Source organism: Engystomops pustulosus, chromosome 2 (genome assembly GCF_040894005.1).
Source record: "Engystomops pustulosus chromosome 2, aEngPut4.maternal, whole genome shotgun sequence".
NCBI lineage: Eukaryota > Metazoa > Chordata > Amphibia > Anura > Leptodactylidae > Engystomops > Engystomops pustulosus.
In genome coordinates this window covers 56,770,441-56,842,529 of record NC_092412.1, presented here as the reverse complement: position 1 = coordinate 56,842,529, position 72,089 = coordinate 56,770,441, and the positions used below count along the sequence as shown (strand labels likewise).

Below are 72,089 nucleotides of genomic sequence, written 5' to 3'. Positions count from 1 at the left end.
CCAACAAATGAAGTGGCCAAGTCCGGCGGCCTGCAGTGGGCAGACAGGGACAGAGGGACAGTATAGGGGTCTGTATTACTGTGCAAGGGTGGTCCCATCTTGGCTTTTCATCCCGGGCCTCTGTGCCGCCTGGGCCCCGTAGCAACCACTACAGCTGCTACGGCTATTGTTATGCCACTGTATACCAAAATTGAATATACACAGAGAACCCAAGAGCAATCCAATAGACAATAATATTTTATAGGGAGCAGACTTCTCTATTTTTTTTATATTTTTGAAGTCTATTCATAATCTCATTCATTTCACCTAATAGAATTGAGGCATTTGATTCTATTGTTACCACATTCTACTCCAACAATGTAACAATGTTACTCTGACAGATCACTGGCACATACAATGGTGGGGAAATAGGATGCAAGTTATTGGTACAGATCGCTGCTTTATTAAAAAAGAAATGGAAACATCTTTTCCAACTACTTTAATAAATTGGTGGCACCGGTTTGTTTACCTTGTTTAATATCATTGATAAACATTGAGAATAAACCATTGTTCAATGTTTATCAGTTGTATGTAGGAAAATATTGTACTAACCCATCCTCCTCCTGTCTATTATCCGACAAACACAAGAAACCAAGCTCCAGGCTTCTCTACAGTCCCACTGACCCTGTATATAAGGTGGCAGGTGAGGGCTGGTTCAAGCAGCCGTATATTCCATATATACAACCTCCAATGGTCGTCTGAATGTAGCCTTATCTAATGTATAATTTTTTTGCGGGGAAAGATGACGTTTTCATTGTTACCATTTTGGGGACTAAACAACCTTTTGATAACTTCCATGGCAAATCTCCGCTATTGGGGAATAACTATTTTTGTATTCTCATATATTGGTACTTTATGATTTTATTTATTTATTTTTATATCAGTTCTAGTGTAAGGGGGGGGGGGTGATTCGAATTTTTTAGTCTTTTTAACTTTTTTTTTAATTTTTCAAACTGTTTAAAAAAATATTTTTGCTGTTTTAATAGATAGGACTTTAATACAATACAGCTGGGGCTCTAGCAGGATTTATAGGCCTTTGCCAGAGACATTGAAATGATAAACATTGTGAACACTGCACTGATCACGGTGTTACTGCTGGGTGTTTGTTGCATAATGCGGCAAACACCTTATTTATATGTAGGGGGTCATCCTTAATTGCAAGAGCTTGCAATCTTTTAGAACTCCTTATACATTTTCTACATTTGTTTCTCTCTGTGAACTAGGCAAACATTTTTTTTACTATGTACAGGTACAGGTTAATGTAATAAATTATGGCATATTCCAATATAAATCATGGTAAATCATGGATTTGGGATGCCTAATTTTGCACAATTAATCCATTAACTTTTTGTAAATCAACTTCTCTAAACCTCCCATAAAAGCTCCTCTAAAAACAGCCATAATAGCTGCTAGGAAGTCACTTCCATTTCCCAGAATCTTTGCTATTGATTTAGAAATGCAGAACATGTCACCGTTCAGCTTAGCTCCAGTGTAGGTTAGATCCGTGATTCAGATGGGACCAGTCTGGAAGATCATCCTGTGGCTTGGCATTTGATAGTAACGGCAAGATCACCGTCCAAACGTCCTACTACTTATTGGATTAAACAGTGCTAAAGAGATTTTCTGGGAAAATACAAGTTGAGTTCTAGATCTGAAAGATTAATACAAAAAATCCTCAGAATATTCTCCTTCAGCTACTCTAAAACTTATGGCGGCAGGAAATTATTTGTATCATTTACAGTAAAATGTATGTGGGTTCCAGATGAAGGAATTACGACATTCCCAAATCCTATCTCCAGTAATTACATTTTTATCTGGGTATTTCCCAAGATTAGTGAGATGATTAATTATTGCTTCATTAATTTGACATATTTGTTTATATACAACACTACAGCTCTGATACAGATAAGGAGACATTCATGTAAAGGGATTTATTGTACAAAATGACGTAGCTAGACATTACTTCTTATATATAAATCGTGTTGTTTCTGCAATGTATGCATGGATTCTAAAAAGCCTATACAGGCGGTCCCCTACTTAAGAACACCTAACTTACAGACGACTCCTAGTTACAAACGGACCTCTGGATTTTGGTAATTTACTGTACTTTAGCACTAGGCATCAAAGGTGTCTGTAATGAAGCTTTGTTCTTAATTTTGTTTTTTTTTTTGTCTGGAGCTACAATTAGAAATTATACAGTTCCGACTTGCATACAAATTCAACTTAAGAACAAACCTGCAGAACCTATCTTGTACGTTACCCGGGGACCACCTGTATATATCTATATACAGGCAATCCCCGGGTTACGTACAAGATAGGTTCCGTAGGTTTGTTCTTAAGTTGAATTTGTATGTAAATCGGAAATGAATAGTTTCTAATTGTAATCTCAGCCAGAATTTTTTTTGGTCTTAATTTTTTGGTGACAATTGGATTTTAAAAATGTTGGGTTGTCATAAAAAACAGAATTTACAATAAAGCTTCATTACAGACACCTTATATAACTCCTACAGCTGATTTTTATAACCTAGGGCTAAAGTTCAGTAAATTACCCACATCCAGAGGGCCGTTTGTAACAAGGGGTCATCTGTAAGTCAGGTGTTCTTAAGTAGGGAACCGCCTGTATATAGATATATATACACACACAAAAAAGATCAACCATCAAAAACAATATGGTATGTGCACACACACAGAAATGGCTTCAGGTCCTCCTCAAATTCATTCAAATAAGTGACAGCACACCAAGAGTTGTGATGAAAAAAATGCTACTTTTTCAAGGGTGACATAGAAGAGCGGAAACGTTGCTATTAAGATGATGGAATAAAAGTTCACCTTTTTTCATCACAACTCTTGGTGTACTGCTGTTTCTTAGAAAAAAATATATATAATTTATTCAGGGACTAGCATATATACTATAATCTATTGAGTGGTAATAGTGTATTTTGTGTTAAATGCGGGAACACATGTGATGAGTTATGGGGGTTATATAATATTTAGGAGCACAGTGTGGTACCTGGTTGTTATCCAGGGGGCATTATACCATAAGGAACTGTAGTATTTTCTAGGGGTGCAATGTGAATATGTGCTACATGGAGCCCAAGACCTCCAGGGACAAATTCTGTAGTTATAAGTCAAAGCTTCTATGAGTGTGTTTCATATTTTCATGGGTGTAAATGGTTTATAGTATAAATGAAGAAAACAAATTTGCAGTTCCCAGTGATTTCCTAAGAATAATAAATTCATAGTACTTAATGGATTCATCTCTTAGGAGACTATCACTGTCTTTACTAGTGATACAGCAACAATCCCAGTGTTATATTATACATTACAAAGTCATCTGATTCATGCCTTAACATTTAACATTGCGCACATTTATAAAAGTCTGTTCCTCTCTTGTGGCTTTGCTCTCCTTTGAAGACCAGAAAATATTTGCTCTGCATGGGGAGAAATGGGCGGCTTGTAGGATTCCTGATAGAAAGTAAATGATTGGTTGTTAAGAGCTTCAATCCTTGAGGGGAGAAATTCTACATCCAAGTAACATCTTTATGGAAACCTTATGGGCAGATGAGGTTCTGCTCCGCAGGTGACGCCACAATCTCCTGTCCGTTATCATGAAAAGATAAAATGACATCACAAAACATAATTCAGTTCTTCACAGTTTATTGCCTGGAAATTCCAACTTCCAGGGAAAGATGGGATCTGGATTATATTAAGACAGTATAATGAAATTTCATTATTAAGATTTTATACAAATTTAACAACAATTCTGAAAAAAACGGAACTTCTACAAGTGAATAATAACATATTTGTAGTTATTGTAACCACTGCATGTTTTACTATTCCGAAACCCTAAAGGTTCTGCTACCTATAGAATAGAACACATATAGAACTTATATATACCTATATATAGAACACAAAACAGCTGACGTAGAAGGCTCTGTCCACTTGAATGGGAAGTCTGATGTAGCTCCCAGCTGCCGCGTTATAGGGGACAGGACCTTCTGCTTCCAGCTGTGATACCTAAATAGGTTCCTGTACTGGAGGAGTAATGGAACAGCTGATTTGTGCGGGGTCTGGGTGTAGGTGCAACCCCTTTTAAAGTGTCTGAAGTCAATTTATTTTGTTTTGGACTGTTTATGAAAAATTGGAAAACATTTTTAACCAGAATTATAAGATTTGAAATTGATTGAGAGAACTAAAAAAAAGTGTAAGGCCACACAGGACTGGAATGCTGTAAATGTTTTTTTGTTAATTTATTCACAGGGAAAATGCACCAAATAGTTTTTTTTTGGGATGTGGATATCATTCATGAAATGCTGTAGATTTTCTGCATATTTCCCTCTTCGTAGCGCAATGAAAATTTGGAACATAAATGGGCATACTGGCTCACATTTACTAAGGTGCTTGTGCCAGTATTCTGTCGGACTTTAAACGTTCATTATAGAGCGAATGTCTTGCACGTGTATGTAAGATTTGTCCGTGCCACATTTGTGCAATATTCTTCATGCAACACAAATTTCTGCAAAGAAATGGACGTTCCGATGCTCAGTGGGACCATTCGCCATATTTAACATGCAAAGTCCAACAGAAGTGTGTTGCATGTCCCATGTTAACCCCTTACCAACACACGCCATACTAGTACGGCTCTTGCCAGGTCCCGGTGCATGGACAGGGCTCATGGGCTGAGCCCTCTTCATAGCCGGTAAGACTTTGCTGCTTATTGCAGCACTGATCACGGGTATTTTCCCGCCAATAGCCACCCATGATCTCATCAGGGAGTGGCGATCTGTCGCCACGACAGACTCGGGTCTTCCGAAGACCCAAGGCTGACTCGTGTTAACCCCTTCATTACAATGTGCTATCAGCAGTATGGCAGTATATGATAGGATCGATCAGACAACCTAGGGTTAAGATACCCTAGGGAGTCTGAAAAATAGTAAAAATAAAAAAATATAATAAAAAACCCTAAAAATTCAAATCACCCCACCTTTCCCTAGAACTGATATAAATAAACAGTAAAAATCATAAACACATTAGATATCGTCATGTGCAAAAATGCCCCATCTATAATAACGGAAAATAGCGTTCAAAAAGTCGAAAATGGCACTTTTTTGCCATTTTAAAAAATATTTTAAGAATCAAGAAAAAGTGATCAAAAGGTCTTACAGCTCTAAACATGGTAGCAATGAAAACATAATTAAGAGTCGCAAAAAATGACACCACCCACAGCTCCGTGCACCAAAGTATGAAAAAGTTATTAGCGCCAGAAGATGGCAAAAGAAACAACATTTTTTGTAAATGTATGAAAACATTATAAAACCTATATAAATGTGTTATCCTCGTAATCGTACCAACCCAAAGAATAAAGTAGACATTTCATTTGGGATGCAAAGGGAAAGCTGTAAAAACCAAGCCCACAAGAAAACGGCACAAATGCGTTTTTTTCACCATTTTCACTGCATTTGGAATTTTTTCCTGCTTCTCAGTACACGGCTGGGAATATTAAATACCATCACTATGAAGTGCAATTTGTTACGCAGAAAACAAGCCATCACAGAGCTCTTTACGTGTAAAAATAAAAAAGTTATAGATTTTAGGAAGGGATTTTGGGGAATGAAAAATAGAAATGAAAAAACAAAAAAAGGCCAGGTCGTTATGGGGTTAAAGGTGCACCAAAAAAAAGTGGTGCGCTCTGCTGGAGCAGTGCAGGGGGCACCAGATTAATAAAGAACATTCGTCAGAAATACTCAATCTAGTGCCCCTGCACACTACACACTTCATTTTGTAGTACCGTATTTTTCAGCTGATTAGGCGCACCGGAGTATAGGGCGCATTAAGAATAAAGGGCAGCTAAGATGTGTTGGTCCATACATAAGGCCCACCGGATTATAAGGCGCAGGTGGCTGCTTGAGATAGAAGAGGGTCCGGGGGCGTAGTTTGGATGCCGAGCAGAGAGGCATAGAGCCAACTCAGCAGCGCCACAGCAGTGGCGGCTACTGTCAGAATGCCTACGACGGGGGACATGACGAAGATTGAACGCCCCAGGCCCCCGCAAACTCCCAAATTTGGCCACGATCACGCCAGGAGAGAGCAACCAGGAGAAGTGAGCGACCCCCATGGATAGCCGCAGCAAGGACACAGGGAGCACAGGTAAGCAGGTTAGGCGTCAGATGAAGAAACGCTGTGGCTATTTGGCCCGGAGCTCTTCCCAATTCATATATTAGGCGCATCGGACTATAAGGCACACTTTTGATTTCTAAGAAAATCATAGGCTTTTAGTGCGCCTTATAGTCTGAAAAATACGGTAATTGTGGGACACTGTTTTCTGCATGAAAGTAAACAAAATTGGCAAAAGAAAAAAGAAGACAACAAGAACAGAAGTGTTTATCAGGAGTTTTTATATTATACAACAAAGAAATATAAAGGAAAAATACAGAAAACGGGACTTTCACAGTTCTCATTTACTTATGGAAATACTAGAAGTAGAAAGGTTGAAAGTTCAATCCACAGGAGTTTGGAGAAAGGTCCATAGAGTCTGTCGGTAAAGAGTAGTGATGAGCAGGTTGTAGAAATTCGGGTTTGACGGGTTCAGTTGAACAAAGGGAAATAATTTGGTTTTGGACCTAGACGTGCTCCCGAACTGTAAAATGGGGGGTATAAAGGGCGAGAGGCTGAAAAATGGGGGTAATAACAGGGCAGTTGCCCTGACAAAAATTGGTATAGGTAGTGATGAGTGTGTGTGGGAGGCAGTTAGAATTACAGTGAGGGTCAGTTACAAATGTTAAATAATTGCCATTGGCAAGGCAGTGTGAAGTACTGCATGTGTACTCGCAGAATGGAGAAGCCAGATGAAGTGCAAAGAGTGCCTCAAGCATTGCTTTCAACCTGCTTCCACTCTTTTGTGCACTACCTTCCACCTCAAACCTGTTCAAAACAGCAGGGACGTCTAAACCACTAGTATAGGAACAGTCACTAATGCACTATAATAACTCTCCTAGCTGGGATTCCATGGGCCATCCACCTGCACCCAACCCAGTTGCAGACATAGAGTTGTCAGATGCCCAACAGCTGGTGTTGGAGGATGAGGATGTTTATAGCAGACCATTGCAGGACATCTACCATGATGGTGAAACCAAAGTACCCAATTCAGTGGCTTTCTGCAATTTGAAGACTGATAAGGGGTGAAGGTATGGTGGAAGAAGACATTAGGGATTATGACAATATCCTAGACCCAACATGGATCAAAGTCACTGGTAGCGCGGAGGAAGAGGTGGTGGTCACAAAGCCCTAGGTAGCCAGCAGAAGAAGCAAATGGATGAAACATCGGGCAACCCATAACCATGCCATCACCTACTACTGCCCACCGTGACATAAGCTTGAGCTCACAAGGCAGGCCAAGAGGATCTCCCTGGTGTGGAATTTTTTTCCAAAAATTTTAGAGGATAAAACACATGTCATTTGCATGCTGTGCTACCGTCCCTGAAATGAGCAGCACCACGTGTATGACCAGGCTCCTGGCAAACAAAACAGGAACTGCAGTGGATGACACACGAAAAAAAACATGGAGACACGTGAGGCTCCCTATTCTGCCCATATCATCCACAAGTCCACAAGTTGCAAAATTGCTAAACTTTGAAAAGCTACCATTCCAGACAGCTTTAAAAATCCAGCTTTTCTGGGAAGGTCATCCAAGTTCTGCACCAACAGGCTATGGAGAAAATAAGGTGTGCACTGTGCAATGCCATTAGTCGGAAGGTGCACATTACAACTGATATGTTGACAAGTAAGCATGAGCAGGGATGTTACATCTCTGTAATTGCCCACTGGGATAATGTAGTGTAGTGTAGCTGGACCCAAGGCAAGAGTCACCGGGTTGGCCACACCAGTTTCAGCACAGCCATGGGAAAATAGCAGCAGCCATGCTGAAACTCATTCTTTTAGACAAACAGAAGCTTTATAGAAAAACAGAAACTTTTTAGAAAAACTATTTAAAAGATGTATCAGGGCAGTCTACACATGGCTGGCATGGTGGATTGCCAGCCTAATAGTGACCAGGTACTTCACTTCCCAGCCAGGGGACAGTTTTGAGGATGAGGAGAAAGAGGAGTGTTACTCACATCATGGTGACATCCAGCACAGTGTCATAGTGCCAATCACTGGGTGGCCAACCTGCTTGATCTCTGCTATAAGGATAACATAGCATCCTTGATTCCACCACTAGAGTTTGAGATAAAATGAGCGAATACAAGTTTACTCTGGTGGAGGCACTAGTGGCATAGTTCCTATCCTACATTGAGAGCTCAGTAGTAGCATAAGACCATGAAGGTTGGGGAGAAAGTTGTCAAAGCACCAGGGGCAATAGCCCTCTTGGAAGGGAGGGTTAGCATGGTGACTTGTTCATTTCTCTGCCACATCCACCAGTGCCACCATCAGATATGGCCCATATTACCAGGAGGTAGACTTTCAGCACCTGTCAATAGCCATTCTAAGGTAAATTTTACTAACATGGTGGATGAGTATTTAATGACACATCTCCTGGTAATCAAAGAGGAGTTCACTTTCACTTCTGGGTTGGTAAACTGGACAACTGGCCAGAGCTTGCTCTCTATGCTTTGGAGGTTCTAGCCTACCCTCCGCACATCAGTGCGTGTGTTCAGCAGCGCCAGAGGTTTCATCACCAACAAGGGGCTATGCCCATACAAAGCCACCATGGACATTCTTACTTTAAGAAGGGAGGAAGGTATACTGGATCCATGCTATAAAGATAAAATAATATCCTTGATTCCACCACTGGAGGTCATGATAGAAAAATGAGAGAATGCACTAGTTCCCATCTGACATTGGCAGCATGATGCCAAGAAGCAGCAAGTTACCAATACAGCAGGGACCCATGGGGGACAATCAGTCAAGGAAGACCTATGCACCAAGGCTGCAGTTTGTAACTGATGTTGCAGTTAAATGAAGATTGATGACTTATCGGGCCCAGAAATTATATTGAAGACATTTTGCAGTGCGAACTTCCTGTGAGGCTTTGTATCACGGACAGGACCTTTTCCCATTGCTAAGGAATGCAGTTTTTAGATAAAATACAAATTAACCACAATTCAATTTTCATGCTATCTGAGACTGTTATCTCCGTAGCCATGTGCTAGCATCTATTCACGGGCATAACATAGATTAGGATTTTCAGCACAAGATGACATCTTTCCTAATATATTGAGATAACTGATGCAGTAGTTTTCGCCCCAGGTCACTATTACTACTGCTTTTTATCTGGATCTATATAATTTTAGGAACATCGATAACACAAATTACAAAATCAACATGAATTGCCCCCCCCCCTTATCCCAAACACAAATGTAAATAAACTCTTCAAATATTTTGGGGAAGTTAAAGGGAAGTAAGCAGCAAAAGTTATTAGAGGAGCTTATAGGTTTATACTTTCTTCCACAAACTTATTTCTATGGAAAAAATTCTTCATAACTCATTCTTCATAAAGTGTTGCAGGCAGGAATATTACATATTTCCCTCCCTACACATGATCTTGTCAATTCACAGACACAGCTACTTTGGGAACAGATGCAGCAGGGTGTATCCCAATAAAAATATTATTTTATATTTTGTATTTAACATACAAAATGTCAAGTTTGCTTAATCTGTATGTAGACAAAAGCTTTGTAGGTAGTGATCTTCTACTACATAAATTGCAAATAATCACTGCTCACCACTCCGAAGCTTGTTGGAACATCAATGGCTGCCTTTGGTGTGAACGGTGCCTGGAACAACTCAGAAGACCTTTGCCGATTCAGGTGAAAATCCAACACAATGGTAACGATAATTCAGCACTCTTTTGTCGTAATAAAAAAGTGTTGGTCTGTTGCTGTTTTTAAACTATGAGCATGCTCTGTGTTTTTTTGTTTTTTTGCGTCTATCCTTACTATTTTAAATGGAGTTAAATAAAAGTCTCCACACTTTTTATTATACCAAACGATTGCTGGATTATCATTTCTATTGTATTGGATCTTCTACTACATACATAGTAACTACCTATTGCAGGAGCAGTGGATTACATTGATGAGTGGATCTACACACATGACTCCGAACATTAACATTGACCATCCAACAAAAATGGAACAAATTGGGGCCAATGTATCATGTTCACGCAAGGCATGAAAAATTGCAATTTCTGCCAAATCCCATTGAGATTTTGACTTTTTAACTCTTTTGCACCACATGTGCTGAAAGTGGATTCGTAGAGACCACCAAAGCCACTGATTCTATAATATCTTTCTTCCATATATGAGCAGTACATGCTCAATTTTAGTTTTAACCATCATGCTCCACCTAACACGCAATCCTATTGACAGATATCTCAACTACTAAACATTGTCAATCTCCTTTTACAAGATCTAACATGACACTTGGCTGATCTAACTTTCTGGAGGAGATGCTGGATCTGTAGTAGATTTTTAATGCAGACAGAAATCTCTACAGAAGATCTGTGTACAGTGGACAGGGCTTCCTCTGCTACACTATAGCCCCAAACATCTACTACTTTACTAGTGGGAAGGGACAGTCTTGTTCCCATCCCTTCCAACTGCAAGGAGCCCCACAGCTGTTAATTTGCTTACTTTTAGTTATTCCAATGTGAGATAATTATACAAATTCAAATAAAGAAAAGACAGATGTAAAGGGAATTTATTCTTTATGATATTCTTTATTTTAGGACTATTAAAAACATTTAAAAACCCAAAACAAGGGGTTACACACCAAACAAAATCCCCCCAAGAAGTATGCAATTTTAAATTTGCAAAATTGAGCATGTGTGTAAAGAATATAGGCACATAAGTAATATAAGTAATACAAATGTAATAGTGGGTATACAAAAGATATAGTGGATAAATGACAGGTGATGGGCAAGTCCCCACTGTATGAACCCATCAAAATAAAGGAATAAACCAAGTGCCTACAGCTCCAAGCAAAGGTGAACACTTTAATAAGAGAGTACATTACCCAAATAGGGATCCAATGGGGGGGAGCGAGATTGAATGGGATTCATTCCCTGATGAAGCCCTTTTTAAATGTTTTTAATAGTTCTATCATGTACTTAATAAAGAATAAATTCCCTTTACATCTGTCTTTTCTTTATTTGAATTTGTATAATATCCTTTCAGATGTGGGATATTGAACATTTGTTGTCACCCCACCCATTAAGTGTATAAATGTGAGATAATTATTGTCACGATTTTAGTATTTCTATTGTCAACCATTGAGAAAGCAAGAGCAATAACATGCACATTCAATGTCACTGTGTCTTACCCAGTATTGGGATTTCGTTTAGTTTTACGTACATTTGGGAAATGTTTAGCAGTATAATAACATTTGGAGATTTTAAACATAGGGTACATACCACAAGTGTAGTGGACGGAATGTATAACTAGAGTTTGCTATTCTGTTCTTTAAAAAAAATGAAAGGTGAACACTTAGCGCTTAACACCTGCTGAACAGAATGGCTCTGATTTACCAATAGTGAGGCAAAATCACGAATTTGCAGGGTGCAGCAGGTTATTAAATACTGGTGCGGGGTCTTCAATTATCTGGAGCCCCCTGCACTGGAAGTGTGCACCATTTTTTTAGGTGCACCTTTAACATACAGGGGCTTATTTACTAAGGGTCGTGGATCGACTTTTGTCGGACTGTTCATGGTTTTCGGGATTTGTGCAGCTTTGACAGGTATTTAACAGGTGTCTGCGCTGGGATTGTCTCACACACAATCGAATTGTGGTGCAGCTGCGCTGGCTTTCATGCGACAGAAATGGGGGGCGTGCTGTTGGACGATCCGACTAATTCGAACTGAGCTCAGGATTTAACTTTCAAATTGTGTCACAAGACAATGCACTTACATACACCAAGAAGTAGAAGGTGAACTCCGACGGACCTGGGTGGGGAAGCGGCACATGCAGAATATCCTGTGGATGCAATTGTTTAATTGTCTCTGAGGTAAAACAGTTCTCGTTGTTCATGACAACCAATCTTCTGATAAATCTCCGGATATTGTATTTGTGTTTTTTGTTATGGTGATGTCCGCATCCAGTGTCGGACTGGCCCACCAGAGGACCAGAGGATCCTCCGGTGGGCCCTGGCTCAATTCAATACTGAACCCCGGAGGTCCATCAGAAAACACCACAATTTGGAGGCTGCTAGAGTATATTTCCTGGGGGATAATGAAGAGTGGGCCCCCAAATTGATTTTCTCTGGTGGACCTAAGGAAACCCAGTCCGAGACTGTCCGCATCCATAGGATAGATCTAGTGCTTAAGTAGATGTAGCAGATGTATTGCTCAAATTAACTGTTCTATATTAGCCATAATATTGTCATCACTGTATTTGCTAACCTCAGTTCTTAGCGCCAAATTTTTTAATTTTCGCATTTAGGGACTACATTTTGTTGTTCAAAACCAGCTATGAATTGCTATGAGGAACCTTCTACACATAAGATGTTTCTCATGGTCACGGGACACCCCAAGAAAAAAAATGTGACCAAAATTTTATTTTATAGTCAATTGAGGCAAAATTTTCTATTCTTCATGTAATTAATGTATTTACAATTGACTGGCAAATGGTCAGGTACGTTGGGGTCTTCTAGTGGATAGCCCTTACCCTTTGAATAGTATTATTATTATTATAGCTATTTTTGGCTTGACCCTACTTACTTGTTCTTACCACCCGATGCATCATTTATTTCAGCTATTCATTCTTTGACCTAACAACTCTCATTCTCTTTTGCACTGTGTATTTCTGTATTTAAATTATAATATTCTTTTGGTATTTTTTTGCATACTTTTAAAGATATATAGAAAGATTTATAGATATAAATGTAATTGATTCCCAGAGGAAACAGCAATCATAGATAACACGTCCATTTCACCCCCTATCCCAGTGATGGCAAACCTTTTAGAGACCGGGTGCCCAAACTTCAACCAAAACCTACTTACTTATTGAGTGCCAACTTGACAATTTAAACAATAATTTATTGCTCTCTTTTGTTCCACAACAGTTAATCGTATCGGCCCCCTGAGGACACCAATACAGTTGAAAGCAGGAAGGCAAATTCAGACATCATTGTAGCTTCTCTCCAGGGTCTCTCTGAACAGGAAGAATAATGGGACCTCCAAAAATAATAAGTAGGACCTCCAAAAATATTTTGGCCCTGTTCACACCTTCTTACTCCTCTTGCAGTTCCAATCAGTCAAAGATACGTCACTTTAAAAGAGTGCCAAGAGCTGCATTATAATTGTCTAAGACTGCAGGAAGATTTAAGCCCTGTCTGTCGAACTTTGTCCTGGGGCGACAGCCTGGGTGCCCACAGAAAGGTCCCTGAGTGCCGCCTCTGGCACCTGTGCCATAGGTTCGCCATCACTGCCCTATCCTATACCCTAACCTGCAAGTGCCTTGTTGTAAAGTCCTATTGCAAATGGAATAAACATACAAAAAATGCTAGTGCACATACCAAGTGAGAAATAAAAACTTTCCTCTTTATTCAAAAATTCATAAAACTTCCCAAGTATTCATTCCAGCATAGTGAGTGAAGTGGATAAAACCTACGCGTTTCTGCTCCACTGAGCCTTACTCATGCTATTGCAAATGGGACAAAAGATCTCCTTTAATGTTCTTTAAGGAGTTTCACCTGCACCAACCAATAACTAAAAGTTTTTACTTTTCCTTGCATTTAACATTTTAGACAAGGAAAGAGCCAGGTTACTTATTTCTCCTCTAAACTTGGCTATAACCCTCCTTTCTGCCACACTAGTGAAGCCTTCAGGTTTATAGCCAACTAACCTGCCCCCTTTTTATCATTTTATCAATATCTCTGGAGCACATTTTGACCCTGAAACCGACTACACAAAAAAACAGCTATCACCGTGTCATTTGAAGTATTTTTTTTACATACATCATATGACTAACAAGGCCCAAACAGAAGTCACCTGTGCTCAGCATCTAACCGGTCCCAGCAGGTCCCATCCACAGACTGAATATCAAACTGACGATCATTTCTTGTCTTCTTTTTCTTGTCGTTTCAGCCCTTTTTTCTTTTTGTTCATTTATCCCTAAAATTATTGTTTTGTCATTGTTTGTACTGTACTCTCTGTACTCTCTCTGCTGCTATAACACTGTGAATTTCCCCAATGTGGGACTAATAAAGAAATATCTTATCTTATCTTTTGACCTTAATTTACCAAAAAAAAGGCTCTTGGTGTTTTTCGTATTTCATTCTTTGCCCACAGGAGTTGTATACATGGATAGTCTATAGGTCACCATAAGTCTAAGGAGATGGCCTGAAGATTAGAGTCTGGTCAGGAGCAGAGTAAGACATGGGCCCTGGGCTGTACGAATATTACAGCCTCTACTAGTATATATGGGAAAAGAATACATACAGCTTTGTGGGGAAAGGAGGATGTCTCCCTTCTGCCTGACCATTGGAGGACAAAATCCATCATGATAAACCAGGGACACTTACTCATAGATCCAGGCACCGTGACTGTGGTGATCTTCTTGTATTTGTTACCCATGGCCTCTTTCTTTGTCAAATAAACTCTTGAAATTATGCTAATGATTTGCTAATGAATCTTTTTACAGGTTGTTACAATGAGCAGATCAGGTCTCGCCTCCCCCTGCACTTCCTGCTTCTGCTAGATTACACAGGAAGAGGGAGGAGGGAGAGACCACCCACCAGAGCCCCTCAGACTCATTAGCATAATTGCAAAATGTTTATTTTACAAGGTAAAAAGCCATGGATAACAAATATAAGAATATTACCACAGCCACAGTGCCTGGATCTATGAGTAAGTGGCTCTGGATTATCATAATAGATTTTGATGGTAGATTTCCTTTAAAGGTCCTGAAACGGCTCCAGTGTACATGTCTATTGCGAGCAGGAACAGATGTGTGAGGATTTCATGAGTGAAGATCCTTCTCAGTAACAAATTTGGTGGTTGGTCCTAGGCCCCCCTAGAAGGCATGGGCCCCAAAATACCACCCAAACTACCCATATTATAATACACTACTGGGTCTGGTACTCACTGAGCAGGGAACTTAAATGTTTTTAAACATGTGTTTTTTCTGTGGGTTTTCTACATTAAAGACTTGCATTTTCCTATTTATACTCCTGGTGTGTGCTACTTTAGTGTGTTCCATCTTTTGTCTTTTATTAGAGAGTATGAGTTTATGACTCCAGGTTATTTAGTTGCATTTGATAGATGATCTCCTGAGAAAGGATCTGAGAAATGAAACGTTAGGGACTTCATGGACTATGGAAGTTAAACTTCTCTACATATGAAACCTGTTGGACCTGAATCCCTCTAACTCCTTACATCTGAAGAGTTGACCTATACACATTAGTTAATTGTTACATCTAGGAAGTGATTACCTTTAGAAGTATGGTGTATTTTGTACTTCTCAAAGTCATGGTTCTGGAGTAGTCAGTCCATTGCTCAAAAAACACCAGCTGCTACTTTTCCATAAGTACCTATTTATCTACACAGCACATAACTTCAGGTCATTTTCTTGCTTTTGAATTAATTTTATACCCATCAATACATTTTTATGGATCACCTTTCATGATATCTTTAGTCATAAACTAAACACCAGCTCCAGATGTTGTTATACATATCCAAACCAACACTAACTCTCTACCTAGATGACTGATGGTTGTAGACTTGCTTCAAAGAGTCTTCCATTGCTTTGTTGGCAAATATAAAGCCTTGTGTTACTTCCTTAAATTTAGACTCATCAGTCCATAACACCATTATCTACATCTCCAGATGTCCCATTTTCTGTGTTCTACCATAATCATTTCACTGTCTACTTATTATTCTTCCTATTGGCTTCTTGACAACTAAACATCATTCAGCCTTATAATGTTGAGTTGCCTTCTTATAGTTGGAGGAAGAATGGAAATTTTTCTTTTTTACATTCAAAGCAATAGTGAAGAATAATGTTTGCTTGTCTTTTTTATCTGATAGTGACAGGTTTCTAAACAAGCCTATACATTTTAGACAAAAATGTACAATTTCAATCATAACTTATGTTCATCCTGTGAAATTTAACTACAAACAATTGTTTTAGTCAATCGATGATGTAGGGAAGTCAGCTATAAATATAAAACAGATAAAGAACTAGAGATCTGTCTTCCGCAAATTAGTTTTCCTTAAAAAACATTCTCGAAATGTTTCTAAAAAATGTTTTCACCCTTTTCCCAATGTCTTTGATAATGTCAATATGGACGACAGCCCTTCAACATGGATGAACAGTAGTTGTCCAATAACTGGTCAAGCTTTGTTTTAGAAGTTTCATCATCTTTAATTAAAAAAAAAAAAATTAAAAATTGAGTTCCAGTTTTGGAGATTTTTGTGTAATGGTATCACAAAATGGACATATATATCTTTATATGTTCATTTTGTGATATTTACATGTCATTTCCATCTGTAAAACAATTCTGCACATATATAAAAACAGGGGACGACAAATGCAAACATCCTAAACATAACAAGGGAAACATCCATTTTCATTATGACATAACAAACAAAACTGTGATGACAAACTTGAATGCGGAATCTCAGAGCATCTGTATTGAAGCACCGAAATCTGTTTCTGTTTTAGTTGTATATTCTTAGTTCATACATATTGTAGCAGATGTATAAAACTGGCTAAAATAAAAACTCACCCAATCACAACACAGGTTGATTTTTTTTAATTGTACTTTTCAAAAATGAAAGCTGTGCTGTCATAGGTTGTTATGAGCAAAAACATAATTTTTTCTGTTGAAGACTGTTTTATAAATCTGCTGTGTCGTGTTTTAAGGCAGATAAGTTGGTTAAATTAATTTAGATCAATGTGTAAGAGGACGATTAAAATTCCGAGTTGTTAAAATAGTTCACAGTTAGACTGGTTGAAAAGCAGAAAATTAACAAATATACTAAAAAAATTATTATACATCGTGTTAAATTTGACATCATATGACAATTCATCTTTCATCACTACAAACCATAAAAATCCCAATGCCAAATTAATACTTAATATCAATATGTTTGACAGTCAATTGGATTATTTAGCAGTTAACTTTAGCATGTTAATTTCTAACTAATTAAGATTCATTTAAAAGGAAAAAAAATCCAATTTTTGGTCCCGTTTAACCTAAAAATGACCATTTCTGATCTATTCAAGTTATATATTGCTCAATAACAGTGCAGTCAATGCAAAAATCATTGATTAACAAGTAGTAATAGTTTAGTAAGTAGACGGACATGGCACCAATAATAATGTAAAAATGTCCATTATTCTTCCTCTGCAATGTTTTTGTTTCTCTACACTGATATTGTATATGGGATTATTAGGATTATGTTAATATGATTACCTTTATATCTTTATATTGTTATATTTAATAGGAAAAAAAACAGATCTTTGGTTTCTTTTAATATGAAATTAAAACACAACAATAAATACATTTTCTATAAAAATTACTATGAAATGAATTAGTGCACTCAATGCTAGGAAGATTAGGGGTTCATTCACACAGTCTTGTCCTTTGTGTGTTTGAATTGAATTGACTGACGTTCTTTTGACATCCATATGGCATCTTCTGATCCGCTTTTTTCACGAACCACATATAGATGTCATCCGTGAGCTGTCCGTTTTTTTTTTTTGCTAATTTATTAGCTTCCATTGAGGTCTATGAAATAAATAGTGCATGCTCCAATTTTTTCCCAGCAGATTTTTGGAGACATGCTGATTGGCACATACACAATCAGGGTCAGTTCGCTATTCTTAGACAAAACAGATAGTATGATAAAGAAAAAAAAACAATGTGTGAATAAGTCCTAACTTGTAATAATAGTAAGTAAATGGACAATTGTGTCAACAATTTTTGTAACTAGGATGGTGTTAATGGTTATTTAGTGAAAACTAATTTTTTTTGTCTGTGACATAGAAAAAAGTCATGTTGGCGTATATATGATATACAGACTTTGGTGATCATATACTAGTGCAATGTTTGGTTATAAGCCAGTATTAGTAAATACGCCACATTGTGTTCCTAATAAAGAAGTTCTTGTCGAGAAGCGTAGAGTGACGGAGAAGACACATCTGCGGCTTGTGACACTACTCTTATAAATTGTGTCCCACTGTGAGGTCAGAGGCACCCAACATACTGTAGTGTTCAGTTCTAATGCCGGTTCAAGGCTACACTTACTTTCCAACATGTCTGTTGCTTTTGAGGTCAGTGTATATAGATACTGTATATATATATATATATATATATATATATATACTACCATTGTAATGGCTGAATCTAAACTGAATCAAAATAGAAGATACTGAGAAATGATACAACAAGGATTATTTTAGTGTCCCCCGATTGATTGTCATCTAGGAAGTGCACAGATTAATGGAAGTATACCTTTAGGAATGATGGGGTTAAAGCACATGGCAGACCACAGGACATCAAAGATAATGTGCTGGTCATGACACATCTGTATCTTATTTAGTAAGAATATGGTGCTAATTGTTCACATATGATGGTGCTGAACCCTGTTCAGAGCAGTTTGTTGGATTAACCCCTTCATAGTTTGGCTCTGCCGGTCCCTTCTTAACTCTTTCAATGCCGAGCTAGCTCAAGTTATAGATTTGGCAAAGTATTGAGAAGTCAATTTGCATAGATTATTTTGCTTCTTTAGATGCAACAGTTACGCTTTGCCATGTTGATTCAGAGAAAGAATGTCAATTGTAGGGGAAAATGGAAATTAAAAGACTCTGCTTGTAAAAAAGAGCAAGGAGATATCACAATGAACTAGTTAAATCAAGATCGACGGCGGCTGGTGAAATGCACCGGTCAACCGGTCTGAAGTAAATGCAAATGAGACCTTGTATGTCTGTGGGTCTATGGACACGCTGATACACCGCACTTAAAATAAGGGAAACTTATACATATCATTTTAGCTGTATAGCCACTTATGTACTGAGATGATACAGGCAGTCCCCGGGTTACATACAAGATAGGGACTGTAGGTTTGTTCTTAAGTTGAATTTGTATGTAAGTCGAAACTGTATATTTTATCATTGTAGTTCCCGACAATTTTTTTTTTTGCCCCAGTGACAATTGGAGTTTCAAATTTTTTTGCTGTAATAGGACCAAGAATTATCAATAAAGCTTCATTGCAGACAATTTTAAGCTGATTGTTGCAATCTGGGACTATTTTAAAGCATCCAGAGAGCTTCACCAGAGGTCACAGTGGGCAGAGGGGTCCGTCTGTAACTATGGGTTGTCTGTAAGTCGGGTGTCCTTAAGTAGGGGACCGCCTGTATTTTAAAGAAAATTTAAAGTCTGGGGATACTTAGACTGTTTGTATCTTTAGTTGTAAGACATTAGAACATGATTTATACTATAATTAATTTTTATTTTAGCATAATGTTGTCAATTCCATTTTCCTGCTATGCACCATAATAACGAATGCTATAAATGTATCCCATAAAAGTGTTGTAAATTTAGAGAGTCTGGTAAAACCAGATTAGACAGGCATAGGATGTAACCATTTTATCAATAAGGCTCATTCTGTTTAATAGTTTTGGCGCCTCTTGCTTGATGAATTTGATTTTATTCTCATCCTTCTTGGTTTTCTTAATTTTAATCAATATTGTTCTATAAAAAATGTTGTTCCATTTTTAGATGCTTATATGTATATTACAAATATGGTGCAAGTCATGTATGCCACATTTTTGGCACAATCCAGAACTGTGATGCAAATACAGTATCTTAGTAACTACAACCCCCAGTATGTATCTGCACTTTTTAGTTATATGGCTGCTGTCATCTGCTTGTTTCTGATGCCTATAATGTTGCAGTTCTGTCGCAAAGGTTGATTTGAGCACCACAACTCACATCAGAAAGTGACAGGTCCTTTATTTGATATGGATGAAAAAAGAAAATCAGCATTGTGTGTATTAGATTGTCATTCATCCAATTTTACAGAATTACACTGAGGTTTTACTGCATGGAAATTCTGTAAATCCACAATAGTAGTAGTATTGCTTCTAGGAGAAAAAAAAACCTAAAACATAAAATAGAGATATCACTTGGAGGCACTATAAGTGCAGAAAAAAATTATCTACAGTTTGCATACAGTGCTTAGGTTTTTGACATTTTTATTATCTGAAGCCCAATGGCAATTTGTATGGAGGCAACATACTCAAAGTATGACCAATAGTCAATATCAAAAAGTAAAAAGATAGCACAAAAAGATGAGAGAAGTCACTATTGACTGTCTATAGTAAGAGCATTCACCAAAGCATGGCAGCGGATTTTAGAGCTAGTGTGAACTAAGTGCAATAATTTTATTCCTTCAACGTGAATACATTTCATATAAAAAGATTGTACTGAATCTCTATACCAGATGCTGACAAGTGCACAGCAAGTGTAAGCGATACACATCTGCTCGCCACTGGACGGTATAATATGACAGCCTTTATGTAAAAGATAGATAACATTGATCAATCTAATAATACCAAATTATTGCTATGAAAGGAGACCTTAGTTGTTTGAAAAAATTAGTATTTTTAATCTACTTAGTATATAAGGTGTGACTTCTAGGCTGTATACAGGGGTGTAACTTGAGGGGGCGTAGAGTGTGTTGTCATACTTGGGCCCAAGAGGCTTAGGGGGCCCATAAGGTGCATTTCCTCATTTGCTTAGACGACTAATGCTATATACAATATTCTTTACTTCTTTACTCGGGAGGGCATGGCACTGATTTTGTATCAGGCCCAATAGCTTTATGTCTCTCTCTCTATATAATATATATATATATATATAAATATATATATATATATATATATATTCATTTTACTATCACTTCGGATATTATATATATATATATATATATATATATATATTGGGATTCATGTAGCAAAATAAATTAACAATGGAAAAAATAAACTCCATTGCCTGTTTTTCTTGGAGCAATAACCATATTCCTTTAATCCTGTTTATACAAGAAGATTCATCATGATCCATGTAGATGGCTCTGTAGCCTGTGTGTATGTGTATAGTTCTGTATATTTTACAATTGGCAGCTGCGATGCAGTGCATCTATTTCACATGATGTATCTGCCTAGTCCAATACAATTTCCAAACATAACTGGCTGCTTGTCCCGTTCAGGGGATTTGGGGACACAAACAGAGCGCACGTCTATGAATCTCTTCGGAAAGCAAAGGGTCTTCTTTTCATCATCTGGTTAGGATTTGCACTAGCAGACTCTTTCATAACTAGGCATGTTTACCACGCTGCTCTCCTACAGAGCGCACTGTCATCATGAGACAATGTCACTCTATAGGGTCGTCCTTTGCCCTGCAGTTCCATTTGTTCAAAGAGAAATTATAAATTCTACATAAATAGGCAGCATGTGAAACTTTTTGGACTAAATGATGAGGTGTCCGAAAGATTTAAGGGGTAGCACTGATTCTTTGGTAAAGGCCCCTGTACCCCCTCAGTGGCGCCTAAGGGGTCTGATGCCGCCTCTTTGTTACTTTTTTCTTGATGGGCAGTCTGCTTCAGCCTTCCGTTCACTGTGCATCTGTGCCTGCAGGGCTAAAATCTGGAACCCATAATGTCCAGCAACGTTTATACTACCTTTCCATGATGGATTGGTTTTGACTGAAGGAAAGGAGAGAGAGAGGGGGGCCAAGGAGCTATTTAAAATCAAGGAAGAAGAGAGAAGTCAAGGATCCCTCCTCCCAAGTTATTCAGTTTGGACGATCCAATCAGAAGAAGAACTAGGCCAATTTCTTGTGAAATCCCTCCTTAACATACAAAAATGAGGAGTGAAAGAAAAGAGGGAAGGATTGGAGCATTATTCGGGAAGCCTGCTAAGTTCAGGAGCACACACTCTGTGTGAGGCAGCTGGGAGGTATAACTGACTACCAATTGAGCTGGCACTGCCACCTAGCCTTTCACATTTTTAACATATTGAATACAGACTGTTTCTTCTACCACTTTAAAAGGTCCTGGCAACGATAAGACAACATCCCCTTGTTGGCTCCTGGGGGAGGATCACGAGTAGGGTAGAGGCAGCAGGGACCAGTGTATACAAGATGAAAGAAGAAGGAACATGCCCTGAATCCCCCGAAGGCAGCCTAGTAACCAGTGAAGAAGAGGCTGAGCGCCAACAGAGGAAGGCCATACGTAAACGCACAGTGTTGGTAGGCAAAGGTGGTGATGGGAGGGTACCTGTTTCACCTCCGTGCAAGCGTAACAAAAGGAGCCCCCAAATTGATACGTTCGAGGATGTACACACACAGAGAATCATTGCCAACGTGAGAGAGCGTCAGCGCACACAATCCCTAAATGATGCTTTTGCAGAGCTCCGAAAGATCATCCCTACCTTGCCATCTGATAAACTAAGCAAAATACAGACCCTGAAGCTGGCTTCACGCTATATTGATTTCCTGTACCAGGTCTTGCAGAGTGATGAGCTGGACCACAAGATTGCCAGTTGTAACTACCTTGCCCATGAAAGACTTAGCTACGCCTTCTCTGTGTGGAGAATGGAAGGTGCCTGGTCCATGTCTACATCCCACTGAACACCCCAATGATGCCTCTCTTGCCTGCTGTTTGAGAAGGTACGTGGATACCAGAAAGCATATCACACTTATATTCATTCCTTCAGATTGCTTTATCTTGAGGGGGGGAATTATCTGGATGTTAGGGTCTGCCTTGGATCTTTTTTTGATTTGCAGATAATGTGTAGTGAATTCCATAATGTACGTAGTGCATGTGCCAAGAACAACAGACGTACACATGGTTTTCTTGTGAGTCTAAATAATCCAGATTCCAAACAATATAACCAAATTTTTGGAATATTGCAGTTAATAGGCATAAACTATATCATTGCTGGCATCCACACTCTCCGGCAAGCCCACCTAGCATCTGTGATATACGACCTTCCGAGCAGCACTTTCAGTCTTGCAGAAGCACATGTCACTTATACCTTTGCCATATGAACTTGCAGCTAAACAGAATGGGACGTCACGCACTTCTGTTGTAAATTAGACAATACCAGGGTCGGGGCTGACCTAGGCCACATTATCACTTTTCATGGCTAATCATGTCTCTTGTGCGGAAACTAGGAACAAACACTTCCTTCTTTACATTAAACAGGCTGATTGAATTGTACAACCACTAACACTTTCAGTCCACTTAGCTATAGGCAAGGTGCACAGTACATCGTCTACGATTCACAGCCCAGTATTGGATGCGACACTTGGGAATGTTCACCAAACAATATAGCATAAAATAATATAGACTAAATATGTCATATTTATCATCCCATATTCATAATGATAACACATATATTCAATATAAGCATTTTCTACCGTCTACACCTTCACCTGCAAATTATTTCTCTGATATTCTGCATATAAAATAATATAGACTACATTAGGTCTGAGGTTCAATAAGAAATGAAAATTACCTTTTGCACTTAACATGAATAAATAAAACACAAACATGACACTTTTAAAATCAAACTATATTAACAAGACATCATCCACCTATAGGATATGTACAAGACATCAGCCACCTATAGGATATGTACAAGACATCAGCCACCTATAGAATATGTACAAGATATTAACCATCTATAGGACATGTATCAGACATCAGCCACCTATAGGATTTGTACCAGAAATCAGTCACCTATATAGAATGTACAATACATTAACCACCTATAGGATGTGTACAAGATTTCAGCCAATCAAAAGCTACATTTATTTGTTTTGCAATTTTGTAACTTTTTGAACCTCCCCCTTTCAGATTTTGGACTGGTATTTTTTAAAACTGTAGCATTTTCAACTTCTTTTACTATGGTATGAGTTCCCACTTTCTAAATTACAGCAGAAATGTGTATTTTGTTTCTTAAGATTCACTTGCCTCTCATAGAAGTCTTTGCAGAAACTTAGCAGAGCTTTCACAGCTCACGTCAAGGGGAGCAGATATCTTTTCAGCTCCGTTTGCTTCTCACATTGTATGTTTAGTATAGAATTATTATAGATTATTTATCTTGTGTTGACAAGACCAATATCAAAGCTCAAAGTCGCCATCCTTCCAAAATCTATTCGGCTCATATATTTTGTAGCAAAGTGCTTGTTTCCAGTTTCTGCAATGAGGATTTTGTAATATAAACATGGCCTTTCGTCTCTGAACACATGGGAGGCTGTGCAGCACAATGATGTTGGATTCTGTTGTACTAACAACCTTGTCACAGAATACCCAATCTGACTGGGCTTACATCATGGCCTCATATGTTAAAGCAATCACTTTACTATCCTATTATATACACTCAGTGAGTAATAAAGTGTTTATATTCCCTGAAGTCATATCATAAACTGTTAGAAATCGGAGGCAGTCAAACTCTAGTTATATTGTTCCAAGGCAAAATAGACATGGATTGTCATTACCTACGAGTCTACCACATGCCACAAGCAGGGCAGGTGTTATGGACAACGTTTTGGTAGCAATTTGACACATGTTATTCTAGCACCTGAATGTACATACAGCAGATTTACAACTGCTGATTGACAACTGTCAATAAAATACTAAAGTCAGAATAGTCTTCATGTGATATTTTGTGTTATGTAGACATTAAAGTACAAACACTTGCAGAAAATATTATATTATATAAAGCAAAACACCTGTCGCCAACATTACTTTTATTAAACTAAATACTAAAAGTAATAAAAATCATAGTAATTTCTGCACCTTCAATGCTGCTGCCACTAATATTTCTGCAAATATTCATAACAATCAGTAATAAGAATGATTTAATACTGCTACTACTTAATATTTACTACTGGTACTTCGAAAAACGTATATTCCTAATACTAGTAGTTAAAATCATCTAATTAAGAAAAACTACTACTATGTAATATATATACTGTATATATTAATGATTATTTTTGCATAATATAACACATTCTAATAACAATAGAATATTTTAAAGTAATATAAGTGCCCAAATCTTATTGCTGCTACTACATTCACAACAATTGCATTAATACTATTAATTTAATAATAGTATCTTTACTCGAATTATGGCCAATCCCTACATATTAGTAATTCTACTATTATCACGCCTTTCCCTACTTCTCCTATTTACATTGTAATAGGAATTAAAATGTAAAATATATATATAGCACATCAAGCTCTTATAAAATTAATACTGACACAACTACCCATAGTATTTATACCATTAATATTGCTGCTCTACCAAGAGATGTCTAATACTTCTATAACTGATAATATCAATAAAACAGCTAAACATAATAATAATAATAATAATTGTGTGCTAGTAATGGTACCATCCCTAAGAATAATTTTACTGTTAATACCACAACTCCTATTGATACTAAAAGCATTATGATAATGTACCCATCATTAATACTTTTACTACTATCAATTATACTTTTACTACTAATAAATCTATGCTACTACCAGCACAATTGTTAATGATTGATAATACTTATGTAACACTATTACTACACTATACTACCTAGATAATACTTATACTACACTATTACTAAACTATATCAAACACTTACTACTAATAATGAAAAATAATTGACTTCTACCTAATTGCATTACATTTCACAGTTTTGCATTCTCTTCTCTATAAGACCAGATGAGTTCCTATTCTACTTTTACAGGTACATTACCAAATTTGTCAGCTGTAAAGCAAATCATGTTACCACTGGTCTAAACCTGTAATTTAGGTGATATATTATTTGGAGTTCACCATGGGGAAGGGGTTTTATTAGACACATCCATCTACAGAGACAAATGTCTGAATCATGTTTGTTTCATTAACACTTGACCTGTCTGCTCCTGTTGGGACCTTTAGCAAATCAAGGAGCAAATGAGCTACAGGCTGTTTTTTTTTTTTGCTTGGTTCCAGGAAGAAGGGAATAGCACCCTGTGTATAAGATGTCAGGCGGTGTCAATCTTAAGTAATCCAGGAAGATAAATAAACTTCATTTACACAAAATACACTAATATAGGGGAATTTCTTTTTCTTAATTTCCAAGTGTATTTTCCCTTTTTAATTTAATGAAAAAGACTAAAAAGTAAAAGATTGGATATTAAAATACACAAACCAGAAATGTTGCAAAATGCTAATTTCCACAATGCTAATTTTCCATTACTATTAAATCTATTATTCAATAAATCTAGGGTTAGAGGTCACCTCTCATCACCTGAAGCCCGGCTAGCCAACCCCCAATGTAAATCCATTACAATCATATATGGGTGTATTCTAAAAATTAATCAGTGTTGTTATCTCCAACTACTACTCTCAACATTAGTTCCTTATAACAAAATGGAAATAATATTTATCCTGTGATCGTTAATTTTATCATGAAACATTCTATAATTACTTGCAGCCATAGTTACGAAGCGTATTTGCAGGCGGCAAAGTGATCTACTCTATCTACAGAACTACTACACAGTGGCAGGTCATAGAGCCTTATCAGCTGTCAAGGCAAGTCAGACTATTTCTATAGGAATCCTGCCTAGTCTTCCGCACAAGTGCTTGTACTCACTCACAAAATCTGGCAATAGACAGTAAAAACCTGGCCATGACATACAGCCTGTTATGAGGATTAGCGTTCTTTCTTTTTGCTGATTTACACAGAGGAATTCAATCTATTTATGGGGATTTTTTTCTTTCCTGTATAGATCGCTTTTCATCATCCTGCACTGATCATTGATGGGAACTTTAGTAGATTTGTGGAGGTTTGCGATGGAAAACGTCAGGGTCACAGCCAATGTAATAAGAAGTAATTGGAGCACAAAGACTTTGATTTCAGACTTAGGTTTCTTGATTACAGAATCCTTTAGGCATGTCTACTATTCCCAAGGGTGACAATAGTCCAGATACTGTGGTATATATAGTTAGAAAGTGCAGATCATACAATGATACAGTATTACAGGCAGTCCCCAGGTTACGTACAAGATAGGGTCTGTAGGTTTGTTCTTAAGTTGAATTTGTATGTAAGTTGGAACTGTATATTTTATAATTGTAACCCCAACCAATTTTTTTTTGGTCTCTGTAACAATTGGATTTTAAAAATGTTGGATTGTCATAAGAACCAGGATTAACAATAAATATTAATTGCAGACAGCTCTGATAACTGTTACAGCTGATCATTATAGCCTGGGGCTAAAGTACAGTAAATTACCAACATCCAGAGGTCCGTTTGTAACTAGGGGTTGTCTGTAAGTCAGGTGTACTTAAGTAGGGGACCACCTGTATCTATTATCATTACTATTCTTCTACTATCATACATTTCTTAATTCTCTTCAATTCACAAACATGTCCAACCCCAAATCAATCTTCTTTAAGGAGCTCATGGTGAAGCAGAAATGTCTTATAATTTACTATAGAAAACATATTTTTCATAATCTGAACATTATTATTTAACTCTTCCTTACGTAACACTTGTGGCTTTGTCTTTAAACTCAATGCTATGTGGAAATATGGACTATAAAGAATTTCCCTTCTACTTAAACACTATTATAAAGTCATGATCTACAGCACGTGTACAGTATAGGCTGCTGTCTACATATAAAATGTAGGCTGTCGTGGTGTTCATTACATAAAGTGTAAGACTACTGTAGCTTTTACTAGAGAAGTCTTTCACTTCTGTGCCAGGATTTGCAGTCCAAAGTCCTCATTCTTAATGCTTGTTCAATTATTAAACAGGTGTTTCCTGTTGTAATCCAAAAATGAACAATTTGTTATGGAAAAGGAGACATCCAGAAGATATCGGAAATATCAGTAATAATGAGTGAATCAAAATTAGAAAATTGTAGAACAATGTGGGAGGAAGAACCATGTAAAATATCTTTATAGAGAGATAGAAAAAGAAAACTTTGCTAGATTGATGTTAGTATGATAAAAATGGATAATACAAAAATGTTGAGATAAATAGACAGATAGATAATAGATATGAATTGGATGAAAAGATACATAAAGATAGATAATACATAGATGACGGGTAGATCGATAGACGATAGATAGATAGATAGATAGATAGATAGATAGATAGATAGATAGATGTGAGATAGATAGATAGATAGATAGATAGATAGATAGATAGATAGATAGATAGACAAAAAGTCCATAGATGGCTGATACAGAAAAATGCAAGATAAATAAACAATATATTAAACAAATAGATAAAAAGTTAGAGGCTTGTTTTTAGGAATTAGTATATTCTCCTTAGTACTGCATAATGCAAAAGAATACAAAGATGAAAGGATAGATGGATAGATAGATAGATAGATAGATAGATAGATGATAGATAATATATAGGTGAGTGGGTTAGATAGAAAGATAAGGGGGGATTTATCATACCTGGCACTTTGTGGGTCATGGTATTATTTAATCCCCACCTCCAGTGCTCGCTGGATCTATCAGGAGGCTCCGGCTGTCTGATAAATCCTGCAGGTTTTGTGCCATGGGCAGTTCTATGCCAGGTCCAACCTGGCGAAGAATTGAGCCTGCTCTATATCTGCACATCCATTCATGCCCCTCCACGCCCACTTGACATGAAGGTGGCATAAATAAAAAAATAGGCACAATTTCTGACCTATGCCAGGAACTGCGCTACTTTCGCAGCTTTTATGCCTAATTTCAGGTGCATAAGCTCTGATAAATCCAACCAATGATGGATGATTCATAAAGAGATAGATGAAATAGATAGATAATAGATAAGAGCTAAAATAGATAAAGATGGATGTATATATATATATATATATATATATATATATATATATACAGATTAAACAAACAGAATGCCTCATATTATATCAGATTAATATAGAAATATAGATAGATATAGAACAATACAAGATATATCTAGACAATTTATTAAACAAATAGATTGAAAGATAGTAACTTGTTTTCAGGAATTAGTAAATTCTCAGCAGTTCTGCATGTTAGGTAGATAGGTAGATGGATGGATAGAAAATATTAGAAAAAATAGCCCTCCAGCAGTCGATTGTGGGTCTTTATAACATAGTAAGATGCTCACTAACATAGTTGCTCACTATGGAATAAAGACCCAATTTTTCTGTTGAGTATTACCTGCTGGAGTGCTGTTTTTTTCTAGTCCTATTGTTGGAGGACCTGAAGCCTGTCCCTGGTAACACGCACCCATCTTTATTTTGATTTGTGCTGCTTGGAGCTATCAATAGATAGATAGATAGATAGATAGATAGATAGGTAGATAGATAGATAGATAGATAGATAGATAGATATGAGATAGATAGATATGAGATAGATAGATATGAGATAGATAGATAGATAGATAGATAGATAGATAGATAGACAGATAGACTGAGCCCCTGTGCAGAGCAGCTCATCCCCAGCAGCAGAGCTCAGCCAGACACTGCAGTCACTAGTACAGACATTACATACTCTACCTGCAGACTCTATTCACAGTTCAACACCTCAGCTCCTCAGCTCTGGCAGGACAGGAGAGAAGTTTGCAGGATTTTGCAGATAGTACAAACAAGTGTCCCCCGTGTCTGAGGAGAATACGGGCTAGAATTACAGGGGTGCAGCAGGAGACCAGCACTGGGGGATCCCCTCCAGGAGAAGCCCCTGCTGAGGAGGTCACTGGGTGCTGGGTGTCACACACCTGGGTGCTGCTGTGAGTGTTATCTTCATTCTGGGATGTGGGAGAAGCAGAGAGGAGCTTGTAGCAGGATCACATGTAACTGCCCAAATCTATCATTGCACCTAAACTGCGCCAAAATTGCGCCTAAACTGTGTGAAAGTAAAGGTATTAATAAGAGGCAGAAAATGCACTTATCACAGATGGTTGTAGCTTGTGATAATTCTGGTGCAACAATGCGCCCGAATTTAGGCGCAACTACTACACTTACGGGCACAAAAGTGATAAATGTGGCCCATAATCTATTAAACAGATAGATTAAAAGATAGTAATTTGGGACTTAGTATATTCTCTGCAGTTCTACATGTTAGGTATATGGGTATATAGATATTCACAAAATAATAAAATTGATAGATAATAGTAGACATGCAAAATGTTAAATAGACATACAGTTGGATAGAAGAGAGATATGATAAATAGATACAAATATACGGTATATAATAAGAAATGTATTGCTAAACATTTTATTACATGGATAGTCAGATTGATAAGATAAACCGATAACCGTTCTGTATATCATGTTGTGACTTTTCATAGCCATTGGTAAAAGAAAATGGCAGTAGTTACCTCTCACCTAAGTGACTCCAGATTGTATCTACAGGGATCAGACATGAGCTGGTCTCTTCTATAAATTCACGACATGAACATATGCAGAATATTCTAACCTTAACCCCTGTCACTGTTTAGAGACCATATCCCGGGAAGCTCTGAAATGCGTCGTGTTGTGAGGGCTCATCCTTGTGAGATGCTGAGAATAGTAAAAGGCAAAAGATTTTTGGCGTTTTGAAGAAGAACCAGAGTAGGTGACCAGAGAATAGTGGGAAAAGAAGTCCAAAAGAGCGTTCAGCACATAAGAGTTTATCTTGCTGTTTTTATTGGTTTACCTTCCAGCAGACAACAGTAGGCGAGTTTATGTCATCTCTAGAAACACAAAGTGATTAGCATGTAACAAGTCAGTCTGCTATTCCCAGACTCACTTACGGTGGTGTCACTTTCACTAAAGCAAACATCTTAACTAGATTATGTAAATTCAATTACATCTCATACATTTATGGCCTGTTCTCCAGTGCCCAAAAGGATAAAAGTGAAATGTATCACATCAGCCAGAATATATGGAAGCCAATGTTTGTTTCTGTAGTTTACGAATTACACTATTACATCAGTATCTCAATAAGGGTAAGGCACCCTCGACTAGCTGCTATAGGAAGGTATAACTGTAGTAAGTAATTACCACAGTAATACATTACTATAGTGGCAATATGGGGGGTGTAATAACACCACTATATAAAAGAGAAAAGAAAATGACTAACCAGGTCCAACTTCATAAAAATATATGGAATGTGATGGTTTAAGATCAAATAGAATGGCCATTATGGAGTTTATGGTAAAGAAGTGTAAAATGTAATCTACAAGACAAAATATATTTACATTTTTCATATTTACATATGACTAATTTTCTATATTTTTCTAGACTAATATTAAGAGATATCCTACACAAGAATGTCATTTACATAGAATGAAATAGATGAAAGTTAAAAGTAGTAAAATGGATTTGGAGCAAAAATAAGTCCAGATTTATATAGGAAATGTCACTAATTACAATTACTATGGATAATAATTATATATACTCAGTTTTTTATCAAATACGAAATGCACACAAAATTATTAAAATAATGCAAAGTCATAATAAAGCATAACAAAGTAAACAGGTGGAGTTGTTATTTTTGTAAAAAAAGAAAACTATTACATTTAATGGATTTTTATGAAAAAAAACTTGATGTGAGATCAATCTCATCCTGTAAAGAGGTAAATAACGATTAATATAATCAAATCAAATATAATTTGCAGAAATGTTTCTCTAAAGAGCCTTCTAGCAATAGGATATCTACACAGGGTCTAAACATCTGTTCAGTTCCCAGTTGCCACCTGTACGCTGGAATATATTAATGTCACCTGACTACTGAAGGATCAAACGCCAGAGTTTCCCCCCCTGAAATGAACTACTATTATTCACATGCAAGATAAAAATGTCATAGAAATGACTAAGGCTTAAAATCCATCCTATACATGTGAATGGAGATGTCTTTCACGTTGGCATAAATTCTGAGGGAGCTAGATAGATATTAATTATTATAATCATTATATAATTTAGATACATTTCAGTTTTAATAGATAATTTAGTAAAAGATACATAGATAATATAGAAATATATAGAGAGTATACGCCATGGATAGAAACAAGCATTGGCTCTAATATATATTCCTGTATGAATATCATAGAAATAGATGAAATGAAGAGTACAAGCCATAGATGTATAAACATAGATAGATAGTAATTGAAAGATAGCAATAGCTAGATAGAACAGGCACAAATAGATAGATAAATACAAACAGAACATTTAAAAGCTGCACAACTGTCAACTGTTTTTTACAACAAGTAACAAAATGGTGGGTGCACATACAAAAAAGGGCCGGGATTCAGGTCCTCCATAAATAAAGTCACAGAAATGGCAGCACACCGAGAATTGTGATGAAAAAGGCAAACTTGTATTCCATCATCTGTTGTGTGAGCCGAAACGTTGTTTGAAAAAGGCTCACACAACAGAGCGCATCAAGATGATGGAATAAAAGTTCACCTTTTTTAATCACAATTCTCCGTGCGCTGCCGTTTCTTTGAATCTAGATAGATAAATAGAAGATGGATGGAAATATACGAGATAGAAGATAGATAAATATACATTAGATAGGTAGTAATAGAAAGATGATGGATAGATAGATGGAGATAATTTGCTAATAGTTAGATAGATAGTAGTAAATAGATAGATATGAGATATATAGTAATAGATATATGTATACATGAATAGATACCGGTAAATTGTACAAGGATATATAGACAGATAGACAGATAGATAGAGATAGAAGGACAGATACATAGATAGATAGATAGATAGATAGATAGATAGATAGATAGATAGATAGACAGATAGATATGAGATAAATATATAGATGGATAGATAGATAGATTGATAGATAGATAGATAGATAGATAGATAGATAGATAGATGGATGGATGGATGGATGGATAGATAGATAGATAGATGAAGATAATTTGCTAATAGTTAGATAGATAGTAGTAAATAGATATATATGAGATTTATAGTAATAGATATATGTATACATTAATAGATACCGGTAAATTGTACAAGGATATATAGACAGATAGATAGAGATAGAAGGACAGATAGATAGATAGATAGATAGATAGATAGATAGATAGACAGATAGATATGAGATAAATAGATAGATAGATAGATAGATGGATGGATAGATAGATATTAATAGATAGGTAGATAATAGGTAATTAGCTTTAAATATCTGTGTGATGGATAAATAGACTAAGAACTGAGGAGCGACATGTTTGGACTGAGCAAGAACGGCTGTGCGGGTGAACTGAGGATAAAATAACAAAGAACACAGGATAAGATAACAGAGTATTAGTAGAGGTTTGTTGGGCGCAGTGTTACTTTAGAATGGATCTTTCTTGGTACAGTGTTCTTCATTATGATTAGTTTATATATAGTTCTATTTTTGCATTGAGCATGTGAAAGTGTCTAGAGAACCCTTAGAAAAAAGTATGTGAAGCATCTGGAATATATGCGGCTAGTAAGACCTCTCTAGCTTGACTTGGGCCGTGAAATGTCTTAAGAAGAACCCAGCATCCACTCTACACCAGATGTTTACAGTTTCCGAGCTTTTATGTGATGTCCCCAGCTTTTTTTACTTACTCTCTGTGTTTAATAGCCTCCTGAAAGTTGAAGTCACACATGCCTTCCATTGCCTTTGAAGCAGTTTGATGTAGACATGGAAGGAGAGGTATGGACTACCCTCAGGCAGAGGAGATACAGGGAGCAAATCATTTATGAAGCCAGGTAACCTTCAGAGCACGCATTGTGAAACACGGTGCAGTTGAAGGTAGTAAAGAAGAAAAAGAATTTATAAAATAAGAGGAATTGCATAACACGTTTTACTCTGATGTAACAAATCAACTACTTCAATTACACAAATACTGCAGAGATTAGAGGAGCTGCTCATGGAGCCTTTTATCATTGCTCAAAGGACACTTGAGTAACAGTGCACTTATAAAAAATGGTTAAAAACTGCTGGGCTATAGGTATTTTCTTAAAATTGCTTATTTTTCATGTGGCTTCAAGAAATTACCGTATTATCGGACTATAAGGCGCACAAAAAATCCTTTGATTTTCTTATAAAATCAATAGTCCAGTGCGCCTTATATATGAACCGTACTTACAGACAACAGCTGCCTTAAACTGTGCACAGGTCTGCCACCTGCTGGTCATTCATCCTTATAATCAGGTGCATCTTATAATCCGGTGTGCCTTATATATGAGCCCGGATGTTTAAGCAGGCATTTATTGATGATGCGCCTTATAATCCGGTGTGCTTATAGTCCAAAAAATACGTTAAATTTAAGTAGCTTTTCCCATTGTGAGAATGTGATTGAGCTAATCGCCATCTCATGACCCTAATGATTGGAAAGGTGGTCGTGCATGTTTGGCTCCCTCCATTCACTTACAAAGTAGCTGGGCTAGCGGGACCCCCGTTCTCATGGCAGATACAGATCCCAAGGCTTGGGCTGCTTTCTAGACTAATATTAAGTCTTTCTTTCAAGTCGGCTCTTCTGATATGTCTTACTTATGATTTTTAAAGATCCTTCAACTGACCTTAAAGAAGTTTTCCCATGACCACTACTAATCTTCTATCTACAGGACAGGATATGTGTCTGAATGTCAAGGGTCTCCCATGCAACTACTGAAGATAGCGAAGTGTTGCACTTTGGCATGGCCTAAGACCTGTTTTTTTGTGATCAAGAAAACTTGTGACCCGTTTTCTTGAGGTTCCCACAATGGGAAACTTATAAATTATGTTTTGAACAAAATATTATTTGTGAATGGCTGATGCTATTACTCAGAATTACACATAGGTCTATTCACTGTATATACGGTACAAAGGTTATGTCCTCACCTAAGAACTATAAAAACAGAGAAGCAACTATATATTATCTCTGGGTCTTGAAATGTTTTTGGATAACAATAACGATCTTTGACCCCCACCTACACTAGGGAATCTGTATCTCTTGGTAAGCCAGAAAATGATCAAGGAGCGAAAGCCTCCATATGGCTCTGCACTACATAATATACTGCTATATAGAGACTAATCCGAAATATAGAAAATGTATACCTCTGTATAAGAGGTATGGTAGGGCCTAGTAGAAAATGATAGGTACCAGATACAGTATGGAGCCATAACACAGTAACACCCTTATGTCAAGGCAAAGTTAAGACCGGTTGTTGAATTTCTGTCTGCGCCTTTATATATAGTTTCATACATGCTCCTGTAGGTTACCTATGAGGAGAGCGGTTCTGATAATACATTATGGAATGACTAATATTGTTTTATCCAGATCACGTGTAACCAGTAATGTGGCTCTTGATCAGATCATCTGCTAACAGAAATATTACAGCTGTGTCTGCTATAAGTTACTCCTGATTTATAGTCAATTACATGTTCGTCCTCCGCTCTAATAAGATGATTTGGCACTTTTTAATAGCTATTTTTTCAGTTTATTGTAACGAAGGAAAGCGGCTAATTAGAGCCACATTCTGTGCAGCCCATGTGTCTTACAGAGCCTTTCTTAAGATAAAGTGTGAGATAGAAATCGACTAGACATGTAATTAGGATTCCTTTATAATGTGGAATTTAAACCCAATATTATTATATACAGGCTACTTCTATCTTGCATGTTTCTGTCCATTTATATATTTTACATATAAATATCGCAGATTGTTGACAACCAGATGTAGCAGAATTTGTACTTCAAGGACTCCTTGAAGAATTATCTGTCATCTTCTCTTTCTCAGTTACTCACATATGTAAAAATGATGATGAAAGTCATTATTCTCTTTCATTAATGAAAAACTTCTACTACCAACACATGTGTTCCAGAATAACGCTTATTACACGTATGTTCCTGTATGGTAGGCTTCTGCATAGAAGGCTCCTTTCATATAAAGTTATGAAATCCATCCAAGTTTGGGAGGATTTCCCAATAGAAACCCAATTTGCATAAGTTTACAGATACCACTGTGTTCCATCTATTGTCATAGGAGCCCACTTTAAAAAGTTGTATGCATGTTTATGTTAAAGGTATATATTTTTACTAGATGCCTATGTATAGTATAGCACAGCTTGTTGTGTTTTTCCATAAAAACCAATACAGGCGTTTGAGCTCCATCAAAAAAAACCTGGAAACCCCCATACGAACAGTAGTCTGAAACACGTAGCTTCCTGGTTGCGATCAAACTACAAGGCTCAGACTACGATGGAGGCAACAGAATATAGTAAGGGTTCGGTTATACCTGGAGGCCTCATGTTGGCCAATATTAGGGGTTATTGGTAGGATAATGGTGAATTAATTTCTCCTCAGCAAAAACTGTAGCACTGATGCTCTACTATTTATATATATACTGTATGTATCATGGATGTAACAGGTGGGTCAACCTGAGAAATATTTTAGGCACAGGCAGAAAGTAGAATCAGCCTTCAGCTATTAGTACCAAACCAAACAACAGTATTTTTTGATATGGGTCCATGGTATACAAAATAGTGGGTTACTAAGTCAAAGGTAACCAACCTGCCATGTTGAACAAGTCCAGTCTATGAACATCGGGAGAAACAGATTAATATAAAATAAGAAAAAGATTTTGGAGAAATACTAATTCCATTATCGGGAAAGTCCAGGGGTCCAATGGGTGGTTCTGCTGGATGTCAGCTACCTCTTTATAATAGCAATTTCCCTCATTGTACTTTGTTGACTGAAGGTTGTTATTCACATTAAATTTAATTCATCTGCTTTATACATACATTTCTTCAGTTGTTAAAAATGTTTTAAAAATGTACCTCTGTGAAGATAATTTTAAAAAGTGAAGTCATATTGTCCCTTAGGTATGAGATATTTGTCCTTGGATACGACCACCCCCAGACCCTAGCAGTGGGACATGGAGTATTTCCTGGCCATTTCATATTAAACAACAATTAGTTTGTTTGTGTAATTTCTCCAGCAGAGGTGGTCATATCCAAGAACAGCTGTTTCTAAGGACCATATGACTGCATTTATGGGAAATTATCTTCACACAGATCATTTTTTTTATAACATTCAATTGAAGAAATGTATATATATGGGAAATTAATTGAATTAAATTTTAATGTCCAGATGACAATACCCCTTTAACTGTTTACCAACAAATTAATTACCAAAGTCATAAGCAAATGGAGAAGAATCATGTATAGCCTGATATAAGTCACTTTTAGAGGCTTGAGGAGGAGTGTCACTTCAGACATCTATATTGTTGGTTCTATAGTACCTAGAATTATATTGTCATATTAAAAATATGAATCCCATCCTTCAGGATGCGTCAGGTTCGGAGTAATATAAACAAAAGAACTGTGGAAACAAGGAGTTAAACCTTTAGTTCTGTAGCTAACTGAACAACAAGCATGACATAGGAGATTTTTATCTTTCAAATGATACCAAAAGCATGTTTCTAGTTAATGCAGAACGGAATGAGGCTCCCTCTTCCCTCTAAACTTGACTCATCTCAGGAAATAAATGACTCTTCTCTGCTCATAGGTGAACAGTTTTACATTAAAAAAGGAATTCTAGAAAGGACATTTCAAACCCTACCTAAGAGGGCTAGTAGTTTCATGGGATTCAAACTGGTAAGTCCCTTTAAAGGAAATCTACCATCTGCTTTTATGTATTATGAAAAAACATACATTGAGAATGCTGTAAATAGACCGATGCAGAATCATATCTTGTTTAATCCCTGAACTGAGTGATTTTGCTGATTTTGCTGGCTCATCGCTTCTTCTCACCCTAATTATGCACTGCTTCAGCCTTGTCCTGCCCAGCATAAATTGAGAATACATCATCACTGTGTTGTTCCTGGTGGGCAGAAACAATCAATTGCTGCACCATCCCACGCCTGCTGTGTATAAGTCATCCAGCTCAGGTTGATTAGTCCTGTCTGGATCGTTCAAGCAGCTCTTTTATGTACAGAAGCCAGTCTGCACTCAGCTTTGCCAAGGTCCTGAATTTTATAATAGTTTTTTGAGCAAAACAACACAGTTCAGGGATTAAACAAGATATGTTTCTGCATCAGCGTAGGTATGTTTGGTTCACAATGCATAAAAACAAATGGTAGATTTTCTTTAAGACTATATATCTCTTAGGAAACTTTTAATCATGTGATGCAGAACATTTTTTAGGTGACTCCAGAACTTTCACGCCATACCCTGTGATTACAGTTAACTATTCTTTTACATGAATTCATCGCAGAGCCCTACACTACAAGAGATGAGCAATTGTCTCTATAGTCTATGCCAATGAGATATTTTTGGTGCTCCTTGGCCTGATAAACTATTTCTTTCTCATACAAATAGTTGATGCCAACTAAATTCCCATACTAATGGGATCCCCCTGTAGCTGTGGCATCGCGCCAGTTCCTAAAACTGAAGGTGCTGAAGACTTATCAGGTTTTCTCAGAATTCTGGCTGACATTTCTGACACACTCCATCTATACATATACTTGAGAGGGCGCCAATGGAATTTTATGGAGCTGTAATTTAAGGGTATAATATATTTGACTTTACAAAGAAAATATGCCTAAGATATAAATCCCATTTGATGAATTGGCACATCCACATACAACATGCTGTAAAGCATCTAACATTATACAAGATGTCTGTGGACATCAATCCCAGATATCTACATGATCAACATGCAGGAACTTGTACACAAGAGTTAACTAAATTATTAATATACAGATACTAACAGGACCTTCTTGATTTATGGGCATCTGCAATAGAATACATCTTGTCCCATGGGGTAAAGATCTTCAAAGGGCAACCAAATATGTGCACTATGTTTCTCAGATCCTTACTGTTTCTTAAATTCATTTTCTGAAGTGGTTTTGCCAGAAATATCTGAAGTTTGGCCCAAAATAATTTAGCGTGCATACAGATATGCCAAGTGCACACATGGGAACTCTAGTAAAATGTTAAGATCGTTGCTCCAGACTTCTTAAAGACCTAAACTGTTTCCCGAGTTTTGGGTATGGATATGGAATAGGTCAAAAATGATTCATCTCTTTATATTCTACACGTATGACTAAATGCTTAGTTGTTAGTAAGAAGTTTCGGTCATAAGTGTGTTACCAAACCATCCCACAGATTCCCAGAAATGCAACGTTTTGGTAAGAGAGCGATTTTTTTCCCACTATGACGTTAACAGTACACATATTTCTCACTTTTAAAACATCAACATATTCCACTGCACTATACAGAGAATAGATTTTTTTAACCCCGTGGAATGATGTAAATTATTATACACCTCTATTTTTCACAAGAAAAACATAGCAATTTTTTTTTCATGTTAACAAATAGTTAATGTTAACAAATAGTTAAAAAGTAATTGGTTATTAAAGGGTCCCTTTGTGCCCCAACACACTACCATGCAACCGTACATACGTCCCCTACGTTCATGTGAATGCGGCCTAACACAAATTTGCAAGAAAATATCTCTAGGTACCGTGTTCTAATAAAAAGCAAAAAACAAATGGCTTCCCGGGGTGTGATAGCAATGATAGAGTTAATAGCATTACGTCCTTGTGAACTCAGGATACGTCTGATTTTTACTAGGCTGCTCCATTACCAATGTCATTTTGCCAAAGACTCTTTAACAGAATGTGAAAACTTCAAGCTTTATGCCACTTGGATTGTTCTCCTCTGATTATAGCAAAGGCTCACACAAAGGAAAATGATTTTCTATGCCGCGTTTTACTGCGTGGAGCCAACAATGTGGCATGCTTTCATCTCTAAGAACACTTCCTGAAGGTTTTTGAGAATAAATACTCTCATTTACATGATTCTGTAAGGCTAAGCCTTAAAATAAGTCAGAGGTTACAAAGTTAGGATGGTTTTGGATCCAGTTTTGGATGTAATCTGTCTATATCCTATACTGGGACCCCTGCCAGGCGTGCCCACTTCTGAGCAGCTCCCAGATAGTCTTAGTAAATATTGTTATAAGCTGGGGTTGCCTTTCACTTTGAGTGGATTATCTACCATAGTGATACCATTATAAGTTTTATGTCTATAATGAATTTTTTGATGATGACATCTGAAAACCCTTCCATGGATATTTCGACTATCCAATAAAAACATAACCTTCCATTTTACATGTTTAAAAGAAACACATAACATTGAGATTTCAGTCATCACGAGAATAGATGTCTCTGAAACTTTATCAACTTTGTGACATCAATGTAGGCACTTCCATATTAACCAACTATAATACCCAATGCAAGTATTAAAGAGGACCTGTCAACCCGAAAATTACCCCCACCAAATGTGCCCCCCATAATCCTCTCCCCAGCCCCTTTATCCCCAGCCAGTTTTTAAAAGAAAATTATTTGTGGTAAGTTGATTTAAACCGATCCGACCTCTTACTAAATAAGAGGTCGGATTCTCGTATCTTGTACGCTTGCAGTCGGCGTTATTCATAAGGGGGCCGGCCGACACCCGCCCCAGCACGCCCCTGTCAGCGGGGACCTGTAGGAGAAGCCGGCAGCATCGCATATATTGCGTAATCACTGCCAGCTTTCCGCAATACGGCCGCACCGCACTAACACTAACTAATTTTCTTCTTCACATTGCCAGCCTAACACTAACAGCGGCTGTGGCCGCACCAGGCTTACCCACAGCACCGGAGAGCCGGCAGCGATTACGTAATATATGCAATGCTGTCGGCTTCTCCTACAGGTCTCCGCTGGCGTGCTGGGGGCGTTTTGGCCGGCACCCTTATGAATAACGCAAACTGCAAGCACACAGGATACGAGGATCTGACCTCTTATTTAGTAAGAGGTCGGATCGGTTTAAATCAACTTACCACAAATACATTTTTTTTAAAACTGGCTGGGGAGAAAGGGGCTAGGGAGAGGATTATGGGGGGGGGGGGTCAGTTGGTGAGGGTCATTTTCGGGGTGGCAGGTCCTCTTTAATACAGTATATACTGATTGTTGCCACACTAAGTAAATTGAGATAAAAAGCTGGAAAAAGGAAATATATTTGAAGGTCCATATTCCAGTCATTATACACCTACAGTTCAGGGGCAATCTCAGGATTTTTCTAATGTAATATTCCTGGCATGGTTTATGTTCCTGCTGATACCTATCTGGAGACTAGATTTACCCTAAGATCTATCCTTGAAGATGTCATCCTACAACGTCACCACTCCAGTCAGAACCTTTCACTTTATCTCTCAAATTTTATACACAGGCGTTTATGTATTCCATCAGAAATAATCATCTGTGAGATAATAACCCTGTATTGTAATACCCAGTGGCGTAACTAGAAGCTGATGAGCCCTGGTGCGAAGTCTGTGCCAGGCCCCCTACTATAATGTATGGTTTATAGTACTAGTCTTCTCATATGGGAAAGTGACACCTTATGGGCCCGGTTGTGACCGCACCCTCTGCACCCCCTCAAGTTATTCACATATCATAAGGTATTACTTATAAATATAAAGAAGACAGCTAAACATTAGTCAGAGATGTGTAAAATGATAGACCTGATAGATGTGGGGTTATGAAGGGGGTGAAATGCATTTAGGTTTCTGTGTTGCCTATTGAGACGATCACCTTAAATGATCACAAAAAAAAAAAAAATTGACATCTTCTATAATTATTATCTGGTTTTAGAAAAATCTATTTACTATGTGTTCTCAGTTTGGTTAAAAGGAATGTAAAAAGTAAGAAAACATATAATGAAGGGTCAAATTCATTTGCCATTGGCCGTACAGTGTGTTAATCAGATAAGTTTATAGCATTAATATAAAGACAAAGAAAGGCAAACTCCATACATAACCGGTTATCCACTTTTCCTGTAATTTTTCCCAGTTTGCATATTCTACCAAAAGGAATTCCCAATGCAAAAATTGATGGCTGAAATAATTGCACGCTGTATCCAGAAGCCCCCACTCTTCTTCTCTCCCCCTCCCCTCACTCATTTAAAATCCCAAGGAACTTTCTTTTGAAGTTAAGCGCAGTTATTTTCATTTAAAATACTGTGCCAGGAGTTTTTTCTGTTTAAAGACTTGTCAATTAAACCCAGCATTTTCCATTATAAGAGAAAAGTCATCCAGGACACAAGGGATTATGGGAAATTACATGAGGAAATGGTGAAACCCTTGCAGTGCCAGGGGTAGACATGCTACAAACATGACTGTGCATCGGAAGCCTGAGACAAGTTCGCTTGGCAGCAGAACAGTGGGACATGTCATCATTTTTAGTTGGAAGGGATGGAAATTTTGAAATTTTAATTTCTATAAAGTATAAAGTCAAGAAGGCGGAGAGTTTAATTCTGAACTCCTCCTCCTCTGTGATAGAAATTGTGCATCAGACTTAAGGAGATCTGGTTAGTGATGTCTCTTGATGTAGGACCGTCAATTACAGTTAAGGAGGCTTTCTGGGGAAGAGAGAGCTTGACTTCAGTGTTAAAATCTCCGCCCCTTAACTTTATACAACCATGTTACATCTGACTTCAAAGCTGATTTTCTGGATGATGCCACCACAACATGTCATGAAAGAAACATAATCTGGAATGTGTTCAGCTGCTTGACAACAAACTGGTAGTGGTTTATTAGGTCAATTTCTGATGACAGGTTCCCTTTAACATGATAAGTTAATGTTGCCAGCATAAAAATGGGTGGACGTTTTATCACATATCTGGATGTCATAGGTTAGAATAGGTTAGTATACAGAAAATGTGATCAAATTTAATCAAATTGCTTCGCTTAACATAATATTATGAGATAGAAGCTCCATTTACTCATAAGTCACCTCAATACACAATGTTCTGTCAAGATGTGAAAGAAGCACTGCATGTTACAATTTTCCTAACTTTGGATTAAAGAAGGTCTTTACAGGTCAAAAACAATGGAACAGATCTGGTGCTTATTGTACGTCATCAACTTGACCTACCAAAGCAGATTACATGATATTCTATTACATAACATTACAATATTGAGTGGCCCCTCACACAGCTGTATAAACTATCAGTGATGGGGCTTGATATTTTATAGTGTTGGACTGATGTAAATGGGTCCACCTGAGAAATCTGTACTGTGCTTGTCCACTTTAACTTTATTCTATACTTTTGTCATACATAAATATATTTATTGTATTAACTATATAAGAATGTTAGTTACTGGTACCAAACCTTGGGAGATGTTTTCTGCTGGACCATTGACCTTGACCCTGCAGAACATCTGGATCTCTGGTGAATCAGTGCAAATAGCACGTTTTGAGTTAGTTATTCCCAATGTTGCCATCCTGGGAGATTTGTAGAGTATGCCCACCAACTAACACACCCCAACTGGGCAGAAAGACCCCTCTTACTCCCCTCTTCCATATAACTTGTTGACCATTAGCAACCCCTCCCCCCAACATGTTTCGCAACTAACTGGCATCCTCAGGGAATGGAGGCGATAGTTTTATTTTTCTAATTAAACCTAATAAAAGCTATATATGTTATAACATATAGGGAGGATTGTTCAGCCTGGCTATGTACTAACTACCCCTACCACTCTATAGGGTATTTAGTTGTGTTTCATATACCTACTAATTGACACCTTTGTATTTGGAAGTTAGAATAGGACTGAAATGGTTTCTGGCCTAGAGCAAGTAGTGTTGTGGTAAGAAAATCCACTTGATGCTACTAAGAAAAAAAATATATACTATACTAGGTTACAGAATATAACAAAGGAGGCACAAACATTTTAGAGTGTTATAGTAAAAGTCACATACAAACAGAACGTCAAAGCCAAATCTCTATTCTTGTAAGTTTCCTAAAGGCTTGTAAGATGATAAAGCTTGTAGAGGCAATTGTGATTCATGCACTTTCCTAAATAGAACATAACACTGTAGAGATTATTGTGAAATCTCACATTGTCATCTGTAATACATAAGTTAAAGGTGTAATTCTAAAGTACACAGGATGCTGTAAAGGAGATTATCCAGGTTTGTATATAGGATGACAGAACTAGTACATATGCAGCTCTGACAAGACATGTGTGCATTTAAAGGGGTGTTCCCAATTTAGTAAATAAAATAATTATTATTATAATTATTATTTTAATAATTAAAAGTTATACAATTTTCCAATATACTTCCTGTATCAATTCCTCACAGTTTTCTAGATCTCTGTTATTAGGTATTTCGCCTTTTACTACTTTACTTCCATATTTTTCGTTGTGTAGGTGTTTAAGTGGTTTGCTATGTTTAGTCTTTTGTTTTCATTTTATTAACTAATGGGATGGCACATGAAACAGGCATTAAAATCATTATTTTATTTAATTTTTTAGTATTTTATTAATCCCCAGTGAATAAAGCTGTACCTGTAACCTTTATACAATTACACTGTATATACATATGTAGCTCCATACTGTGCATGTAAATTATGGGAAACAGGGTCCTGGCTAGGTTTAGACTAGATTGTTTCTTTACATATTATTTATATTAATATTATTAGTACTGGTATGTAATTATAGGTAAATATGACTGATCTTTGCACCTGTGAGTAAGTCAAAGACAACAGCAGTTGATTGGAAACTTTGGGTATCAGTATCAGTAAGTTTCTGTAGACAGAGAGTTGAGAAAAGTCAACCAGTATCAATTAGGGTGATAAGAACATAAAAGGTATAGACCACTATCCAGATATTTGGGAGGTACTCCGCCATGCAGACTTTATGGGGAGGTAGTGCCTGAAGCCAGACTAAAAATTCTCCCGTGAGCTTCTGCATTACAAAAGATTGCATAGTATTGGAATAGTAGCATATACGGTCACATTTAGGAACTTATATATTGGACGTAAGTTAGCCGTATGAATGGCAGCTAGCTTACACCCACCATAGAGGTGCATTCGTCAGACATCGGAAGATTTCCGTTTTGCGACGCTTGGACACAGATTTAAAAGGGGTTTTTGGTGCATGCGATCGGATTTTGGTGCAATCGCGCTGGCGTTCATGACACAAATCGGGGGGTGGAGGGGCCGTCGGAAGATCCGACGGATTTGGACAAATTGTGGGATTTAACTTCAAAATTGTGTCGCAAGCCATGCACCTACATACACCAGGAAGGAGAAGGTGAACTCCGGCGGACCTGAGCGGGGAAGCGACACATGCAGGATTTCGGGCGCACGATCTTCATGAATCGCGGTAGAGTGCATCCTTGTCAGACAGTCCGGATCGGGGATCGCGCAGAGACCGGGTAAGTAAATGTGCCCCAATGTGTTACCATTCAATTTCACAGCTGGTAAAAAGATACATCATGCTCTATCATTTGCCGGAAATACTTTGCGGCTGCAAGGCTCCTTATGGAGAGGGGAGAGGTGAGGAGCACTCACCCCTCCTCTCTCCTACGCCCGGTTATATGCCTACCTGGGTTACAGCCTGGGCCAGCATACATTTATGTGTATGAGGCCTACTTCTGTATAAGCAGACAGTTTCTTACGATGAATAAAAAAAAAAAAGACATATACACTGTCATGACGTGTGTATTAAAGTGATATGCAGTTTTATATCCGCACGAACTGCAAACTTTAACCACAAGGCTATTACAGCAAACCCTTTATATATTCTCTTACAGAAAAGGTGACGGTGGACTAGAAACTTGCAAAAAAAAGTGTAAAGAGGTTCGCAGCAAAAAAATGGGCAATATGAACCCTCAAAACAGATCAAATGTGAAGGAAAGTATGCTACACTAATCATCCATCATCCACAATATACAGTCAATCTTGCTCCAATTATATTAGTTATGGTTTTCATTTCAACAATTCCCCACTCTCGATCCCCTTGGAAGTTATAACCTTGGAACTTATAGGACTATATGAAATCCATAGAGTTCTCATTGGTAGCTTTGTTATGTTACATGATAAACAGTTCACATACAGTACAATGTATAACCCAGGAAGCTCGGGTTCCACAGGATATAAAGTATCCTGCTTTGGTTTAGAGTCTAGTTATGGGCTTAATACAAAGGAAGAAATGCATCAACCATTTAAGGTTTTGGTAATCACAGCGAGTCATGGAGTGGTATTTGCAGAAACCACAAGGAAAACAAAGAATTTACTGTAGGATTATACAGTGAATTATTGGTTAAGGATTAAAAATGGCAAAGGAAAGGCAATTTGTAAAGAGGTTTCTTGGTGTCCCGTCTCCTAAACCCAAGAGTCACTCAAAATATATTTATTGAAACGGCAACATTGTGGCTCAAACTACTTGTCAGCCATGTAAAGAATGCAGACAGGGGTGTAGATTTGGAAGTACCGTCCTCCTTTTACAGATTTTAGAAGTTTCCAGAGTTTTTTTATGTGGTGGATGTGAGGACTGGAGATGATTGAATCAACATTCAACGTTTCACTGAAGCTTCACTGAATCTTTCAAAAGATTTGGTTTAGGTCAGAATATATTAAATCTGAACTTCTGTTGCTCCAATTGTTCTGGAAATTGGTATATAACAATTTATAAGTGTTGGTGTATAAGTTATTTAAAAAACTAATTTTTTTTTTAATGAAAACCACCTGAAGTCCTGGTGTACACAATTTCGGTTGCCACGGGATCTGACTGTTAATCATCTGACTTTAGGGTCGGTCAGGACAGATTCTTCTAATTAATAGATTCTCACACTGCAGTGTCACTGCATTGCCCCTCCCCCTGCATTCCAAGACCAGTTCACACACACAGACTCTTGCATTTCCTGTCGGAAAACAGCAGATAATAAATTTACAACAGAAAATAAATCTACAAGCTACAGGCAAAGATAAGATCATTATATCAGGGGAATGAGGTAGAGCAGAGCTGCGTATGATATAACTGCATAAGCAGGCTGACTGTGTTTGTTATAGATTAGATGTAGCAGTGCTGGAGAGTGTCATTGTGTGTTTCATGCATCTCATCATCTCTCATCTCTGATCTGTCTTATCTTTCTTTTTCTATGTGTCAGATACTAGTGAATGTTCAGAATTTTACACTCACCATAAATGAGTAATAGGAGCCAAAAAAGCAATAAAATTGAGTAAAATTGTAAGTAAGGAGTTAAAAATGATGTTTATAGTGTAAACATCACTAAGGGGATAAACCTTTTTGAACGTCCTCTAAAATCAATAGACACTTAATAGACCCGTTATACTTTTGTTATTATTCTACTGACAGAAGATAATTAGCCTCCTATTCCCTTGTTTAAGAAAAAAAGGCTTTAACATTATGCTAATGAACCTAAGAAGCTCCATTTCCATTAATACAGATGCAGTCTTTAGCCCCAGACTCATTTGCCTGACTTTTAAAGTCTTCTTTTGTAAAAAAACAGGGCATAAGAAGCTAAAAGAAGTGCAGATCCTGCCAGAGGGACATGCACCAGTAAGTCAGTGTGCTTGGTTTACAATCCTTCATCCTGGTGGTAGAGCATGTAAATTGCATGTAATATAGAACAATTTTTATAACTTTTGATTTCTATATGGCTTGACCTCTATGAAAACAAATCAGGAAACCTACAGATACTTGCAGAGAAAAATCATACAGTGTTTAAAGGGAACCTGTCAATCACATTAAATCCCAAAACTAAATACATTTTCAAAAACTGCCATATTAAAGCATTGGCCCTATCCCTACTGTCTCCATCTCAATGCCTGTAAACTTAAACATTCAGTTCCTGAAGTTATATGCAAATAACCTGAGGTAGGTCTGATCAATGTCTTCCCTGAAGCGGAGTCTGGCTTATTCATGAGTATCCTGTATAGCCACACCTCCCATTCCTTGATTGACATGACTTGATATGATGATCCCACATGCAGACCTGCTGTGTATGATCTCCATAGTTTTAAAAAAAAGGAAATAGAACACATACATTAAAGAGTCTGAAGGAGTGGGTTTGGTGGGGGCAGGTGTGTAAGTTTATGGGAGGGGGCTATTCCATAGTTTTCCTGGTTAAATAGTTTGATGGATTTGGGGGTGAAGAAGTTGGGAAATCTCACATTTCCACAGCACATCTGATGGTATCAATCACTGATGTATCTCCGTTGCAGTTGTAATTTTGGGACTTTGGGTGCTGTTTGTTGTATCCTTCCATACATGATCGAATGAGGTCAGAGATACGCCAATAGTACTCTGTGCTCTTTTACTGATTTTAGCATACTTGTTTTTGTCATTTTCGTTGATGAAGCCTACCGTGCACACAAATATAAAAAAGCCAATGCTTGCAATAATGGACTTGTAGAACATTTTTAGCACCCTATAGCAGATATTGAAGGATTTCAAGTCTATGTGGGAGATTTATCTTTTTTTCCCTTTTTTTTCTTAGTAGGAAAAAGTCTCAGATTTTTGAGCAGTTGTGACTTTGCTAATTTATCTGCGGCTTTTCCATATTTGCACCACAACTTTTGCACAGTTTTGGGATGAATTCACTTTATTTATCTAAGGAATCCAGCCTTTTACACTAAAGTTAGTCATATAGGCTATCTGCCACTTGCAGAAGCTCGCCTGGTCTCAGATGGAAAACTTGTCAGGAAGAAACAGTAGAACCAATTTTTCGTCCTTTTTTCGGAAAAATTTTGCAACTTTAAAAAAAAAAAAGTTGCATCCTCTACACCAGTCAGCAATGTTAGACTTACCGGAACACGCCGATTTTCAACCCAAGAAAAATCCAACTTAGACAATGTAGACCAAGACAAAAAACGATCTAGACTGACAGGAAAACTAGAAAGACAAAGGTTAAATCTCCCACCATGAGTTTGACTTCCATTCAACTCTGTCATCAATGACTATGACCAGATATTTGTATATGTGAACCTGTTCTATTGGTTGGCTCTGGATTTCAAAGGGTTTGGAGATTTTTTTTTCCGCAGGTCTCTAGGTTTTGTTTATGATTAGGATGAGTTTTTTGTTTTCACTCCAAACTCCAAATGAACTTGTCGAAGGCATCCTCTAGACTTTATCCTCCCTGTTCCGAATACATATGATGAGTGTTGTCTGTAGTTCGAGGCTTATAGAGTGGCTAATTTTTGTTTGAATGCATCTTGCTCATTTGTAAAAATTGTGGCCTGTTCATTAGGTAGTCGAGGATCCAGTAGATTACTGTTGGATTCAAGCCTAGGTTAGTCATTTTTTTCCCTAATATGATCGATTAAACACACTCAAGAAATTCCATAGGGGGATCCTCACAGTGGTGCCCGAGAATTCCAGATAGGGGTAGACCTTGTGCAATAGGAACATTATTGTGTCCTCGACTTCCATTTTTTCATTGTAGGCGAAGTGTAATGGGTCAAGTTCCCCCCTTACCACTCTCTTTAGATAGGACATTATTATTTTTTCAAAAACTTTCATGATATGGGGGGTAAGGGCGATTGGCCTAACATATAACTGGTTTTGTTGACTTCTGCAGTGGGCGAATACATGATTGTTTCCTTATTTCAGAAACTTTGCCACAGTGGAAGCTTTGGTTGAAAAGCTCAGCAAAAACCTGGCTAAGTTTGTCTGAATATGTTCTTAGCAGCCGGGGCTGCTCTGTTCTGTTTAAAGGACACCTGTCATCAGGTCTCTGCCACTAGTCCTGTCACCTCTGCCTGTTGGAGCAGCTCACAAGGATCCCATCCCAGCCTTTATCTAGTTATTTCATACATTATTCATTGTAAAATCATCTATTTTGTTATCATGTAAATGAGGCTGGTCACATGGTCAGAGGCAGTGATGTCACCCCTGTTACCCCCCCCTCTCCTCCCCCTGCTCATGTCTGTGTGTAATGTATAGTAAAGTATTGCTGGTATCTGTGCTGCATCTGCTGACATGCTGCTTCCTCCTAATATACAGGTGAGAGGCACAGACATCATCTACACATGAATCTGACATGTTCTGCTGTAACATGGCTGCCTGGAGCTGCTGTATCTCTCATATATACACACACACATGCACACACAGGCTGCAGGGGGCGTGGCCACCAGCACCAGGAAGCACATCATTATACAGCCTCACTCCATTATACAGGCTGTCAGTCATGCACTGGGGGTGTGGCTGTGCCTCCCACTCATGAATAGAGTGGACAGCTTGAATATGCTAATGCTTCATTGGACATTTCACAGGTCATTTGCATACAGCTTTAGGACCTCATTGCTTAGGTTTACAGGCATGTAGAGGGACAATGAAGGGATAGAGGCAATGCTCTCTAATGGCAGTTTATGAAAATATATTTAGTTTAGGGGGGTTATTTTGCATGACAGGTTCTCTTTAAGGGTTGGCATGATATTTTGCACATTCTCACTCAACACATTGACCCCCTTGGAGGTGAGTGTTCTTGGTCGGTACCCACTTGTGGTTGTACTCCCTCAGAGAATCTGTGGAATAGCTGGTGCCGTTCATCCACCTTTAATTCCCATTATGCATTGGTTTGTCCCACATACCAATGATTTGTATCAGCCCAGCAAAAGATGATGTGATGCTATAATAAGAATGATTCCAGGATATGAATGTATTCACCAAATCAGTAGCAATGTTTCAGCTGTTCCATCCAACCTTTCACATCAAACACTTTAGAAACTCAAGCGCACATAAAAGTGTTCATAGCATAAAATGATCTTTAAAATAATAAAGATAAAGAACTAAAGGGGCAGGATGAGTGGGGTATAATATAGTCCTTTCCGTATTTCCCTTGTTTATGTTAAATCTTACCCCTTATCTATAAAAATCTGCAAGTCATGTGAAAATGAGCAGAGAAGACTCATATTTTGCCTGAGATTAGTCACTTTTAGAGGTTTAAGGGGGGGGGAGGCATAACTTCAGATTCCCCTATCTTTGGTTTTAAAGCAACTAGAAACAGGTTGATGTCATACTAAAGATATGAATCTAATCTTTCAGATAGCGTCAGGCTTGTGGTTCTAGAAGTTATACAGCCCAAGATACAGACAGTTAAAGGAATTGGATGGCGGAAACTGGATTTTTATGTGCAGTTCACAACTATGTCTATAACTATAAATATCTCTTGTTCTGTATCTCACAAAACCCCAGGCCTATTATGATCTGAACGATGAGATTCTTGTCTTTAACATGACACAGAAAGAATGAGTCTAGATTCTTCGAGAACAGTATACACAGGTATCTGAAGTGACAGCCAACATGTAATCTCTAAAAGTGACTCATCTTAGGTAAACTATGACTCTTTTCAGTTTATTTTTTCCAATGACTTTTTTTTAAGCTAGACAGATGAGATTGACTTATACCAGCAGATGTAGGCATGGTTGTTACCTCCTTCTGACCACTATACATCTGATCCACCATAAAAGGCAGGATGGAAAAACGTAGCAAGCTGTGTCTTTCCATCCTGCTCCCTCCTGCTGAGCAGAGCCCATAGCAGCTTATGTGGAGCGGATGCAGCATATTCCCCAAGCCTTGCTGTGTGGATACATAGCTCAGCAGGAGGGGGGACCCGGTATATTAGGACAGTGACATCACTGGGGAAATACCCCATACATCGCCAGCGATTGGCTGCTGTTGATGTACACTCCATCCCCCAAATTCAGAGTGGAAGAGGGGTCCCAGGGCGATGTAGCCCACTGTATAGGCATACATTGAGATACGTCTGTGCTATATGTTGCAAGGACCCTTCGGAATCCTCCTGACATGTCCTTACAACGTATGGCCAAGAAAGAGATGTGGACCCAGCCTTCCTCACTTGCTCCAGAAAGATGTGCTCTAGAGCCCATGTTGTGGTACGCACATACTCTACCAGAATATTAAATATCACTAGTCTAGAATAATAAGAGTAGAAGCAATTGACCATCACAAAAGTCTCTAGTACATCTCATAAACTGTACATCATGTATAACAAGGATTACAATAATGAACATGCTCCATGTTACATGTTCTGGCAAAAAAGAGGTTCTGCTTCTGATCCAAAAGATTCACTCCTCAAAAATGGAGCAATGCGGCTATTTCCAGCGTGTGAAGCTCCCATCATCCCCACTCACTATTTCATCTCTAGGGACAGGATGTTTTGGAAGATGAAAGGGGCACTAATCTCAGTCCTCAATTACTTCCATACTTCTCCCTCTTTATGAGCAGAATCCCTTTTAGGAAAGGGAGGAGGGGGGGTCTATGTTTCTTCATCCACTTGGATGGATTTCTTTTTATGCCATCTGTTTTGAACTAAACTATAATGTGATCAAACTATAACATTTTAAGCAAACTCAGCTGGGCAGAGTCCTACAAAGTGGAGGTGAGAGCAAGCTCACAATTACAGTACATAGCGCTCAGATCTCTGATGGCAATTTATAGGTCCAACTTAGCCTCAATACCTGGATGAAGCACTCAGCTGTCTTTATAATACATTGTGGCAAGAGTATTTATGATGCCGATAAAGAATACAAGAATGTATTTTTTGCCTCTTGTGACCCTTTAAAGTTGTCTTGTTTGATTCTTGCCTTCATGTCCAGACACAAACATTAACTTATCAACAAAGGCTCAGTTATTTCAATGCTGTTTATGAACATCTGCATAGGTGCAGCATGACTGACTATTCCACAAATATACTCCTCTACTGTTGTATACATTGCTATGCATGATATCATTCTCTAATGAGTCAATCAGGAAGACCTGAGAAAAAAGACTGGAGAGAAAAACAACAAAATCCTGGATGTTTATAAGGCCCTTACAAATCCTGTTCTCTTCTAAAAAAAAATGTAATTATCGTGTTTGCGTGGGTTTCCTCCGGGTCCTCCGGTTTCCTCCCACAGTCCAAAACATATTGGTAGGTTGATTAGATTGTGAGCCCCATTGGGGACAGGGAGTGATTTGGCAAACTCTGTGCATCGTTGTGTAATCTGTGTGCGCTATATATAGAGAAATTACTATTATTATTATCTATATATTATAGAGATAGAAAGATCATAGTATTTTTATTTGGTAGATTTATAAACATTTTATGTTCCTGCTACCCCTGATGTTAAAAACAGCCAAGCATATAGGGGCAAGTTCATACATGTCAGATTTGACATTTTAGAGCAACTTCAATGGCATCATACATATCAATCCCGACAATAGTTTGTATTGACATTAAACAGAATATTTCCAGGCAGACCTTTGGATGTGTAGTCCATAATAATGATAATAATAATTTGATTATTTATATAAGACAAACAGATTACGCAGCGCTACACAGAGCTTGCAGAATCGGTCTCTGTCCCCAATGGGGCTCACAATCTAATCAACTTACCAGTATGTTTTGGAGTGTCGGAGGACCCAGAGGAAACCCACGCAAACACAGAGAGAACATACAAACTCTTTGCAGATGTTGACCTGGATGGGATTTGAACCCAGGATCTCAGTGATGCAAGGCTGTGGTGCTAACCACTGAGCCACCATGCTGCCCACTTTGAATTGATCCATGGTTAAGCCAATTACAAGAAAAAGTGTAATACATATAAAGACAGCAAATAAAGTCCATCATGATAAACCAGGGACTCTTACTTATAGATCCAGGCACAGTGACTGTGGTAATCTTCTTATATTTTTTTTATCTCCGTCCACTTTCCTTCTAAAATCAAAATTACCCAAATGAGCCTAAGGGGCTACCCTAGCCCCTCTGTGATCTGGCTGTCTCACCCTTCCCCCCTACTGCCTCAGTACTGAGATTAAAGCAGAAAGTGCTCACTTCACATGTGCTTAGGAGGCAGGTGGGAGGTTAAAACAGCTTGTAAAGACAGATCACAGAGGGTCCTATGGTAGCCCCTCAGGTCTCTTAGCATAACTTTAATAGTTGATTTTTAGAAGGAAGGAGGTCATGGATAATAAATATAAGACAATTCTCACAGTCATGGTGCCTGTATCTATGACTACCGTAAGTGTCGCTGGTTTATCATGATGGATTTTGATGGTAGATTTCCTTTAAAGCAACCTATAAAATGCGTAGTTGAAACTTGGTGGTGATAATACAGTATTTTCCGGAGTATAAGGCGCACCATCAATAAATGCCTGCTAAAACGTCTAGGTTCATATATAAAGCGCACCGGAGTATAAGGCGCACCTGATTATAAGGATGATTGACCAGCAGGTGGCAGACCTGTGCACAATTCAAGGCAGCTGTTGTTTGTAAGTACGGTTCATACATAAGGCGCACTGGATTATAAGGCGCACCTTTGATTTCTGAGAAAATGAAAGGATTTTTAGTGCGCCTTATAGTCCGAAAAATACGGTAAAAATACTTCTTATGACAAATGACTCAACATTAGCATGGAGATCTTCAAGCTAAAAGCTAAAGATGACCTCTAAGTAAGAATGGTGAAATTGTTGTATCCGGAACCCCAGTGTCTGTGACACATATATACAGTCTGAATAAAATATTCATCTCATTGGTATTGAATATACACAAATATTGACCTGTTCCTAGTTTTTTAGGCCACTGTGAGTATGTGATGGGGACTTATAACCATGGCTACATAATACAGTCTAGTTCAGTCACTGTATTGCTTCACTTCCAATACTGCTCGAAATAAGACCCTCCGAAAAGCCTTAAATCCACAGTGATGATATATTATAATAATCATTATAAAAATAATAATTTGTAACCAGATATTTCTGTCTAGAAAAAGACAAGCGTTCAAATCACTAAACCTGGTTTTAATTCTGAATACAATTATATTATAAAGAACCGGCATGCATGACATAACACCAGCAATGCTTGATGGTTGAGTTGCAGATTTTGGCATCGGCTCATTCTCAGCCGTTACATATATACATAACCTCTATAATTAATAAAAATCTGTAGATTCTTACATATTAAATTGCTTTATTGTTGTGTAAATAGTTTTCAGCACTGCAGGCTCCGGGTTTTATCGGAAGATTATTTTATGATACGGCCAGGTGCTTCGTATCCAGGTGCTTATACAGATAAGGTAACGTAGCTGGTAAGGTTGAAAAAAAGGCAAAGATCCATCAATTTCAATTTATAAATATAACGTGTTGATACAAAGGAAGGCCCTAAGAGTGGGATACAAATGCAACTGATTGAGCGAATCATTCAAGATTCGATTCGCTGAAGCTTTACCTAATTTGGTTCGGGTCTGAATCTATTCAGTCTGAACCAATGTTGCTGTAATTGTTCGGGAAATTGGTGTCCTATCTCGTTTTCTTCATTTGTTTTAAGATTTTCTTTATTTTTCCTCACCACCCCTCCCCCCCTCCCTAAGCTCTGGGATGAATGAGAGTAGGAGCTAGCCACCATTTAAAGGATCTGTCGGAAGGATCTTCGGTGCTCGAAAATGGCAGATTTGTGCCAAGTCTACCAATCATCAAATAGGTTTGCATATCTTCCCTTCCTGACTTCAAATATTATTCCTTTTAGGAAAAAGTCCAAGTTTACTAACTTTCTTTGATATTATATAAGATTTGGTTGTGCAGATCTCTTCTTCTATAAAGATTTATTGAACCCTTCTTTCTGTAGATGATGCCTGCTTGCAGGGTCAGCTCCAGGTATCAGTAGGCCCCTGGGTGACAGAGCCCCATGGGCTCCTTTACAGTGAACTCACGTAATGGCATTAAACGTTCAAAAACTAAAACAGTCTCCTGTTCCCTAAAATATTTCCTAGTTTCTCATACCCAACAGGCCCCTCACAGATATTTTATTTAAGCCCCCTGACACCCTGTGGATTAATTAGAAACAGCCCCGTCACCTCCATGGATTTCTTATGTACAGACTTATGTGGGCACCCCATACCTTGCTCAGGTATGCCCAGTGCTGGCACTGGCCCTGCCCGCTTGTTATGGTCAGCATAGAAAGCAGGTACTATCCAAGGGCCACTCACATGGCAAATGCCAACATAAAAGTTAGCATTGTCTAGAAAACCCCAACAAGAACCGCTAGCCTCATGCAGCCTGTGCATGCATCCTACATATCCAAGGCGATGTTCATGATGCCTACTTTTGCAGTGTTTGTTGGAAAAAGCACTTGGTGTATTCATACTAATCTGCCATATGCCCATGCAGTAAGCATAGGAAATACTTCTATAGCTGTATTTGGGGGGCATGGTGGCTGATTGGGTAGCACTTCTGCCTTGCAGCACTGGAGTCCTGGGTTCGAATCCCACCGAGGTCAACATCTTCAAAGAGTTTGTATGTTCTCTCCGTGTTTGCATGGGTTTCCTCCCACACTCCAAAAAACATACTGTTAGGTTGTCTAGATTTTGAGCCCCATTGGGGACAGGGACCGATTTCGCAAGCTTTGTGCAGCACTGCGTAATCTGTGTGCGCTACATAGATAAAAGAATTATTATTATTGGATAGAGTAAATGACTACTCTTCATTACAATGTTCAAGAGTCCAAGGGATCAACTGCAGTACAATAACATTGCATGAATGAATGTCTACCCTCTAAGTTATGTAGATGGCTCTCTATAATGTATACACTTGCCTCATTGGTAGCTATATGCAGAAATGTCAGGATGGGGACATTTTTTCCATTTTGCGCCGATTTTCCCTGTATTGCCCTGGGATTTTGGCGCACGCGATCGTATTATGGCGAATCGTCATCGGCATGCACACAACAGAAATCGAAGGGCGTGGCCGTACAAAAACCCAACGGATTCGGAAAAACCGCCGCAATTTTAAAAAAAAAGTGTCACGGGACCTGCTTGGTGAAGTTCAGTGCATTCCGATGAACTTCAGCACAGCAGGGACACCTGGTGGACGTCGGAGGAACTACCTTAGTGAATCCCGGCCGTACCCGAATCCTCCGCAGAGAACGCGCCGCTGGATTGCGAATGGACCGTGTAAGTAAATCTGCCCCATTGGGGTAAATGACCCCCATTATCACAATGTGCCTGCCTGCCTCAGCAGTTTAATCATGGTGTGGGAAGTTGACAATCTCCTGCTTCACCATTGTATATAGCTCAAGAGACCTAAGAATTCAGTGGCCCTGGCTTGGTGATTGGTGACCACTGATCTACACATATTGCAATGCAATCTAAATTTTTGGCATGGGCCATGCTGTTCTGAGACTTCATCAGAAGTCCATGGGACCATACTGTACCACTATATAAACCCCTTTGTTAATAAGTTCTATGTTTTGCTTAATGCTGTAATATAATCTTCCATAGAAGCATCTAGTTAGAAATATCTCTGTAATTTGGTACTGTACATAGATACTATAGATAATAATAATAGATAATAATTCACTGCAAATGTTTGTGACAAAAATCTGTTTAAATGCCTTGTGCTGCATTTTTCAAGAGTTTAATGACAAGTACAGTAAAAATGATGCTTCATCATGGTCTCAGTTACACCAAAATATGCACAGTGCACGCGCTTTAGGAAAACTTTCTGGCATAAACTAAGCAAAATAGGAGGGAAATTAGATTTCCCACTGTTAAAGTTATACGTATCATTTAACATTAGATACTTTGACAAATTTTAGGGACCATGGCCATTGTATATGGAAGTATGTAGATTTTATGCACACGGCACTATACGTACAGAAGCTTATTCATATTATTCTACATCTATAATGTAAAAAATACCTTTCAGGTGCGTAACTACAGCGATAGCAGCCGAAGCAGCCACTATGGGGCCCGCAGTGTCAGGGGGCCCGTCATTTGACCTGACACAATAAAGAATGGAGGATGTGCACCATTATATCTATATTGTACTGCACATGTCCAGCATAATATGTATATAACATATACTGTGATGTATATATGCAGTATCTGTGATGTGTATATGGTGTCTGTATACACTGTATGTTAGTATGTTGCATATGGCACTGTATGTATGTGTATATGCACATCAGTGTATTTATATGTGATTGTAACTCGCATGTGTGTATACTAATATGTATATTTCGTAAGTGGGAAGGGGGGCCCAATGCAGTAGCCTGATAGGGGGCCCTGTCTCTCCTAGTTACGCCACTTTTATTCAAGAGTTATAGTCAGTCTGTTCACCCCTATGATAAATCTTTAGACCTACGGTATCCATGTAAACACAAGTTCGCCTGGGCGTCTATTCAGATGCAGAGTAACTTGCCCGAAGCCACTTGGAAAAGAAAGTACATTCCCAGCATCCGCTGAGACAGTCAACAATGGTAGTGATAGGTATATGCATTCTTCTTAACTGAGACTACAATCTACCGGCATAATAAGGTGGGTAGCAGACCAACACATTGCGACGTGTTCATGTCTTAATCATGGTACGGTATCCATGTAGGCATGCAATATGATGTCACACTGGAAATCTTGCCAGAGAGGACCTCCAGAGCTAGCAATGCATACGTGTGTGAAGATGTCATCGGCATTGATGTGGGATACAATGTTCTCCATAGTTTCCCCTCCCTTCAAATTGGGACACAATTTATCTGACTCTCCTTGTTAAATTCTTATTACTGGTGAGTGAATATTTGCTGAGCATATGTTTCCAAGCAGTATTACAATGCTCTAAATGCTTGCCAAAATGTTGAAAGGGTCACCGGCACTGCTTTGGGAACTTAGTAATAAACAGACATTTCTTTTTGATAAATCTGCTCTGTTTACAAGGTTTGCCTCCCACCCACATATGTTTAGAGATGATGGTTAACTCATTGCTGTACTACAAATTCACATTCATCACCAACACAATCTTCTAAGCTTAGGATTCGAAAACCTGGTTACTGTGACCTGCTGCAGACCCAAAATGCTACATGCGTAGTTTCACGTAAAGCAGTAGTTTAATTGCTCTTGGCTATGCATAGGATATCCACAGGATAAGCGATAGCAATCGGATTGGTGGGGGTGTTAATGCTGCGATCCCCACCGATCATAAGAACATCAATTACATGAATGATCCCACACAAACAGGGATCCCGTTCTCTAATCGACAGAGTAGCATAGCAGGTTGAATATGTGTCCTGCTCCCCAATTCATTACAATGGGGCTTCGGAAAACTGCCAAGAATAGCGTAGGGAGTTCCGGAGGCAGCTATGCGCAATTTTTGACACTCCCTCAGTATTGAATAGATCGGCAGGACACATGCAAAACCTGACGCTCCATCAATTAGTGGGAACAGGATCCACATTATTATCATTTTCCATCTTTTCTTCTGTACCTTCTAGCTGGCCATTCACTACACAGTAGATGGGGCTGGAAGCAATTAATGACAGCAGCAATCACTTGCCATAAAGAACTAAGTCTTTATTCTTCAGTTGTGTTTTTACGAGACTCTGATGTTCCAAGTAAATTCTTTATGATTGAATGTCGGAAACATTTAATGAGACTCAAAATCATATACAATATCATATATACTGTAATATCCTTTTATCTGCTTTTGAAGTTCAATGATCACTGGGGGGGGAAACAACAGCCAGACAAATAATTCCTTTTAATAGTTTTTTCGGAAAATTCCTAAAAAATATAAAGACTACTTACCTCATCATATTATCTTCTTTTAACAGGTAAATCAAGAGTGGTCATAAGAACTTCCTGATAAGGCCCGGATTTCCTCTTGATGGCTTCAACTTCCAACTTTTTTTTGATAGCACGAGAACTGTGCAGCAAATCTGTGAATGAACGCTACAACCCGTCATCTGGGATAATGATTCTGGAAGATCTATACCAGAAAAGGATTTGTAATATGTGCCATGTAAAACTCTGTGGCACAGCTGACCTATTCACTCCACGGATGTAGAAAGTTAACCGTGAACATAAAAACCACTTGTAAAGAAACCCTGTGGAAGTTATTTATTCTGGAAAAGTAACATAAAACTAATCCAAATGGAGCCTTAACTTCTATGTAAAGTCTGCAAGAATCGAAATGCCTTTGTCTTTCAGCTTCAGAAGGATCTCATCAGAAGATCAGCTACCCTGTGACTCTACTCATTGCTTATCCAGCTCTACAAAGACCTAAAGCTCTTGCATCGCACCTATGGATGGCTTTCTTGTATATACCATATGATATCAAAGAGGGTGATCATTATATTCTAGACTTCAGCGGAGAACAGCCGCATCTGTCTCCTAAATCCAGCTGCCAATGGAAAGAGAGATGTATAACTTGTGTGTGTGTGCAAGAATATTACACTAAAGAAAAGACTTTTTGTATTTCCTTTAATACTATAATATACAAGGCAGGGAAACAGCCAAATAGACATTGACCATATTGCAAAAAGTTATAGAAATGGTTCATATCCAGTGGCATCTTGTGTGACAGGGGCGTAACTTGAGGGGGTGAAGAGGGTCCGGTTGCAAACAGGTCCACAAAACTTTGGAGCCCATAAGATGCCACTTTCCCACATGAGAAGACTATAAGACCATTGATTATAGTCCGGGGTGTGCACTGGGGTTCACCAGTTTCATAGAAATTACAACGGGCAATGCAAATACATAGGTGACTATCTACAATATATAGGGGCAGATTTACTTACCTGGTCCCGTTGCGAACCCGCGGTGCGTTGTCCCACGAGGATTCAAGTCCGGCGCGATTCACTAAGATCGTGCGTCCCAGTTCCTGCATGTGTCGCTGCTGCGCCGAGGTCCGGCGAAGTTCATCTGCTTCTTCCCGGTGCATGTGAGTGCTTGATCTTGCACACAAATCCTTTTATAAATTGTGCACCAAAAACCCGGGGCATTTCAGGGCAAAAGAGAAATATTCGGGAAACCCGACGAAAGTGCGGCGTTCGGACACTTAGTAAATGAGCCCCATAATGTCTAAGAAATAGCACAACATGTAATGGACTCATTGAGAAGTACATGGGCAGATGGCTGAACAAGTAAAAATGTCACCATGTCTATGCATGTGTCTTGAATATATGAGAAAGTGCTTGCATTTGCTTTGCTTATCTATGCTTGTGGCAATCATTGTGGATATCAGTTCATTGTTATGTATGTAAAATTCTGCAAACTGCCCCCATAGAAACTCTGTCTGTGCTTTGCCCATGTATAAGGGGGGCAGTACAGAGCCAGGAGCAGTGTACTGTTCAGTGTCTGACAGATTCAGCAGGGCAGTCAGCTATGTGAAGATATTGATCATACTCTGCAGCAGAAAATAGAATAACAAATAATAAAAATAGCTCAAATGTGTCTGTAGCACTTAAATAAAAATGGAAACAAATCTAAAAATAAAACAAGGACCATGTTTTCTATGTATTTACTCCATTAATTTGTGCTCAGATTGAGGCACGAGCCCCAGTGTATTCAAAAAAGTCATAACAATAATTAATCATGAGATTACCTCTGACACAAGGTACTGTATGTCCAACATCTAGTTCATGAGCTGCATGAGGGCTTGTTTTTTTGTGGGAGAAATCACAGTGTTTGACAGTATCATACTGGGGTACATAAATCTATTGATTTACTTTTATTTTATTTTACACTTTTTTTAACATGGTGTTTTTGAATAGGACTGAGAGTACTAGAACGGATCTTTTTCATTTGTACTCCAGAATCAGAACTAACAATAAAGTATGTGTGAGTAATGTAAGTATTAATTCTGTAGAGGTTATTTCTGACATGAAGTACTGCATGTCCAACATCTAGTTCATGAGCTGCACGAGGGCTTGTTTTTTGGGGGAGAAATCACAGTGTTTGACAGCATCATACTGGGGTATATAAGTCTATTGATTTACTTTTATTAACTCTATCTAGGAGGGGAAAAGAAGAACGTTGTATAATATATATATAGATACAGTATATTTGAGTTCTATCACTTTTTACAAATACCAAAAGGTGCATAAAAGGTGCATAACTCTTCTGACACCCTCATATAAAGGATCTGGAATGTACAGATCTTAAACTTTAAGAAAATTAGAATATTTTGTCCAAATGTCCAAATCATCTTGTTCTCAATGATAGACCTGGTACTGTTATTGTCTATATTACAGAATGACTTGGAATTGGTGAGTTAACCAATGCTGGGGAATGGATACACAGTTTTTTAACATGGTATTTTTGAACAGGACTTGGGGTACTAGAACGGATCTTTTTCAGATTCTCCAGGAATTTGGGTACCATGTGTACCCCAGAATCAGAACTAATAATAAAGTATGTTTGAGTAATGTGAGTGAGTGATGGCAATATCTGCACAGGGCTATAGAATCTGATGGGGCTATATAAGCAATAGGTTAAAAAAATGAAATATATGTGATATATTTTATGATATCAATAAATTGTGTTCACTCAGAGGAGTGCTGGTCAAGTTACACATTGTACATGATAACTTATGTATTCTTTTTAGTCATTTAATAATTAATCTATGGCTTGCAAGTGAATTCTATGTGAATCAAGGATCACCGGTGGATGGAGAAGGGTCCCAGCTCCACTGATATACATTGTAGAGCAGTGTATATCACATCATAGCACTAGAAGTTGTATAATGACAAATTCTTTTTACTTTGTATCGAGCTTATAGACTGAAGACTGTTCATCCATATTTCATGTCGTGGTTTTTCTGTATATAAATTGACATGTACAATCATTCTGGAAAAGGTAAATGGCTTTAAATAAAAACACAACTTGAAGCTCCTGGGCCCACAAGGTAAAACATCTGCAACAAGATAATAAATGATTTATGTTACCAGTCGTTCCATCTGGAGTAAAGGCTTTGAAGCGCGGTGTGACCGCACCATGGCCAGTTATGTCCCAGAATACTGACTATAGATGGAGAAGGCGACTGCTACACCAGGACATGTACTGGGAAACATTGCAGTAAGGAAAGGTCCATGTTTATGAACAGAATTGTGGTTCCGGAGCTTGACACATGTATCTCACAATGTTTGTTGTGCTTGGATGTGCCTCTGACAAGACCTTTGGCAACATGTCCTCCAGCTGGGGAGATCTGAACTGTATTATTGTGCTAGAAAAACATGTAGAAATAAAAAATGGTTTGGTTGTCACAGTGTCAGGTATTTTATAACATGCTACTTTGTATAGTTTGAGTATCAATGTTCTTCTTTTTAAATGTTTCTTCTATGGTTTTGCCGGCTCCTCATATATATAACATAGTGAGTGGCCAGTCGTGAAAGAGTTAAAGGGACACTCCAGTCAAAGCTAATTCATTGAATAACACATGGTGCAGGGCCTGCAGGGAGGAGTATGACTCATTTTCATTGTATTCCTAGAACCTAGAATCATGCTCCTCCCTTCAGAGTATAATTTAATGAATCAGCTGTGACTGGAGTGTTCCTTTAAATAAGGAGGGCACCTCTGTCCAAGCACCTCTATACAATGAAGGGATTGCAGTGCTTAATGGGGTTATGTCAATAATAATAATATTTATCCCCTATGCAGATAATGATAATTAGAAGATCATCATCTCCTCTGGATTTCTAGGTTTTGGATGTCTTGTTAGATGATCTGGACAGGGGCGGATTAAGACTGCCATAGGCCCTGGGCTGTATAAATAGTTATTAAATTATTATAGCCCCTACAAGCTTGTAATTTACTTCCTACCTATGGTAGTAGAATCAGCTTTTTAGGAATGGAGGATGCGTCCCTTCTGCCTGCTTTCAATCTGCAGTTTCAGGACCTTTGGAAGACTTTCAAAGGTCCTGAAATGGCTCTTGTGTACATGTGTATTGAGAGCAGGAACAGATGAACGAGAATTTCATGTTTGAAGGTCCTTCTTGGTCTAAAATTTGGTGGGAGGTTTGGGTGGCCGTGGGTCCCCTAAAAGACTTGGGCCCCGCATATCATTTGCTGGAGGCATTTCAAACCACATTAAATAAACAGAACCAGGTCTGAAAGGAGAAAAAGTTAATAATAGGGGCTGCTCTGCGTTTCATCTCAGGAAGGAAGCAATTGCCGGCGGTTTGCAGTTACTTTGGTTGCACAATTTGCAGGCCTCTCCTGTACAGAGACTTGTGATATAGCAAGATGGAAATACCAGCCTGTTAACCCACGCTGGCCTGGCCCGTATCTGTCTAGGATCATCAAGAGAGTCCCAAGTATAGACACACTGAGGAGTAAATGAAATGGAACATGCAAAGTCTGGAGAGTGTCTGCAAATAGTAATGTGACATTCAATCGCTGGGGGATCCTTAGGTAATGCCAAGCAAAGGGACCACAAGGATCTTTATTCAAGATTATTATTGGTAAATTGGAGCTTATCAATGCAGGTTTGGGTTCTCTTACAACTACTCTATTGGAGGATACAAAGAGACAAATAGAAAGCTGTGACTGTGAGAAAATATTCTCACATAAGTTATTCATGGCCTCCTTCCGTCTAAAATCAACTTTTAAAATGATGCTACTAAGCCTGAATGGCTGTGGGTGTCCTCTGTGCTCTGGCTTCACAGGCTGTTACACTGCAGCAGCACGTCTCAGTCTCACCCTCCCCTCTGCGCTTCCTGCAATCTTGGTAGCAGCGAGTAGGGGGGAAATTCTCCTTCAGTGAATATATATATGTATATATATATATATATATATAGTGAAAAAATTACACACTGCAGGAATTCCTTGAGGAATCAAAATCCAAGAATGATGGAAGGAATTTATTTGTATCTTACTGCGCTGTGTGTTATACCATGTACATCATTTCTCCTTCAGAATGTAACAGCCTGTGAATCTGCAGCTCTGAGGGGCTCTGATAACTTGCCCATAGCCTTTCTGGCTTTCAGGCTAATGGAAATACATTGAAATGTATAGTGTACATAACTTCTAACCCCTATGTGTATCTATAATACACATCATTGTGCACATACTGGTTCTGGCACTTTTTTGACATTTTGATATACCCGGCTTATTTACTAAGGGTCTGCCGAATGCACTTTTGTCGGCTTTTAGAATTTTTCGGGAATTGTGTCGCTGGAACGGGTATTTAGTAGGGGATTGTGTCATACATGATCAGATTTTAGTGGAATCCCGCCAACTTTCATGCGACAGAAATCGGGGGGGGGGGGGGGGGGGAGAGTACCAGCTGACAATCCGACGGATTCGGACTTAGCACGGTATTTATCTTTAAAATTGTGTAAGAAATGCACTTACATACACCAGGAAGAAGAAGGGGAACTCCGACAGACCTGAGCGGGGAAGCGACAGATGCAGGATTTTTGGTGCGTACAATCTTTGTGAATTGCGGCACAGTGCATGAGCGTCGGACAACGCACAGCGGGAATTGCGCAGGAACGGGTAAGTAAATGTGCCCCACTGTGTTCACCAAGCCACACTATAGCGTTATTCTCCGAATCAGAACAAATCTGGAGAGACCCACAATGGAGCGCAGTGGTTAAGTAATGTGGCCCCCAGTTGCCAAAGCGGCCTTAAACTTTCTATATTATTTTCTAGAAACATTTCCTATAAAATACTTCCCATACAGTTTAATTCTGAGGTATCTTTTAACACTTGCTTCTTCAGTAATCACTGATCTCTAGAGCAACAAAAATAAATTTGGGATTTCTGCACTGCAATTCTGCAATGTATAACAGTAGCATTGTAGGGTATGGGATTGATGGAAATCCCATACAGACAATATGGCCACAATCTGGAGAACTAGTGCTTTTTCGCTGCATATTTTTCATCCACAGGAAAAAAGCTGACCTGTTAAATCTGTTAAATACTGCTGAGGATCGTGGTGCCAAAATCAATGCAAAAATTAAGCTCCTCCCACTGCCTGCGGCGTAGTAGCTGCAGGATCACCCCTGAGGTTATACCTGCAGCCATTCACCGACTTTAGGGTGCAGCAACACAGATTTTCCATGCCGAATTTTAATGTGAAAAATCAGCGGCACAATACAGTAACAGTGTAAAGTAAAGCCGCTGTAGATGCCGGTGCAATGAAAAGGTTGACACTGCCGCTTGCTGCAGCAAAATTGTGGCATAAAACTGCATTCGAAATTATTTCAGCTGATTTCTGCGGGATGGCTGCAAAATTACCATTGGGTATATTGTACAGCCATTCTGCTAAAGCCCCAGAGCAAACCCCCCTAAGTGCACAAATGTACAGTGCACTTGCCAGATTTGACAGACCACTCACAGTTCAGATGACAGGGCTCCATGCATTTTAATTGACGTTTTACAAAGAAGAAGGGACCTTAAAGGATTCCAATCTTGGTATCAATTGGATACTCCCGTATTCCTGTCAAGGCGCTGTCACCTCCAATTTTGAGCACCCTTTGACTCTTTTCTCCCTTGTTTTTTCTTTCACAAAGAAGAAGGGACTCCTTGCATCGTATATCACTATGATACATGTAGTCCCATCTACGGCACTATGGTTGGTCTGTAAAAATTCAGCCAATGCACCGACCATGGTTGTGCTTTATCAGCCTTAATAGACTCCAGAAAATATGCCTCACTTGTCTAAAAGAGTAAAGACACCACAACGCCTACATAAATCAAGATTGCAGATAAGACCCCCAAATACTTAGATTAGATAGACCACTATTGTGCAAGATGTTCCATCCTCGTGTGCTCAGACCATGAAATCCAGCCAGCGCAAGGTCAGTTTTTCACAGAATGAGCCCGGTCATGTGGTGCCGGCCTAAATCTTCCATACCTGCTGTCAATGTTCCCTCCTGAGCATCTGATAGCTGCCAGAAACACAGAAGCAGCCCTGCTCAATACATCCAGCACCTTTGTCAAGGACCATTAAAGGGGTGTGAAAGAAAGTTCTCAAATTTTAATCCCCTAGTGATGTATACAAGATAAAGATAATTTTTAACCCCTTGCTATACAATTTTACTCAGTTTTATTACTGTTTTAGCTCCTATAACTCAGTGATGGTCAGTGGGCGGGGACTCTCTTAGCAGACACATTGGGGCACATTTACTTACCCATCCATGCGCGTTTCCTGAGGTGCATTCCCTGATGAGAATACACAGCTGCCGCGATTCACTGAGATTGTGCGCCCGATTTCCGGCATATGTCGCTTCCCCGCTCAGGTCCGCCGGAGTTCACCATCTTCTTCCCGCTGCATGTAAGTGCTTGGCTTGCGACACTATTTTGAAGTTTAATCCCGCGGTTTGTCCGAATCCGTCAGATCGTCCGGCGTCCCGCCCCCGATTTCTGTCGCATGAAAGACGGCGCCCAAATCCAATCGCATGCAACACAATCCCCTTCTAAATCCCTGCCCCGGCGGCGCGATCCCCGAAAAGTCGGAAAACCCAAAGGAAATCCGGCCGCGGGATCCTTAGTAAATAATCCCTTATTATGATTCCTCTAGTTCTGTGAGTTGACAATCTGGTTAAATTATCAGGGCACAGGTTTATATACACTTTCATTTAGCTTCTGAGCATTCTGCTAGTATATGACACATAGAAAAAGAGAGATGAGACGGACCAGAGATCATGACACTCTGCTAGCTCAGCTATGACACACATAGTGAGCTCTGCTATATGCCTCCTTCACCTGCTATAAAGATATTACCTGTAGCTTGTAAGTAGAGTAAGTCTAATTACACTGCTGCTGGCCGGCAGGAAGTGTCTGTGAGTGAGCTTGTCTTGTAATAGTGGGGGAGAGCAGAGATCACACCACATTGAGCAGACAGGAGAAGCTATTTATGAGAAGAATCTGTCCTGGTCAACCATAAAAATAAGAAGATTTACGGTCGGATCCTGGGGCCAACTGAAATTGTATACAGCAGGACTGATAGAGACAGGTTGGAATTATATCTGTGAAATATTATATATTTAAGACTCTTTTCATGGGAGTACACTTTTAAGTGTCTCATTGTTAACTTAATCAGTCATCTCACAGATATTCTATGTCTATGGCAAATCAGTTTGGTTATTTATAAACTGTGGTGTTACAGTTTCGGTGTATGTGAAGTATACTCCAGTGTGGGAGTAGCAAATACTGTTGGTAGCAAAGAGTTAACATTTTTAATGGTAAGTGAAGTAAACACAAGACAGCCTCCTCCATTCCTTCACTTCCTAATTAGCTTCTCTGTAATCAGCGCTTCCTTCCTTAAAAGTTTCAAGATGGATTTCAGTGCAGTGATATTTCTTCACGGTCCCTTTCATACAGACCAGTGAGATTATTAGCAGCCACATTTACTAATATCATAGAGGAGCGGCTGCACACTGCTTAACTATTAAAGTATATGCCGGCCAAGAAAGAAGGCGCGGCACCGGGAAATGATGTCTGGTAGCAGAACAAGGCACAGTAAACATAACGTGGTCATCAGTGGTGGATTACGACAACCATGGACCCCAAGCTGTATAAAGATTGTGGGCCCCCAAACCGGTCTTGAGTTTTACATACATAGGTACTGCCCCTTACCCTTCATCCTCTGCTTCATTTGGTACACGTGATTTACATGCATAGAATATTATGATTGCTTTTTTGCTGCTGTTTTACTATTAGAGAATACTATTCTCCAATTTAATATGGACCCCCACAACACGACTGACCACACTGCCCCCCCCCACACACACACACACACGCACAAGCATCCACTGTGTGGCCCTCCATGTATTATAATATATACTATATTCCGCTAAATAAATTATATACTTCCCATTGTTGGGCTAGACAAAGAGGGAGATCCCCAGGCAAAGTATAATGTTCACATTAATGGCCCCCCGCAAAGTGTGGCCAACCCCCCTGTAGATCCATATAATACGCTTTAATGCTACTCATGCCCCATCTTAATTTTATCCTCCCTTTAAATAAAAGTGGGAAGGCAAATGTATTTCCCAATACTTATAATTCCCTAAATTTCTGTACTCCTACAACCCTCTCCTCCTCACATTGTGGCCCCTCTCTTCCTTTTCTTCCCACTGTGGCACCTGTTCTCCACCCCTTCATATTGTGGCCTCCTGTCCTCCATCCCCCTCACATTGTGGCCCCCTGCCCTCCACTCCCTCATATTGAGGCCTCCTGTCCTCCACTCCCTCATATTGTGCCCCCCTGTCCTCCACCCCCTCATATTGTGGCCTCCTGTCCTCCATCCCTCTCACATTGTGGCCCCCTGCCCTCCACCCCCCCTCATATTGAGAACCCCTGTCCTCCACGCCCTCATATTGTGGCCTCCTGTCTTTCACCCCTCATATTGCGGGACAGTCTCTCATCCGCCTTTGGACAGCAGTGAAAAACCAGATCTGTCCCACTGAATCAAGGATAGTTGGGAGCTATGCCATTATCATATAGTACTCCTAATTTGATCACTAGCTGTATTTGTGGTGTGGTGACAGGTTCCCTTTAAAGACATAGTTGGCAGTGCAAGCAGCAGATAAAGATCCAATTCCTGCTTTTTTCCCAACTACCTGTATCTCCAGATCTTTAACTCACAGAACCACAAGTCTGATGTGGTATGGAAAATGAGATTCTTATCTTAGATCATGTATTGATGGTTTATCCTGGGGATAGGCCATAAATATATATTCCTGGACAGCTGACAACAATGACAACTTTATTAGAACAAACAATTGTTCATCTTATAGTCTGCATACTGATGAGTGCTGCCTGTAAATGGATGTTGCATCTGCCTGTATCAACGGACACTTTAGGTTCTTTTCTACTATTATTATCATTTATGTATAGAGCACCATTAATTCCACCGTGCTGTACAATTACATTAAGACAAGAATTTTTTTTAAAAAAGTAAAAAATACAAAACTACAGAGATCTTGAACAAGTCATAGGAGGACCCTGCAGACGAAGTACCAAGTGCTCCAAGGCGCTACTACTGTATGGCGTCATGTCTCCATACTACTCAGATTGGTTATCAGCACTATGAAGCTGGTACTTTGTATATTAGAAAACCAACCACACGGCACCCAATGGGTGTCAAACCAATCCAAATCACAAGCGGTTATGTATTGGAAAGAGAGGACATAGAAATATGCAGAGAGTTCTTACCTAGTGTAATGTACTGACACAAGAAAGCTGTAATAAAAGCTCAATGGATAAGCGGGATCATATAACTAGAACAGTGATGGCGAACCTTTTAGAGCTGGAGTGCCCAAACTTCAACCAAAAGCCACTTATTTATTGTAAAGTGCCAGCGCAGCAATTTAAGCAGTAATTTATTTCTCCTTGTTCTTTGACAATTTTCAGTCATTCAGCCTCCTAAAGACACCATCACAGTTGAAAGGAGGAGGGCAAATTTGTAGGAAGATTCTGTAGGAAGATTCTTTGAGTCCTGTCTGGTGAACTTCGTGCTGGGGTGATGGCCTGAGTGCCCACAGAAAGGGCTCAGAGTGCCGCCTCTGTCACCAGTGCCATAGGTTCGCCACCACTGACCTAGAACAAGACCATGAATGTATCATTTACAGAAACTACTTTGTGCAAAAATGATAAAATGTGAAGCCCTGTACCTAAATATAACAATGATCCAAATAATATCTATTCAGTGTATCTATATCTGTATATTACATTGAGTTAGGTTTTTTTAAAAAAAGAATAATCAATCCTTAAAATTGCTTGATCAGTATTCAGATACATATGGGGTAGAATAGCAACACCGACACTACATGCTATGTGTAATGCTGCCCTCTACAGGACACATACTATATTAACTAATACAACTCCACAGCAGCCTCCACATCGGAATATTCTCATTCACTATTTGGGAGCTGGTGAGAGACACTAGGCCTCGCTCACAGGGGCACTCAATGGAAGTGAAACGTCCAGATGAGAAATGACCATCATAGAGATAGTGGAAAGGTTTAGGGTGACCTGTTTGGTACCTGCTGGAAAAAAAGGGCGCACTTGTCAATTTAGAATTCAAAAAGACCTGGTTGTACATGGAAGACAACAGTGGCAGACGATCACGGAATCCTTTCCATGGTAAAGAAAACATCCATGAATTCCATGCTTCATTTAAATCTTACTTGTTTCTTTCTGAATCCAATGTTTTGGCACGCAGAGGCCACGGAGACTGTGTCACTGTCCAAGTACTTCAAGACCCAACTGTATAATAGATACCGGAGTGTCCAGTCTAGGCACAGTTAAAGGAAATCTACCATCAAAATCCACAATGATACACCAGGGGAACTTACTCATAGATCCAGACACCGTGACTGTGGGAATCTTCTTATATATGTCATCTACTGCACTATAAGATGCTATGGGTATACAGACAGTTACTGTCACTGTGCTGTATATTTTGTATACTGTGCCACTACTTTTGGCCTGTGACTGTTTATTTTGGCTCAGTAGCATTCATTCTATTGTTGCCTCAAGCAGCAGCTTTTTTATTTATTAAATTATTTTTATTCCACTATTAAAAATGGCTTGACCATTATAGAAACTCTTTTACCTCTTGTGTCACCACCTCATCCTCATAGACTGTAAGCTCTTGCGAGCAGGGCCCTCCCTCCTATTGTTTCACATGAATGATATTACTCTGTAATGTCTTATTTTATTTGTATGTTCCCTAGTATCTGTAAAGCACTAGAGAATGCGATGGCGCTGTATAAATAAAGATTATTGTTATTTATTATAATCTATACTTGTACTATTCTTTTGCCTCTCTATTTTGTACTTCACTGCGCTCACAGTTTATACCTTCTTTATTCTGATCAGATTTTTGTGTAGTTAGTCTTTTGTGTTTGTTCGGCTTTCTTTTTTTGTACATATCTAGTTTAGGGACCACTACCTAGGTCACTTGCAACACAACCGGCATGTAGGCAGGGGGGCTGTAGGACAGTTTTGGTCCCATTCTTCACTTCTGTCATGACAGTAAAACCTTCAAAATTCTTCAAAATATCCACAGACCCCTTACTTAAAGTTTGAGATAAGCGAACCCGACATTCGGGTTTGGCACGGGTTTGACACGGACAAGTTGCTAGAGGTGTCAATTTACCGGTGTATCAGGCCAGAATAACCCCATCCTAGATAATACCTGGGCCGCCAACCTCCCCAGGCCAGACTATGGCTAACGCCGCTGACCTCCACAGACCAGACTATGGCTGACATCACCGCCAACCCTAGGCCAGACTATGGCTGACCTCCCCAGACCAGACAATGGCTGATGCCGCCAACCTCCCCATTCCAGACTAAGGCTGACATCGTCGACTTCCTCAGACCAGACTATGGCTTACGCCGCTGACCTCTGATATCACTAACTTCCCCAGATCAGACTATGGCTGACATCGTCGACCTCCCCAGGCCAGACTATGGCTGACCTCCCCAGAAAAGACAATGGCTGATGCCACTAACCACCCAAGATCAGACTAAGGCTGGCATTGTCAACTTTCCCAGACCAGACTA

At 38.7% G+C, this 72,089-nt stretch overlaps 1 protein-coding gene across 1 annotated transcript; it reads left to right on the top strand.

The window, feature by feature from the left end:
• The first annotated feature begins 21,822 nt into the window (after nucleotides 1-21,822).
• Nucleotides 21,823-63,011, top strand: LOC140117722 (twist-related protein 2-like). Its single transcript, XM_072134710.1, has 3 exons — nucleotides 21,823-21,992; nucleotides 22,087-22,704; nucleotides 59,402-63,011. Exon 2 carries the CDS (start codon nucleotides 22,177-22,179, stop codon nucleotides 22,663-22,665), a length of 489 nt encoding a protein of 162 aa, XP_071990811.1. The 5' UTR covers nucleotides 21,823-21,992; nucleotides 22,087-22,176; the 3' UTR covers nucleotides 22,666-22,704; nucleotides 59,402-63,011.
• The last annotated feature ends 9,078 nt before the right edge of the window (nucleotides 63,012-72,089 follow it).

Bases quoted from the DNA above. Each gene is read 5' to 3' on its own strand.
- LOC140117722 (XM_072134710.1), top strand. From the start codon at position 22,177: ATGAAAGAAGAAGGAACATGCCCTGAATCCCCCGAAGGCAGCCTAGTA.